Source organism: Lobosporangium transversale (genome assembly GCF_002105155.1).
Source record: "Lobosporangium transversale strain NRRL 3116 chromosome Unknown BCR41scaffold_38, whole genome shotgun sequence".
NCBI classification, from domain to species: Eukaryota; Fungi; Mortierellomycota; class Mortierellomycetes; order Mortierellales; family Mortierellaceae; genus Lobosporangium; species Lobosporangium transversale.
The window spans coordinates 9,845-80,595 of NW_019029016.1; the positions used below are offsets into that span (position 1 = coordinate 9,845).

General features: G+C 43.2%; 9 protein-coding genes across 9 annotated transcripts in view; 3 read left to right on the forward strand and 6 right to left on the reverse strand.

Moving 5' to 3' along the window:
* Positions 1-12,116: 12,116 nt before the first annotated feature.
* On the reverse strand, positions 12,117-14,039 carry BCR41DRAFT_424533 (hypothetical protein; the record flags this gene model as incomplete). Its single annotated transcript, XM_022030446.1, has 3 exons — positions 12,117-13,078; positions 13,179-13,241; positions 13,745-14,039. The coding sequence occupies 3 exons, from the start codon at positions 14,037-14,039 to the stop codon at positions 12,117-12,119; spliced, it is 1,320 nt and encodes a 439-aa protein (XP_021878312.1).
* Positions 14,040-22,699: 8,660 nt separating this feature from the next.
* BCR41DRAFT_147020 (hypothetical protein) lies at positions 22,700-23,129 on the forward strand. Its single transcript, XM_022019571.1, has one exon. The coding sequence runs from the start codon at positions 22,789-22,791 to the stop codon at positions 23,077-23,079; it is 291 nt and encodes a 96-aa protein (XP_021878313.1). The 5' UTR covers positions 22,700-22,788; the 3' UTR covers positions 23,080-23,129.
* A 927-nt stretch (positions 23,130-24,056) lies between these two features.
* On the reverse strand, positions 24,057-24,910 carry BCR41DRAFT_326119 (hypothetical protein; the record flags this gene model as incomplete). Its single annotated transcript, XM_022021608.1, has 1 exon — positions 24,057-24,910. A coding segment is annotated over exon 1 (720 nt), but the record flags the coding sequence as incomplete, so codon positions are not given.
* A 796-nt stretch (positions 24,911-25,706) lies between these two features.
* On the reverse strand, positions 25,707-26,976 carry BCR41DRAFT_147034 (hypothetical protein). Its single transcript, XM_022019572.1, has 2 exons — positions 25,885-26,976; positions 25,707-25,861 (listed from the first exon to the last, which is right to left on the reverse strand). Exons 1-2 carry the CDS (start codon positions 26,935-26,937, stop codon positions 25,823-25,825), a joined length of 1,092 nt encoding a protein of 363 aa, XP_021878315.1. The 5' UTR covers positions 26,938-26,976; the 3' UTR covers positions 25,707-25,822.
* Positions 26,977-27,040: 64 nt separating this feature from the next.
* BCR41DRAFT_147044 (hypothetical protein) lies at positions 27,041-27,677 on the reverse strand. The gene is made up of 2 exons (XM_022019573.1): positions 27,647-27,677; positions 27,041-27,554 (listed from the first exon to the last, which is right to left on the reverse strand). The coding sequence occupies exon 2, from the start codon at positions 27,466-27,468 to the stop codon at positions 27,097-27,099; it is 372 nt and encodes a 123-aa protein (XP_021878316.1). The 5' UTR covers positions 27,469-27,554; positions 27,647-27,677; the 3' UTR covers positions 27,041-27,096.
* Positions 27,678-30,583: 2,906 nt separating this feature from the next.
* BCR41DRAFT_359479 (hypothetical protein) lies at positions 30,584-31,380 on the reverse strand. Its single transcript, XM_022025220.1, has 2 exons — positions 30,980-31,380; positions 30,584-30,742 (listed from the first exon to the last, which is right to left on the reverse strand). Exon 1 carries the CDS (start codon positions 31,365-31,367, stop codon positions 31,062-31,064), a length of 306 nt encoding a protein of 101 aa, XP_021878317.1. The 5' UTR covers positions 31,368-31,380; the 3' UTR covers positions 30,584-30,742; positions 30,980-31,061.
* Positions 31,381-43,858: 12,478 nt separating this feature from the next.
* On the forward strand, positions 43,859-44,716 carry BCR41DRAFT_411175 (hypothetical protein; the record flags this gene model as incomplete). The annotated part of the gene is made up of 1 exon (XM_022029445.1): positions 43,859-44,716. The coding sequence occupies one exon, from the start codon at positions 43,859-43,861 to the stop codon at positions 44,714-44,716; it is 858 nt and encodes a 285-aa protein (XP_021878318.1).
* A 19,156-nt stretch (positions 44,717-63,872) lies between these two features.
* Positions 63,873-67,238, forward strand: BCR41DRAFT_373282 (Rap1-interacting factor 1 N terminal-domain-containing protein; the record flags this gene model as incomplete). The annotated part of the gene is made up of 7 exons (XM_022026756.1): positions 63,873-65,250; positions 65,339-65,436; positions 65,575-65,639; positions 65,756-65,839; positions 65,960-66,050; positions 66,150-66,267; positions 66,811-67,238. The coding sequence occupies 7 exons, from the start codon at positions 63,873-63,875 to the stop codon at positions 67,236-67,238; spliced, it is 2,262 nt and encodes a 753-aa protein (XP_021878319.1).
* A 2,493-nt stretch (positions 67,239-69,731) lies between these two features.
* The window catches only part of BCR41DRAFT_424537 (hypothetical protein), a gene marked incomplete at its 3' end in the record, with an annotated part of 1,433 nt that continues 413 nt past the window's right edge, over positions 69,732-70,751 (reverse strand). Inside the window, exons 2-5 of the mRNA XM_022030447.1 lie at positions 70,740-70,751; positions 70,467-70,642; positions 70,245-70,370; positions 69,732-69,994 (exon numbers count right to left, since the gene is read on the reverse strand). The exon at positions 70,740-70,751 is cut by the window's right edge and continues 264 nt beyond it. Coding sequence (XP_021878320.1) covers positions 69,732-69,994; positions 70,245-70,370; positions 70,467-70,642; positions 70,740-70,751 — 577 coding nt within the window. The remainder of the gene's footprint in view (positions 69,995-70,244; positions 70,371-70,466; positions 70,643-70,739) is intronic.

Genomic DNA, 70,751 nt, shown 5'->3' on the forward strand with positions numbered 1-70,751 from the left:
GCCAGTGGTTTGAAAAAAACCAGTGAGGTTCATCAAGCTGAAGGCGGATGCATATATCGGTACAATGGGTGCAATTGAGCTAAATCTCAGACCTGAGCTATAGTTGCGGAACATTGTCTCCAAGGATGGTTTGTAAATAAGCATCCTCTCATTTACTACCGTATCTTCTAGATATTCTTCCTTATTTTGTATTTTATTTTTTGTTTATTTTACTGCTGTATACAATTTACCGGATTTTGCTTTATTGTATTTCTATATAGTTTGTAGTTTTTAAAATGGTAAAAAAGATCCCGGTCAATAAAAATGTTATAGATGGTAACGCTTTATTTTGTCTTCATAAAATTTCTAACGAGGCAAGAGCCGGCCGTGGCGAAGCCACGGTCTCCGGCTCGTACTCATTAAAAGGTTAATTTTACCGAGGTGGACAATGTCTGCTTCCCTTATCTGCCGTGTAAATGTTTTGACCAACCAGAAAATAGCGAACATCTGACCGAGGGCGTCATGGCGGAAAAATAAATAATTGTGTGGTATTACCCTCTTAACGTGTTATCTCTTTACATTTTAAATATTTACGAGCCGGAGACCGTGGCTTCGCCACGGCCTGCTCTTGCCTCGTAATAAAATTTAATGCTTACAACATAGTAAGTTATCTTTATCGTACAAAATAAAATACAAAAACAAAATAAAATACAAAATATAAATACAAAATAAAATACAAAATATAAATGCAGGTAAAATACAAATAAGTGCTACAAATAACGTCAGATTGAATAACAATGGAGATGAGCTGAAAGTTGACGTGAATGACTTGGGGATGAAGAAGCAGCAGGATGTCTGAAAACCAAGATATTGTGACTACAATGCGCCCTTGAAGACAATGTTTCTGGTGTATATCCCAGGCTTGGCTTGTACCTTCCCATTCCCGACCAGCACCTTAAGATTGTTTGGGTCAGTACACCGTGATAAAGCAACGTAGAGATGGCCATGACTGAAGACATCTTGAGGAAGATAAACACCGACATGTTTAAGTGTCTGTCCTTGTGACTTATTGATAGTCATGGCGAAGGCTGGCTTGACTGGAAATTGGCGTCTGCAGAACATAACTGGCGAAGAGCGGTCATCAATCGTTGTAAGCGGTATGCGAGGAATGAAAACACGCTCCCCTCGATATTGCCCATTGATAATCTCAGTCTGGATCATTCTTGTGCCCAACGCACGCACAATCATGCGGGTGCCATTACATAGTCCGCGCTTTGGATTCAAGTTGCGAAGAAGGATGACAGGTTGACCGACTTTCAATTCCAGTTTGAATGGAGGCAAGCCTGGTGGACTAAGCTTGTTTAGATATTCTACAGGATAATGGACCGGAGCTGTTGCTTCAGGGTCTTGTAGGCTATCTTGACCAATATAACTGACTGATTGCTGAGTACTACAGAGCATAGTGGTAGCCAATTGGTTTAGCCTGTCTACATCTTCATTGAGAGGGCTCAATATAGCGCGCTCAATGAGTATTTCAGGCCGGAGTCCAGCAGTTTCGATGTCTGGAAATATCTGCCTAATTAGTAGCTTTTCGTGACTGTGATCCTTATTTACAGCTGGGGCGTCAAGGACCAAGTTGTCAGGTATCCTGATATAGTCGACATGAGGGCCAAAACTAACGGTCGGCTCTGTCCCTTCACCAATACGGAGTAGCCATTCGACAAACGCTTGGTTCTCAGGATGGCTGTTAACTCGCATATTCTTGCTCAGTCTGAGTGTCGTCACCGAAGGCCAAATATAAGATCTTTTCAATGAAGCATCCTCAATCTGAGCCTGTGTCCCACGGATGACAACCGGAAGTACCTGTCTGAAGTCGCCTCCAAATACAAACACTTTACCACCGAACGGAGTATCCTGTTCCATAATGTCTCGAAGCAGCCTGTCTACAGCCTCAAAACAATGCTTATGCTGCAAAGGAGCCTCATCCCAGAAGACGACATCAGCATTACGTATTCTTACCGCAGCACCTTGCCGCATACCAAGATAGCAGATGGAGCGACAGTCAACAGGGATCGGTATCTTGAACGTAGAATGGGCTGTATGGCCGTTATGGAGAATAAGAGAGGCAATTCCTGATGATGCGACAGCAATCACACTTCGCTTATGTCGGCCAGTGAGACAACCAATGAGCGTGTTGTATAAAAAGGATTTGCCTGCTCCTCCTGGGCCATCAATGAAAAAAAGTCTCTCATGAACCTCACCCTTGGCTGCCTTAATGATGTGTTCAAAGGCTATCCTCTGGTCCAAGTTCAAGTGTATCACGTTATTGAGAGCCTCTTGTTCAAATTCCCATTGCTTCTGCGTGTCATCAACTTGATCTTCCTCCTGTAGGGCATTTTCTATTCCTTGAGGCATCTCTGGAAAGTTAGCCAGGCAGGACCCAAGCTCCTTCAGCACTTCATTCAGATCGTAGAGTGCCGAGCTCTTAGCTTGTTCCTCTGCGATACCCTCCGCAGTAGCAGTTGCTTCTCCCTGGAGTCCTTTACATATATGAAGGAAGTCTTCTGACAGGTCCCTTGCAAAGCGAGTCCAAAGAGCCAGTGGGTCAGAGAGACTACAGTTGATCATCATCTGCATTTGTTGCTTCTGCCCTCGAAATTTCTTTCTCAATGGCACTATTGAGCTTGAACCATGCCATGAGCTGCGAGTCTTGGGCACAGGAGATGACTCGCTCGAGGTTAGCATCAGGACCGAAGACCACTTGCTGCTGATCCTCCAGATGGACAGGCAGTCGAACAACATTATGGGATTGCCCATGGAGCGCAAAGCCATACATACGCCATAAGCTCTCGCAAGTAGATACATATCGGCTATCCCTGTATTTGCTGACCTCATCGAGATTAACATTTCCTCCATCCGCTGCCAGCCACGACAGCAACTGATGCTCTATCATGACCCTTGTGCACGTATTTGTAAATATACTTGACTGATGACACTGATCCACAGACTTCAACGTTAATATGAGCGTTATATTTGGTTGTAAGCCATAAATTGTGAGGAACAACCCAAGTGTTGTCGACAGTGTTGCCTTTTGAGTTTACAAAGGAGCGTGCAGGATCATTACGTCGACGATAGTTCGGGTAGCCATCCTCGCTTCTTGCAGTATTTCCCAAAAATGAGCGTGGGTACTTTTTGCTGCAGCTCCCTTCCACCATGCATGGCGCTTTAGAATTATGGACCCCACATGGTCCATGTACCATGTGGGAAGTTACTGGCTCGTACGCAAGCGGGGCACTGTGTCGATCGGGGATCTCTGCAGACACAATAGAGTCAATGTCGTCTGCAGTCCGAGGCTTGCTTCCATCGTCAAGAATTATGAGGAGATGCTGATGCGGCAAACCACGTTTCTGGAACTCGACGACCCAATTGTAAGCAATAACTTTCCCTAGGACATCTTTCTTGAAGAGGTCATCCTCTAGAGCCTTCTTTTTGAGATTAAATACTCGTACGCAAAGGTCAGGCCAATCAGCTGCTGTTTGGCCTTCATAAAGAGCCTCCTGGATCTCTGGCCACTGGGGATTACATGTGAAGGTGATGAAGAGATCTGGCTTGCCAAACTTCCGAACCATGGCAATGGCATCTTGGAACAACTGTTGCATAAATCTGGGGCCTCCAACAAAGGAAGATGGTAAGATAATCCGCTTTCCAATATTCTCTGGCCTGAGATTGAGGTCAATTGCATCTACTATGCCGATATATGCATCCGCTTTGAGCTTAGCTTGATTCATACTGATATATAGGAGCCGAGAAGTTTCCAACTTGTAATATTGGTCGACAATATATTGGTGAGCCAAACGTGGAATCATCCAAATGTAGGATCGTTGATCTGTTGAGCTGATTGGGCGGATTTGCAGTCTATATGCATAGAACTCCCTTTGGCTGACGAACTCTCGGGTTTTTTTCGTCCGGCTCTCATGAGGTTCCATCTGGTCATCCTCAACATCCTCACCATCGCTTTCTCCAAGAGACCTTTCAGAGCCTAGCTCTGACCCGCTTTCCTTCTTATACTTGCCGTATGTCCACCCACACTCACCATTCGGATGCAAGAGAACGTAGTGAAGGCTGTCGTATGACGGATGAGTCTCGCTGATCTGCTGTAAACCGCCCCCTTTGTATTCAATAACTATATCCCTTCTTGAAACTTGGCTATCATCACCAGGCATCAAAACAGCGATTTCAGAGGACGAAGGGGGACCATATTGTCTCCGTCCTTGGCTCCTTAGGTCACGTTGGGACTCAGCACGGATGACGACCCTTAACTGAGTATCTTGACCATTGACACGCTCTTTAATGTTCTTGAGTAAACGGGCCATCGGGTGATGTCGTTCGAGAAGCTGTTGTAGCTCAATTAACAAACTGTTGTCGAGAGAACCTTCAAAGTACCCATTGCGAATTTTGGCCTGCTCTTCAGGGTCATGAATATGGCTGTGGATCTGTAAAAACTGAGGATCTACACCTTCAGACGGGCTCAGAGGGCCAATCAGGTGAGCGATACCTCCGATAATACGGAAAGTGTACACGCCTTGTTGGCTGTTTGCAAGGCTCCTGGCATGGTTTACTTTCATCGACGTAAAGGACAGAGCACAGTTGTATTGCCGTGCATTATTTCGAATGGCTTTGCTTCTCGCGTCTTGGCCACCAAAGACCTCTAAAAAGCGGCGCGGAATACCCTCCAGATGAGGGATTTTGACTTGACCTCTGCCGCAGCACAAGGAAAATTCTGGTCGGTGCTTGGTGTTTTTCACTCGTTCTTCAAGGAACATGATAGCATTGCAATAAGGGCACCGGACCATCTGCTCTAAGCGGTGTCTATGGCGCTCGATATTGGGGCCTGAGATTAATTCTTGTTGGAACCTCCTTCTAGCGGTGGGGATAGTATCCATACTATTGGAATATAGAATCACAAATTTTTATTAATATTTTATATGGGCTTTTTCACTTATCACAATATTTTTCTACACTAAAATAATAATAAGGGGAGGTCGGACTTACTCTTTATCGGGACATGTGTTTAGGTTATGTCCTGGGCGACTGCATATACTGCACTGCCGTTGCACAGGCCGACAGGGTGACTGTAGCCTAGAGAGCAATGATAATGATGTTAGATTAGAAACGCAATACGTGGTAGTTTATAAATTCAATAAAATGTGAACCAAGAGTAGCTCACCTTCGTCTTCGCTCAGGTCTTTCGCTTTCACCTGGGCCATCAAGGCTAATGCTTCGTCTGCGAGTCGTCACAGGCTCGGTTCGATTCTGCATGGGGTCACTAAAGATAACATTGCAAAAGAAATGGCAATTTAGGATTGAAAAAAAAAAAATGCATTGCTAAGGATTACATATCGAAACATCAAAATGGAGCTCACCCTTCATTATTTGGACATGTACTTCGGTTATGTCCTGCTTGGCCGCAAATACTACATGTCTTCGCCTTAGGGGGTGCTATCAATAGTAACGGTGCAGAGTCAAAAATGAAATGAAATTAATAAAAATTAAAAAAATAAAATAAATAAAAGACTTTAAATTGTATACCTTTGCCTCTGTATGAGAGTAATGTCCTGTCCAGTGCTTTTAACAATGCAACGGGGGTAATAAAGACATTAGTTCGGAATCAGCAAACACCAACTACTATACTGTCAACAAAAAATAAAAAAATAAAAAAAATGAAGCGCAAGGAAATTCAACACACCTTGCATTTTGAGGGCAGGTCCACCTGTCATGTTTGTTACTGTTGCACCGAATACAGGTGTAGGTCTTATATTTACAGTGCTGCATTCAAATTTTGATACTGAGAGGGCTGTCGAAAACGAAAGATATTTTAGTAAAATGAAAGAATGCAAGAGACAGCGTAAAACCCCAACTTAAATAGAGGCCTGATAATGTCGCACTGGCCTCTTGTTACTTTTTAACGTCTACAATGTAATTTAAGCATTGTTTATTTTTATTGGTCTTGGGCGAAGTCATTTCCTTCAGGCAATATTAAAAAAAAAAAAAAAAAAAAAAAAGACCTATGAAAAGCAAACACGGGGTTATGACCATTTCAGTCTTTAGGTAGAGAAATAAGAGGGGTTATTGATACTTGATGGTTGGTTCTTCAGCCTCTACTAATGATATCTGCAAATCCAAAGGAGATAATTCAAGACCCACAGACCCACATTCCAACAGCAACTCTGCCGAACAATTAGGACAATTGGTGTGTATAGGATCTATGTTAGTTATGGCGTGATATCTATGCTCTCCACCCCTTTTCCGCGGAGGAGATCGTGGTTCAAGGTAAGCTGGTGGAGGGGTTGGAGTGACGGGTTTAGAAGCAACTTGATGGTATAAGTTTGGTGTAGCCGAAGGGACCAATGTTTCCTGCGACCGGGAGAGCTCTAAGTTATAGTCTTCTTGAGTAGGACAAACACAGCTGCTCTGAGAAGAACAACCTGTGTTCATGCAAACAACACAGCCAAGCCTGACTGCAAGCTCAGCTCTCATTGCCTCTTCTTTACGTCTTCTTTCTTCCTGTTCTTTTTTTTCCCCTTCTCTCTCTTGTTCAAGGAGTTCAAATAGGGCGCACTCGTCAATGCAGTCATATATCATGTCATATAGCTTCTCTTCATTCTCCACATCCTCTGCTTGCCGGCCTGGTAACTCCTCTCTTACCTCCACAGGCTGTGCTCGGATGATACGTGGTACAGCCCGTCGAGATCGTCGTGCTCGGATGATGCATCGTACGCCTGAAGTGGAGCTGTCCGACGGAGGAACGGCTTTCGAGTGGTTCGAGTCACCATAAATAGAGCGAGGGCACTTGGTAGGCAACTGGCTTCTGGGAGGTGCAGCTGATGACGAACGTGTGGAACGTGTGGCAGCCAACGACGACGAACGTGTAAAACGTTTGGCAGGCATTTTTTTTTTTTAGCAGATAAAATAGACGAAAGCAATAAAAACAAAGGTCTGAGGAAAATGAAAGCAAGGATTCAGAAATATAGGTGCGTTGAGGGATTAAGATTGTAAAACAAAGCGAACAGGTTTATTTAAATCTACAGTGCATCGTAGACGCGAAGCGATACTTTTTTTGCATGCTGATTTAAAGTTTCAAAATAAGGGTCGTGTCACATGGGCAAAATAAATTTAATTAAGGGACAGCGAATCACATTTTGACTCTATCCGTAAAAAAACAGCCGAAATCCAATCACTCTACACTGGATGCCCCATTCTCCAATTAAATGAGACTCTTGCCACCCACAGATTCTTGCTTACCCATGGATGAGTGAATGCTCCAAGCTGTTGCTTATTTATGTTTTGTTCATTTATGATGCTCCAAAAGTTGTCACATAACTTCGCAGTCACCTAATTTTTCTACCTGCTTTAATATATAGATTTTTTACTCGCTCATTCGCTTACTATTTTACTCCACAATGGCTTTCTTTACCGCTGACATATGATGAATATTATTAGTAGTAGTATTATTATTATTATTAATACCTTTGGCAGTGGGATACCAAGTTTCCTTTGCGTTGCTGTAAAACGTCATATGGACGACACAAAAGAAAAACAGTTTTCGTAAATACCCTTCGTCTCCCCCCAACTTTTCTTTTCTTTTTTTCTCTCTTCACTCTCATTCTCTCCACCTCCCCTTCACATGCCTTACAAAAGCCATACTTAGGCCATAAAAAATGCTCTATCCCAGGCGTGAAATACAATCCTCTATAGAGCCGTCATCAAGTAAGTATCTAGCGTATGCATGCCTTCGCTTTGTCTTGCTTGTGGTTGTCCCTACCATGGAACAAGCTCAGCATACTTACAAAGCTATCTTCGTTCTTTTTTTTTTTTTTTTTTTTTTTTTGTTTCGTTTTCCTCCTTCTAGCTGTAGCCCTAGGCTCACGGCGACGATTGTCCCAAAGACTGCAAAAAGCTCATGCAGTGCTTATCGAAATGGGGCGAAAGCGGAGCTGTAAGTACAATTTCTTTTAGAGTACATGTCGTGACTTTCTGTCTGTACTCTGCTGTGTTCTGATTACCAAATATTCTAACCACGCGTGTTTTTTTTGTCTTCTTCCCTTAAAGGCTCATCCGCTTGGACTCTAGCCTGCCGGGCCCTCTGTCAATCCCTCGCAACTCCTTGAAGGGGGATCATTGTAGTAGCTCTAGAGAGCCTCTAGCCTCTGGACCTTACTTTGATCCGAGTGCCCTTGGGGATTTCGCGTAGGTAACAGATGACACACAGTTGTGGTCATCCAAGTATGGTAAGTCAGTAGCAGTGGCCTGTTTACTAGGCCTATAGAGCTCGAGTCTCGGCCCTCAAGGAGGTCCCCCCTCCAGCAGGATCAGGATCAGGACCAGGATCAGGATCAGGTGTTATCAAGGCCTGATAACACCTCAGGTAAGTATACATGCGCATACATAGCAAAGAGCATATTAACTTGTTTCTACCATTGCTTTTGTTCTCTCTGTTTAGGTGGGATCTTGGCAACTCGGAGCTCTATAGTGTTTAGTAAATAGTTCATTGCTACTGACACCATTCTTAGATCACCTCAATTAGCGAAGCTGCACCAGGCGCCTGGCTGTAGTGTGTAGTGCATGGCGTAGAGGCGTCATGTTGTGTGACCTGTTACCTGCCGTCTGAACCAAAGGTACTCTGGTCATAGTAGGGCTTCATTGGCTAGTCGTTCGATAGACTATTGCAATGAGACCTCTGCTTGGAGAAGCGAGAGCAAGGGTCATAAGGGGAGTAGAGGGCCTTGCGGCTAGGAGCGCAGGGCCAATAGAAAGCAGACAGCAGCCGAGGGCCGAGGGCCGAAGCCAATAGTCAAGCGCCAGAAGTCAGCAGTCAACACCCAACATCCAATAGCAGAAAAAAAAAAAAGCAAATAACCAAAACACAAAACAAAGAACAAAAAAAAAAAAGCAAATAACTAAAACACAAAACAAAGAACAAAAAAAAAAAAAAGATAAAAAAAAGATAAAAACCGAAACATAGAGCGCCTGGAGAAATAGCCTCAGAGCTAATAACCAACAGCCAACAGCCAACAGCCAACAGCCAACAGCCAACGGCCAACAGTTAACAGCCAACGGCCAACAGTTAACAGCCAACGGCCAACAGTTAACAGCCAACGGCCAACAGTTAACAGCCAACGGTCATATAAAAACCCCCAAAAAACCCAAAAAAAAAAACCAAAAAAAAAAAAAAAAAAAAAAAAACTTCAAATGAAAATTAAAAAAAGAATAAAAACTTCAAAAGAAAAAAAAAAAAAAAAAAAAAAAACCCCCGAAGCCAGAAGCCAGAAGCCAGAAGCCAAAGTCAGAAGCCAGAATCCAAATGCCAGAAGCCAAATGCCAGAAGCCAAATGCCAGAAGTCGGAAGTCAAAAGATCGAAGCCAGAAGCCAAAAGTCAGAAGCCAGAAGCCAAAAGCCAAAAGCCAGAAGCCAAAAGGCAGAACCCAGAAGTCAAAAGCCAGAAGCCAGGAACCAAAAGTCAGAACCAAAAATCAGCAGATAGCAGTCACGTCACTGCAAAAAAAAAAAAAAAAAAAAAAAAAAAAGTCAACCAGCTCACTCCACTCAACCAAAAGAAACCTCATTGAAAGCCAGCCAAGGCCCAAAGTCGGTAGACGGTTGGCTCAGTCATAGGAGCTATAGACTCCCTCATCAAAATTAAAGACAGAAAACCTTAGTCAAAGCAATCGAAGGCAGCCAGGCAACCACAATCAATCAAACACAGTTTGCTGCAATCAAGGAAATCAAAGACTACCAAAGCCAAAGCCAAAGTCGACCAAGGGCAACCTATAAGAGTCCCGATAATCAAAGGCAGTCAACCAAGGGAAGCTAACCCAAAGCCAGGCCACTAGGGCCAGTCAACCAAGGTTTCCAAGGCCAGTTAGCCAAGGCGCCATCAAAGAATATGCTAAAAAGCAACATCAAAAGAATCCAAGCCGACTAGGAAATGTTCGGTTCATGCAAACGTACCATGGGCATCGCCACTCTTGGGCCAGGATGCAGCTTGGAAAGCACAGCATAGTAAACAATTAACAATAAATATTAAAAGACAAGATCAGACACAATGATCTTTGTCTTTTGTCTGAAAATGTGATGGATCTGTGACTATTGTGAATGCGAAATAGGAATAGAATGTTAGTAGCGATAACCAATAGCAAAGCCAATGGATTAAGCTGTGCCAGCTATCGGTAGCAAGCTACTCGGTAATATATAGCTGGCTATATACTTACATCCACTCATCAACGGCCTTGAAGAGCAACCCAATCAAGCACATGAATACCTTAGTGGAGTTGTGGACGTGTATTGTTACAGGCGCCTACCGTGTTACAGTGCGTTCACATTTGCACTGTCTGTGGCCTCATTGACTACAGCAGTTAGTAAAGGAGACCATCTTCTTTATCCTCTTCTTCTATTCTCTTTCTTCACTCTTAACAAGAGATGGGATAGACTATGTGGGGATTATACTTTGGCAGATTGCCGTTTTTCCAGAGTTTGATAGAAGATAGCACATGACAATCCTCAAGATACCTCTGCGCCTTTTAATTTTAATTTCTATATTTTCATGCAAGACAATATGGAATATATAGATTAATGATTAGCATTTATAACTTCTTTGTTTGAAGGTAAAGTAAAGTATCAACGTTTATGTATCGACCAATAAAAGACATCCAACCGTGTCGAGGGAATGACGTGTTGTATATCTCCTTGGCGTTCCGAAAATTAAAAAAAAAGGAAAAGTCTGTTCGAACAAAAATTGCTAAAGCACAGTTCCCACGATATACACAAACGACATGGCATACACGTGGGTATCAACAGTATCAACATTTCCACGAGCAACGCTGCTTTATGAGCCCTCTTTAGTGCTATACCATGCTGCCTTGGCCATCTTTTGTCCACTTGGTATTTCTCCACATTATTGTTGCACTGTCATCAAAGAGAGTACTATATAAAAGAAAGGGCAAAATTAGGGATAAATAATAAAAATGTACATGAAGGATAATACCGCCGCCTCGCACCATGATTGTATGGACATGACTAATATTGATGTGTGGCTGTTTGCTCTCAGAGACAGGTTGCCATCATTCATGTGGCATTTGGAGGTAAAAAAGGTCAATTTTATCGAGATGGACAATGTCTGTGTCCCTTGTCTGCTGTGTGAACATTCAGATTCAAAATGGACTCTGACCAACCAGAAAAAAGAGTGTTCAAACGAACATCTGACTGAAGGTGTCATGGCGGAAAAATAAATGACATTGCGGCGTTCCCCTCTGAACGCGTTATCTCTTTAGATTTTCAATACTTACTTTATACTCATTCGTTTAATATTACAACCCACCCACCCACAATGACTTTCTTTATTGCTGGAGAATGATAGTTATCATTATTTATTATTATTTAACATTTGGCAGCAGGATGCTCAGTTTCCTTTGCGTCGCTGTAAAATATCGTATCGACAACATTATCCATCGAGCCAGGACCATATATGTGTTATCTTCTTTTATTGCCTAATTTAGCGAACTTTTCAGAAAACTACCCTTAAATAAAAGAAATAAACTATATAAATCTGCTCTGCTACCAAGTTGGATCTGCATCTTCTTGATAGTGAGCCAGGAAAAAATAGTAAAACTAAAGACAAAGGGTGGGTATAGGGTGGGACATATATGGTCCTGGCTCTCGGATAATAAGCTTAAGTCGTCATGTTATCCGACTTGGCCAGCTATTATTTTAATCTGAAACATCATAATTGACAAAGTTTCAGTACGAATAGGAGCACTGCTTCTGTCTGCAAATTCCCAGAAGATATCTCTGAATCTTGTTCTAATTTGCGCTGCGCTTTTTTCTGTCGAGCACCTTGCAACTGTCTCTTCCTTTTATTCAAGTAAACCATTTTATTTCGATATTTTGCGATGTGTAAAGGAAGAAAGGATATTTTTTAAAGGTATACATGTAGAGAAATGAGCTTTTTTTTGGAAGAGAGTGAAGATGAACACCAAAATGGCGGCCATGAGTGCTTCATAAACAATGTGACTGCGGTGATGTGAAAACGCAACAAATTAAGGTTTTTTTCCCAAATTTTTTCGCGACTAGATGCGGGACACTATATATGTCGTCCTTGTATTAACTGATCCAAGCTGGTCAAATCACCTGGTACTCGGTTGGTAATCTTAATAACAGCGTCATTACGACTGTCGAGAGTCCTTTGGGTTGTCAAAGTGAAACGAGCAATGGCAATTTTAAACAGTTTTTCGAACGTGTCTTGCGACAAAGGCCCGACATCAACGACATAATCTGAATTCCTGAGGACGGACCTTTCAAACTTTGCAGTGCTCGTGAACACAACACACGCTCCACTATTTACACCACTCGTCCAAGTGTTGAAGCAACCCAGAGAACGCAGGACAGGAAGCCTACTTGTTGCTGAAGGTACGTTGTCGGGAAACAAAGCACCATGCTCATCGACAATGAAGAGAGTCTTTTTCCCTTGTTGTTGGAGTAAGTCTCCTAATATGTACTCGGCAATAGCTTCCACACTCCCACAATTTGCCATGGTGGAGAGCTCTTTTGCAGTCAAGATATCCTTATTGAGATCTAGGAAGCGTTGACAAATCACTCTTGATGCCCTCACATTCTCCTGACAATCAGCAAGGGTATTTGCGCCAGCGATGTAAAGAACTGGCCAGCCGTGAGCATATGCCTTAGCGGCAAGAAACCATGTTATATAGGACTTCCCGACCCCTTTGGGTCCAGTCAAACATTTTGCAAACCCCAAACCAGTCTCTTTCTTCATCTCTTCCCATAATTCCATCATCTGTTCGGTAACAAGGAGACCTTGAATACCTGTTCCAAAGCCTATTGGGCATTGACCAAGACTTTCTGTCTCAACTTGATCGCCAACCCTGACATTCTTCAGTGATGAGAAGCTCAAGCGACTTTTCGGCTGGCACCAGGTACTATTGAGCATGTCTGTCATGAGCTTGGGCAAATATACTGTCTCCCCATTGGCTAAAGTATACAACGGTCCTTCGGGTATCGAGGGGCGACGGCGTTTCGAATAGCGCCCTTTGAGCATATAAGAATAGTGGGATGGCGTGAGTATGTAATAAACGAGCATTCTCAAGAATTATCAAAACCATAGATATAGTCGGAGTGATCAACTCACCTCTTGAACTCTCGTCTCCTACGTCTTCTACGTCTTCTAGGCCCCTTTTTGGGCATCTCGGGGCTGTTTAATACCCATAGAATAATAAACAAGAGGATAGTTAGATATGGGGCTTTGATAAAAGCTATGATGATGTAATACACTATCCAATGATCATGTTGCCACATGCTTCATCAACTGAAAATATCAACAACCAGTCCGTCGGGAGTGCAATTCGCGAATTGAAAATTCTAATAATCATTTGATCAAACCAGCACCTACAGCTGATGGACGTAAATGAACCCGAACCACGAACAAAAAAAAAAAAAAAAAAAAAAAAAAAAACAACGCTGTGAAAGGACGAAAAAAATAGCAGTGGGAGTCTGAGGATGTGTACGGCCATGGGGGAGACTTTTTAAATTCTTTTATAGAGAAGAAATCCAAAGTCGCCCCAGTTAAATAGTTAAGCCGAGATACATCTCAACAACATAAAAAAGAGAGGAGATACCACATGACCGTGTTGGGACAGGAATAAGTTTCATCAGTTGAAAACATAATCATCAGTTCACCAAGAGTTAAATACATACCTTGCGGCGCCTGCTTGACAATAACAGATGCCGTTCGGCTAGTCATCACGTCCAACTTAACTGAACAACCGGGAGAGATATTTACGGCAAAAGATCTTGCTTTCCTCTCAGCAATGCAATGTATTGTTAGCTTGGTTGGCTCGGGGAATTTGGGCTCATGCTTGGTTGGCTTGGGGATTTTGGGCTCATTAGTGCTTGAAGACCCTTCGTTCGCTTCTCCTTTTCTTTCTTCTTTCTTTCCATACGGTTTATTTTGAGTATTTGGAAGTAGTGATGATGTTTCGCTGTTTCCCATTGTGATCTCGAAACTGGTTAAAACAAAGGAAAATGGACAGAGAGCAGAGAATAGGGATATTAGATAGGAATGCTAAAGGTTGTTAATTGTAGTAGCAGGATGGTTCAAAGTTTTGAAGTTGTGATAGAGGAAAGAAAATAAAAAGTTGTATGCGCGAAGCAGGGATGAGGTTTTATGTCACCATGATAATAAATTGTTTCAGTCTCGCCACCAGTTCACCAGTCCGAGGTTGAAGCTCACGTGAGGACAAACGCGTATTGCAATTTGTGGCCATCTTAGGTTGATTGCTTATTAGCTGGATTCTCCAAAATTGAAGTCAAAAATCATATCGGAATTCACCTTTTTTACTATGTGTCTCACTGTCAATTTTGCCAAAGGTTGTTGAACCCCCACGCTTTAATATAAAATGACATTTACTGTATGTGCTTGCAATGTTTTGACCTAATTAATATAACTTACTATGTATTATGGAGCTGAAGTTCAATAGGACAAAGAGAGGTCTTTATTTCTGAATAGACGATATCTTATATACTCTAAGGTATCGTCTGTACCATGTGAGTCTATTTGGTGCATAGTGAATCCTGTCCACTCTAAGTAGCCTCTCTGGACGGCAGCTGTTCAAGGGATGCTAACCAATTCTGCTAATACGGTTAAATCAGGACAGACTTGGAGAACCAGTAAGCACCGAACAGTCGCCAAACAAGAAGTAATCAGACTTTCTCCATTGGAGATTACAAAAAACTTGGTGAGTTTGCTATTATTATTACTATTATTATCTTTTAAGCATAGCCTCTCTAGTGCTTGAAAGCTAATACGATCGCTTTTTTATTTTTTTTATTTTTTTAACCTGTTTCACATTATTACTTGGCCCTTATCAAATGCATACGTAAGAGCTATTATGCTGGGATAAAAGCATTAAGAGTTCTAAAGTGATCTACCTTGCGTTCGGAACTCGCACTGCTATAGACAATAGCCGCTTGAAGTGACCCTGTGTTCTATTTACTCAAAATGCCAAAGTAATCTTCACAACCGACTCATTTTACTCCTGTCAATATGCTTCTCAAAAAAGTGGAACTAGTGCAGCTATTCTATTTACCCTTCTACATATTTCGCCTTCTATCGAGGAAGAGACCACAATCATAATAATCAAGGCTACCCTATCAACACTTCAGACAAACAATGTTTATTGCTAATTGTTTACTATGCTTTCACTTCTAAGCTGCATCCCACCCCAAGGATGGCCAGATATTTGAGCCTTTGGAAGTAAGTAGCTTTGATATGTGTGGATTATTGTGTGCTTGCTGGTAGCCTTTAGTTATATGTTGATTTTTTTTTGTATATTTTTTGGTGGTGCCTTGAATGATTGGCATTGGTGGCCTCTGATTGACTGACTTTGGTCGACTGGCTTTTTCGACTGTCTATGGTTGGCTTTCTTTAGTTGGCTGTCTTTGCTTGACTGGCTGCGATTGTCCGGTTTCTGTTATTCGGTCTCGACCATCCGACATCGGCCATCTGGCACCCCTTCGGTTGATTTGGCTGAGACGGAGTGTATTTGCTTCAATCAAACCAGCCTATGTTGCTTTGGTTGGGGGATTCACGGCTACCTTGACTAGCACTGCTCTTAGTGGTTTGATTGAGGCAGCCTGTGCTTGATATGATCAAGACGCCTTACTGTTGGCTTTAATTGAGATTGCCTTTGGGTGATTTAGTTGAAGCCGCCTATGTCCGGTCTGGCTGCGGGCCACTATGCTTGGTCGGGCGGAGGTTGCTGGATGGGACTGCCTTGTATTAACCTTAGTTGCGGAAGTCTTCGGTTGACTATGGCTTTGGCGTTGGCTTTGGCGTTGGCTTTGGCTTTGGCGTTGGCTTTGGCGTTGGCTTTGACTTTGACTTTTTTTTTTTTTTATTTTTCTTTTTCTCATCTTTTTTTGTTTTTACTCTGTGCTTCGGTTTTTATCTTTTTTTTTTTTTTGTTCTTTGTTTTGTGTTTTAGTTATTTGCTTTTTTTTTTTTCTGCTATTGGATGTTGGGTGTTGACTGCTGACTTCTGGCGCTTGACTATTGGCTTCGGCCCTCGGCCCTCGGCTGCTGTCTGCTTTCTATTGGCCCTGCGCTCCTAGCCGCAAGGCCCTCTACTCCCCTTATGACCCTTGCTCTCGCTTCTCCAAGCAGAGGTCTCATTGCAATAGTCTATCGAACGACTAGCCAATGAAGCCCTACTATGACCAGAGTACCTTTGGTTCAGACGGCAGGTAACAGGTCACACAACATGACGCCTCTACGCCATGCACTACACACTACAGCCAGGCGCCTGGTGCAGCTTCGCTAATTGAGGTGATCTAAGAATGGTGTCAGTAGCAATGAACTATTTACTAAACACTATAGAGCTCCGAGTTGCCAAGATCCCACCTAAACAGAGAGAACAAAAGCAATGGTAGAAACAAGTTAATATGCTCTTTGCTATGTATGCGCATGTATACTTACCTGAGGTGTTATCAGGCCTTGATAACACCTGATCCTGATCCTGGTCCTGATCCTGATCCTGCTGGAGGGGGGACCTCCTTGAGGGCCGAGACTCGAGCTCTATAGGCCTAGTAAACAGGCCACTGCTACTGACTTACCATACTTGGATGACCACAACTGTGTGTCATCTGTTACCTACGCGAAATCCCCAAGGGCACTCGGATCAAAGTAAGGTCCAGAGGCTAGAGGCTCTCTAGAGCTACTACAATGATCCCCCTTCAAGGAGTTGCGAGGGATTGACAGAGGGCCCGGCAGGCTAGAGTCCAAGCGGATGAGCCTTTAAGGGAAGAAGACAAAAAAAACACGCGTGGTTAGAATATTTGGTAATCAGAACACAGCAGAGTACAGACAGAAAGTCACGACATGTACTCTAAAAGAAATTGTACTTACAGCTCCGCTTTCGCCCCATTTCGATAAGCACTGCATGAGCTTTTTGCAGTCTTTGGGACAATCGTCGCCGTGAGCCTAGGGCTACAGCTAGAAGGAGGAAAACGAAACAAAAAAAAAAAAAAAAAAAAAAAAGAACGAAGATAGCTTTGTAAGTATGCTGAGCTTATTCATAGTAGGGGCAACAGTGGATAATCACAAGCAAGACAAAACGAAGCCATGCATAAACTATATACTTACTTGATGACAGCAGCGAGGGCACTTCTGTGGATGACCAGGTGAGGTTTTTTTTTGCTTTTTCTGGTCTGTAGTTTGCTGTTGAGTTGCTCAGAGTGTTCCCTGGTTCTGCTCTGTAGCTGGCTAGGCGTTTGTATCATTTGTGGTCTAACAGTGGTGTGAAAGAGGGAGAAAAAGAGAGAAAGAGAGATAGACAGGGAATGAAAAGTCAGAACAAGTACAGTGCAGCATAAGGTGAGAGAGTTAGGACTTTAGTAAGGGTGAATATTTGTGGAGTGTTGCTTACCTTTCATGTTGGTCGAGGAGACTGAGCTGGAAGAGAAGAGAAGAAGCGAAAGAAAAGAAAAGAAAAGAAAAGAAAAAAAAAGTCTATTTTATATCGAAAGCACTCGCGAGTAAAAGACGAATGGATGAATGATGACTAGTTTTTGAAATTATTACAATAGCTAATTTTTTTTACCTTTGGACCAGGGAAAGCGAGACCGATTCTTCCAAAGTATTGACTGGATAACGAATACATATTCAGCATCTTGCTTTTCCGCGCCTGCCAGGGAGTTTATTAAAAAATGAAATAAAATGAAATATAATATATTACAATAAAATAAAAAAAGCGGCGTAACGGGGATTGAAAATGAGTAATTTGCACACCTGTGATATCATCCGTCAATTTTCATATGCTCGCAAGGTGGAGAAAGAGAAAACTCTTACGAGGTGGAGGTGGGAAGAACATTAATAAGATTCCATCCTCAAAGATATGCAGGGTCATATATACATACAACAACAAGAGCACGAGCCACATTGCTCTCTTTGTATGGTGTGCAACAAAGAGAGAAAGAAAAACAGTGAGCGGTGTGATACGACTAAAGTAAAAGGACAGGATTCAGAGTACAAGCTTATCAACACTCACCACATATTTCCATTTTTCACCAGCATTAAGCTCGAGTACCTTTTTTTCCTTAGCAATGGGGTTCATCAGGCATTGTCAATAGAGTTTGCTATTTGACTCTCTTCTCCCATTCCCTCTCTTCAACCCTAACAAGGAATAGGATGCATTGTCGTGGGAACTGTGCTGCGGCAGTTTTTATCCAAGCGGACTTTTTTCCTTTTTTTCCTTTTTTCTCTTTTTTTTTTTTTTTTTTTTTCCCTTTTTCTCTTTTTTTTTTTTCCTTTTTTTCCTTTTCAAAGCGCCAAAGAGATACGACACGTCATTTCCTCGATACGATCGTGTGCTTTTTACTGGTCGGCATACAAACGTTGATACTTTGTTTCACCTTCAATCTTTATATATTCTACATTGTATTGCATGAAAATATAAAATAAAATAAAATAAAATAAAAAATAAAAAAAAAATAAAAAAGGCGCAGAGGTATTATGACGACTGTCATGTGTTACTTCCCACTACACTCTGGAGAAACGGCAAGCTGCCAAAGTACAGTCCCAACGATAGTCTTTCCCATCTCTTGTTAGGATGCTAGGAGTGAAGAAAGAAGATAGAAGAAGAGGATAAGGAAGATGGTCTCCTTTATCATTAAGAGTAAACAAGCTCGAGAGCAATACAGTTCATGCTCTGGTTGTTTATAGACAGATTTCCTTTGCGAGTCTTGAAGATAGAGTATTATTCTCACTTTCAATCGTGAGAGTCTTCTCATTATCATATGAAATACGACAGATGACATCAAAGGCACGTATATTATTTTTTATTTTATTGTTTTTTTATTTGTTGTTTATCTTGATATTTTATTGGTCGCTCTTGAGCGTACAGCAAGCAAGATACTTAGTACATCGCGCCAATCACTCCTCGTCCCTTCTCCTCTTCTTGCGCGAACGTAAAAAATAATAATAAGAAGCCAATATAAAAAGGACCTATTTTGACTCTCTTCTTTTTTTTTTTCTTTTCTCTTCTCTTTCTCCTCGGTCTCCTCGACCATCGGCCTCCACAACCAAGACAAAAAGGTAAGCAACACTCCCTAAACAATCACTCTTACTGAAGTTCTCAACACTGTCACTCTGTGCTTCACTGTCCTTGTTCTGATTATTTTCTTTCTGGTTGTCTCTCTCTTTTTTTTTTTCCACGATTAGACTACAACGACATGAAGTTGCCTAAAGCAACTGGGGCTTCATAACGCACAGCCAGGCTGCCATGCTCAGGCACCCATCCTCGAACGGCCGCACTCCAACAAAAAGCCGTATCCAACTGGCCACGCTCCAAACGGCCACGCTCCAAACGGCCACGCTCCAAACGGCCACGCTCCAAACGGCCTCGTACAAAAGGCCAGTCTGCCTCAGTCGAACAAACAGGCCTTCTCCACGGCCGTATACCCAGCCCACCCATCTTGGGATGATGGCCAAGGATTCACGAACAACCCCAAATCACAGCAGCTAGGCCACTTCCCACAGCGTGGTCTGGAAGCACTGGTACCAAAGTTCGGCGCCACTAGGCAAAAGGCGAAACCAAAGAGAGGTCGAACAGTCCATCCAGGCAAAAAACAAAAGCCTCCGGAAACAAATGCCTCAAAAAAAAAACCCCCCCCCCAAAGAAAAAAAAAATAATCCAAAGAAAAAAAAAAAGCCAAAAAAAATAAAAATAAAATAAAAATAAAAATAAAATAAAAATAAAATAAAAATAAAAATAAAATAAAATAAAAATAAAAATAAAAATAAAATAAAAATAAAAATAAAAATAAAAATAAAAATAAAAAACAAACCAAAGAAAAACAACAACAACAACAACAACAACAACAAAAACAAAAACAAAAACAAAAAAACCAAAGAAAAAAAAATAATCAAAGAAAAAACTAATAGCCAACTATTAAAGAAAAAAAAACCAAAGAAAAAAAAACAAAAAAAAAAAAAGAAAAAACCAACTAAATAAGAGCCAAGAAAAAAAAAAAAAAAAAAAAAAAAAAACTCTTACTAACACAAAGCACTTTTTAACATAGCAACAATGCACATCCAAGATGCAACAATCAATGCATATCTAAGGTGGGTCCGAACGGGCATGAGCCTACGCTGGTTCTTGAATGAGCCATGTGGTGGCGGAGCCCCTTCGACTGGGAAAGGGAATGGGAAAGGGAATGGGCAAATGGGTGAATAATTGTGTGTGTGTGTGTGCGGGCGTTTGCAAGGCCATGGGGTCTGACCAACGGAGCACGATATGCCAGACCACCTCCACGTGGTGTGCTCCGGACAACATCTTGGAGAGTCTTTTTGATGGAGACAAAGGAAAGCACTTTCCAAGATGGCTAAGAGTCTGGCTTCTTGTAGCTTAGAATAGTAGGCAGGTAAGCTAGATGGCTAGATAGCAAGCAATCCATTAATAAAAAGTGTAAAAATGATAAAGAAAAAGCTTCAGTAGAGACGGCATTGCTTAAATGATAGAAGGGTAACCTATTAATGTACTGCTCAGAAAAATGTTTGTGAAATCTGATCCTAGTCTGTCGACTCGAGCAGCAGGCTTTCATCTCACAAGTCTCATTTTCACATGAAATATGACAGATGGCCTCAAAGGCACGTACGTTGTCCTCTGTAGATGCTCTCTAAGAGACTTGCGATGTAAGTTTGATGACTGATGTAGCAGGATATGATACGATTCGATTCAATGCGATTCAAAACAAAATAAAATAAAATAAAATAAAATAAAAAATAAAAAATAAAAACAAGGACAAGGACAAGGACAAGGACAAGGACAAGGACAAGGACAAGGACAAGGACAAGGACAAGGACAAGGACAGGGACAAGGGCAGGGACAAGGACTATCCCAATTAACCAGAAAGTAGTAAGGAGGATGGCTATAGATTGGACAAGTGGAGGGAGTCAAACGCAACAGCCATTCTTCTGGCATAAAAATCAGGTGATTGTGCACAGTGAGACAAAGCAGAGAAGACATTAATGATTGAATACATGCACGCTCTTTCTTATATACAAGTTTGTCCGCATGTCTGCACTCGAGGTAGCAAATGCAACTCGAGTTGATAATTGAACATCGTGTTTGTTGACCAGCTTGTTACATTTGTTTCTTCAAACCACAACTATGATATGCTACATTCCTACATGCCTGCATATCGCGCTATGATTAGCACAGCCAATGGCCTTTTTATTTATTTCCTCAACCTCTTTGCCTCTTTGCGAAATAAAATTTCTTTTCCCGTTTTCATTGGACTATCAACCATGTCAACCATTGCATACATGACCGTCTCCAGTCAAAGAAGACATCTTGAAATGATCCAGACATCGGTTTATTTAGTCTTTATTCAATAAGCTGCACATATCAAAGCTAGTCCATAATCTTTTCTTGTAACTGTTGGTTGTTTATTAAGCTTCGTTGCTAAACCATCAAGTTAGTATCAGGTCTATATTGCTCAGTCGAATATGGCCTGTAGGGAAGAAGAGCTTATGTATCGCCAAGAAACTGTACCACACATTGATAACATACAGCGATGGCAAACACGGGCTTATCTGATATCCTGGCGGCTGAGGAATAACATAGCATATCCTTGACCTTTATTAGAAACGTTCACATACTCCCAATACTACCACTATCCTTATAAAAAATAAAGAAAAAGAAGACGATTTGCTCTTGCTACTGAGAGTCTGTGGCTAGGGCTTGTGTTAAATGTTCGAGCCTCTTTACTAAGACTGAGGAGTGAGTGAGTGTCATCATACGCTTTGCTCTTTGCGTGTTCAAATTATTGGTCTAAGGCAAATTCACTTTGTGGTGTCACATGTGGAAGGTATTCATTATTCCCATGCAAATAAACATTCTACACAGCCAACACACACAAAGCTTAATCTGACGAATCATTTTTCATTCATGTGCCAAAAGGACATTCCTTAACCCTTTCAATTAATAAAAACGACGACTCAAGCAGAAATGACTATTGACCCTTAGTCGACGCATATTGCAAAAGTAGGCTGGTAAATAACTTGACCTTTTACTATACCTTGGCAAGAAAGGAAAGTGATTAAGGGCTGGAACTATTTGTTCACCTGACTAAATTAAAAAATAAGCTATCTCTTACCAACTACCTTAACTTCAAAGAAAATTGTCACTCGGAGCGAACAGACAAATTGATCTTTCCTTCGAAGTCTCCAACGTTCTCTTCCTCTTCTATTGCATTCAGAAGCTTCTGTCCATCGTCTCCTTCAGTCTTCAACTATTATCCGAGTAGTTCGCCAACGTAAGAAACCTTTTCAGTCCACATAGAGATGGATGTCTGGATTTAACATTTGGTCGACATTTTCTTCATTCGAATCTTTTTTTTTTTTTTTTTTTTTTTTTTTTTTTTTTTCTCTCGACAGGCATTACTCCTGTGTCTTCTCGATTTACTTTTTCATTGGCCATTGATCGACGCTCTCGTTGCTTAGTCGCTGTCTTTAATTATTTTATTTTATTTCATTTGTTTTGAAAAAAAAAAAAAAAAAAAAAAAAAAAAGCTTGGCGATGCTTGTCGGAAGCGGCACTATCATCTAATCATCTTCCAGGAAGTACTACAAATCAAAACATAGTTTTCAGGTAAACGCCATGAAAACGACAAAAGCAGTACGAACAACACTAGCAGTATCTTTCGAGAACTGACTTTACAAAAGATGTATATGACTCAAAATGTATGCATTAGAGTTTTTTTTTTTTTTTTTTTTTACATTCTACCTGACCATGGCATACCAAACTTCAAATTCACCCTATGTCCTCGGTACAGGCTTTTCTCTTCCTAGCAATATCCAGGACATCTGCAAAAGGCACTTCAATGTTATACCAAAGCAGGGTCAGCTGGACGTAGTTTCGAGGATTGGAGAAGGCAAGGACACTATCCTTATTGCAGGCTGTGGATGGGGAAAGTATCTTGTTGGAACAGGAATCCCTATCGAGTATTTTGGACTGGACTCCCCTCAATGAGAACTTTCCTTCTGAGGTAATGGGTGTTTTGCGTCAGTTCTTTTGGAATAAGGGAAGGACTACAAGGAGGATCCTCTCGTCGGATTTCGCAGCAGTACTTCACACGGACAACCAACAATCTGGCGAAGTTTTTAATGCACCTGTTGTCCCTGTTGCGCCCGTTATATTTGTTGCGCCAGTTGTACCTGCTGCAGCTGTTAGTGCGCCTAATATTGTAAATGGTTCTTTAGCGGCCTGTGGAAGTAGGACATAGCCCCAGATTACTGCTCGCAACAAGCGCTCTGCCTCTCCAGCAAATGCGCAGCGTAAAAGTAAGGCTGTGAAGTTCATCAGCTGCAGCAGACAGCAGTGGAGGTAGAGGGTGATTATTTAATAAAATGATTTATGCCTGTTATGCGCCGAGGCTTGGGTGTACCGCAGGAGGGCGAAAGATGCAAGGGATAGAGCCACTATTGGCCTTGTGAAAAAGTGTTGTGTGACGAAACAAAATCAGCAGCTTATTACATTAGTTTCTAGTAATATCGGCTATAGTCGACTTTATAGAACGGGATCGAGATAAAGACTATTCGAGGTTAAGACTATCTATATAGCTCTCCGTATCAATATCCGTACCGATATCTATGTCTATGCCCATGTCAACCGTATCATCCCTTGAAAGAATACCATCAGCTAAACTTGAAAGTTCTGCTTCGGAATTAAGGTCAGTATGGGCCACAGGATCCATGAGGCTCGAGTCGTCTATGACCACAGCAGCTCGCAGAACAATCGAATCTAAGGTGTGTCGTATGAGCTCATCTGCCGCATGAAAATCTTGCTTATTCAAATTGACGCGCTTGCGGCCAAGCTTCGATGCATTATAGGCAATAGAGCCTGCCGCGGAGACCGAGCCATAGTGATTACGGACTATCATACTGCTGAGCACCATCTGAAGATGAAAGAGCTGGATCATAGGAAGGGCCCACCGGTGTCTATAATATGGCGAAACTTCATCCCTAGAGTATCTCTTTAGCGATCGAATCCTCGATACAGTGAACAGATCTCCAGCAATGATGATCTGGTAATTGTCCCGGAACCACTCCGTCTGTATGCAAAGTTTTTTGTGCATGACAGTGTCAATGATTGATTTGTTGCCTTCAATCGTAGATTCATCAATTTTCATCGCCGGTAATGGGTACGTTGCAGTTTTGGTAGTCGCTATCCGATTGCTAATTGGGGCAGGGTTTGAGCAACCCTCAAAGCGGCTGAGATACCTCTGGAGTATCCCTTTAACGTGAAACCGATAGGAATCTTCGAAATGGCGTTGGTTCCCCGCTGTAGGCACCAAGCTATTGAGAGTGAGAAGCCGATATGGGTCGTTAACTACCGGCCCCACGTTAATGTCGGGGCATTCAACAATAGTTGCAGTTGTCCCGTTCTCAAAACTGTCTCTGTTGGTGGCCCGCTGGTCGTATTTCTGGCTCGCAAAGTTAATGTTATCATACAGGAGGAACCATGACTTGTCCTTCACCACCGATTGTACCTTTTTCATCGCACCCTCGGTCAATGAATTAAGGCCGTTGAGGATAGAGGCGTAAGACACAGAGAAGCCAGCGGCAGAGAGTACTTCGATCACCTTACGCTGAGTCCCAGTACTGAACAAAAATAAGCCCATCATCATCTGTATGTAGTTGCAGGTGCGAGAACGGAGGTTGAGGATCATACTGACTATTAATGATAGGATTGTCTTTGGTGATCTTGTGGGTGTAGAGTTGATATTCGTTAGACTGTTGAGAATCGAATAAAGCACTGGTGCCTCTCTTTGTATGATTGCATTGAAAAAATCCAGGGAGAATTCTGCGGATGTTTCCTGCTGGATGTTTGTTGGGGAAGTTTTCAATTCATCGAGCTTGACAAGCATATTAACTTCCTGTCGTGCGCTTTCAACAACTACCTCAGAGCAAGCTATAAGGAACTTGGTTTTTTGCTCTTTGCTTTTGCTTTTTGCTGAGCTTTCTCCCCCAAAGCATGACGACATCGCCTGGACATCGACCGCCGTAGAAAGTTTGAACCATATGCGATACTGCCTCATCAGTGGAAGTAAAGAATGCTGTTATCATTGTCGCCAATGACATGTTGTTTTCCTTCATGATGGCAACAATCCTTAGTAACGCTGCGTCTCTAGCATTCGATGCTGAAATGTAGTCGGCTGTTGACCGTTGGCTGAGTGAAATGACAGGAACATTGTTGGGAGAATTTGACAGAAAAGTGGATGGATAGAAAGGAAATGAGAATAGATGTGGATCCATATACAACACCCAAGGGGTATTTATTCAGGAACACATCACAATTTAATCTTATATTGTTGTGTAACAACGAACATATACATCTTGTATACATCTCTTGCATACATCTCTTGTATCAATTAGCAGACATCTTGTATCAATTAGCATACACCTTGTATCAATAAACATACATCTTCTAGGGAACGCTTTACACGGATGTATGCATTCTTTTCATGGCACCATGGGTGTGTCTGTTTCCAACTTTTCACGTCTGAACATGGTCAGGCTCTATTTTAAATACTCAATTTGACTTAACCTTTACAATTTTGGTATCCGAAAAAAAGTATTCTATCCAATTTAGAAACGTGTCTCTGACTTTCTGACGAGGACTCCAACATCCTGCATTCTTTCAAAAGCCATTTTTCAATAGGGATAGGATCACACCTTCACTTTATTATTAATAATGTACATCTATAATGACCTTAATTCGCATGTCCATTCACCGCTCTGTTCTTGTTCTTCTAGTTCTCATGCGTCTTGGTGCTTGCCTAAGTTCTGCTTGCAGATCAATCCCCATAATATATTGCTTGACATCTAGGAGTTCCTTTGTAGCTTTGGAATCCACACGATTTGTCCCAGTCTTAAAATTTTGTTTCTTGAACTCCTTAATCTGGTCTTGTGGAACAACAAAAATAAGTGCAACCTCCTCAGAGGAGTGAATCCACTTATTTTCTCGCATACTTTTCAAAAACGCTTTGAAGGGTTTGCTTTTGATGCCATGATCCTTGTTCGTCGTAACTTGAAGGAGATAGTTCGGAGCAAGTAACATATCCACACAGGCAAATCTTTTGCTATTTGGGATCCATAGCGATCCTTGCATCTTGCCCTTGTAACATTCAAGAGTATTGAACCATTTAACGTCCGGGCTAGCTTTGATATCAATGGTTATTTCAGTATTGTCATGAAGGTTCCTGGCCTGAAAGCAACGGTTGCCTATCCGTAGTATGCGCCGCATATAAAGCTCGAACATTGCTCCTCTACCTTCACCAACTCTACCATTGGCAAGCCGATTCAATAGTTCATTCCAAGTTTTGTCGTCCACTGCATCATGCACCTCTTCCATGATATAATCTGAAGCCCATACTAATCGAAATCCTCTATGATCTTTTGTCGGATAACGGTGAAGAAGATGGCTGCTGTAACATTGTGAATCCTTAGCCTGTTCAAAGTATTGAAGTATCTTCATTGGATCCTTGATGTTGTCAAGGGCTTGATTAACGCGCTCGAGTGCACTGCTTTCTGCTACTGCTCTCACTTTTTTTTTACAACGATCCTCTGGGGAGTAGAAATCCAGTTCTTTACGCGGTACCTCGAGGACATACCTTGGCACTCCACCAATCATCTCATACAGGTGTTCCATAAAATCTTCCGGAACCATATGAAAGGCTTCAACCTTGTCTCTGCATTCTTTTAACTCATCTAGCTCCCACGGAGCCATGTAGTATTTCCATGGGACTCCCTTCACGATTTCTTTATACAGATTTTCCTCAGAATTTAAAGTTTTTGGCGACACTGAAAAGATAGTCCTGGCGAGCATGAGCTTTGGTGCTGGTGAGCTATCGACTAGGAACCAAGTAACAGATCGTCCACCGAAAGCATAACACATTGGATCTTCCTTTTGCTGGATGATGATAATAGGTGGGTCTTCCTCATTGCTAGTGGCAAGCAGCCGGGTAGCAAAGTATACAAGAAAAGATTATTGTCCTATATCGGCTGTCCCTGTGAGGACCATTTGGAGGGCTTCAGGCTTTATATCTCTGTCTATACCAAACTTATTGATGATCTTATCGTAGAGTTCTTTGAAAGCTGATCCTACGTACAGATCTCGGACCTTGAGCACAGAAAATTTTGTCCCCCAAGGGCTGGATATCACGTCGATTTCTTGAAATGATGCGTTTTGGAGGGAAGTGGCCGTTTGGGATATTGAATAGTACAGGTCAGTCCTACCCACCCTGGCGCCATTATTAGCAAGTACTGAAACCAGTTCTTTACTCGAAAGGACGGAGAGATCAGGATCACCGTTTATTATAGCCTTTTGGGCAAGTCCTGCTGCACTAATTGCCTTCATTTGGTTGCCCTCGTCTAGCTTGGTCTTTTTGGAGGAGCTCCTATCATCCTCGCCATTCTCTAGCTGATCTCGATCTCTTTTCGAAACTTTGTAAAAATTTAAACAAATAGAATAGTTTTAGAAGGCAGTTTGACGCCTTGAATCGAAACCATCAGTCCAAAAAGAACTAAAGACATACCTCGCTTCGGTACTTCAACAATAATGTAAATGAGATTATCTGATGCCCCGTCAGGAAAGTAAGTATGGAGTTTCTCAAGTACGTTGTCAAGGACCTTGAGTGACTCTTTAGGAAACTTGCATAGTTCCTCTACTGTTGAACCATTAGGATGAGCTTGAGAATAAGATCCTTTGCATCGGTACCATTAAAAGCGTTTTCATTCTTTGCTTTAATGGCATCCTTTAAAAAACCAATGGTTTGGTCGGAACGAATGATCACTGAGAAAGCCGGTTCTCCTTCCACAAGGCAGAAAAGTTTCAGTTTAATTGGCTTGGGAGACTCGTTGTTTTTGGATTTTGCTGGAGATTTGTTGTCCGTGGTTGAAGATCTAGAGATTGGCGAATTCCGAGTACCCCTGACTGATTTTGCTTTCGGCATTATTGTACAAGAATAAAAGAGTAAAAAGATCTGTTTGAGTGGTGAGATGCAACTGAAGGTTGATTGTTACAAAAAAAAACTGTAATTCTTTATGCCAAAATTACATCCCGTGATAATAACAAACTGCTTTATAAAAATGTACCTTTTTCTTGTTCCTTTGTGCTCTATAGACCTTGATAAAGGTGTTGTTGGACCCAATCATGGTGATCGCCTCGGAAACTGACGCCAGGGCTCCAGTTTCCTTTTCCTTTAAGTTTATGGGTGTTGATTCTTGTCGGGGTACAGTTTCCAACAAACAAGATGGGAGGTGAAGAGGAGGAGGAAAGGAAAGAAAAGTTGGGGGTATTTATGAAGATTGTTTTTCTTTTTGTGATATTGATATGACGTTTCACAGCAACGCAAAGGAAACTTGGTATCCCACCGGATTGCCAAATAGTAAAATATCTGATTTGACAACCCTGAGCTCGCTGTTATTTGACCCTTTTTTTTTATTGACAAGGATCTCAAGGGTCGTTATTTGACAATCTGCCTCGTCCCAAATTATCCATAGTGTTCACTATCACTTGAAAACCAACAGAATACTCAATGGTGGGTGTGACATATCAGTCACATGTAAGTAGTGCTTTCACTTGTCATTCATTAGTTATCAATTTCACTCTATTTAAATCAGTAGGAGGTGATCAATAAAGAATATTTCCTTCTATTTGTAATATACAAATATACATCATGCATGGTCTACTGAATGGTCACATTGTCATAGGCAACATGGACGAATGTGCGTGTTACCTTTCTTCATTGAAAATCCGATGAGAAATAAAGAAAATAAACTAAATAAAAGACCCCTCTGCCCTGCAAATCTGATCTGCATCTACTTCTCGAGTCAAAAGGGTGGTGTGGGGCGGGACATACGCCCATGGTACCTATGACAATGTGAACAGGTCGTCCTTCGTAGACCATTCAGTAGACCATTGTCTACGGTACCATGTCCGTATGTGGCTCCAGAGGGATCGCTAAAGAGAACAAAACTAAAACAAAACTAAAATTAAAAGAAAACTAAACGAAATGGACCATTAACTAAAAAAAGTCTAGCCTAGAGTGCTCATGGACATGTTGTTGGAGGCGGCACTCGACAAACGGTAGTGCTTCTTGAAGACTTTCGGGGACGATATCAGCCACTGATACGCCAGCTATAGCCGCGAGCGTAGAACCTAAGGTTCAGAGCTTAGGCACTTTCTTGTCTCCTAAATCCATCAACGAAGAGATCCTACCATGTGGGAGTCAATAGTAGTCGCACGTGCCGGCTAGGTGTGGTTTTTCACAAATCTAATCAAAAGTACAATGCTCCTTGTTGGGCCCTTTGGATGAGGTGGGATAGTGGAAGGACAAGACAATCTGTCCAGGTAAGCGATGTATGCGTCGACAGGGCATAGCTTCTTGCCAAAGTGAGAGATCGCATGACATTCCCAAAAACCTGCGACGATCTGCCGTAATGCTAGATTGTGCACTTTGTGAAAGTATTCTGCCAGGAATTCGTCCAAGGGTCGCGTAACGTGGGCCTGGCATTCTTGTAGTTGAGATAACCGTTGAAGAGAAGTGGTCTCCTGAGGCCAAGGCAACTCAAAAAAAGGTGCTTTGTACTGTTGATCTGGGTTCTTAGGATGGAGAACATACTCGGTGAGGATGTTATCATCGCCAGAGTTGGCCAAGGGGCGGAAGAAATGGGGGCCGTCAAGTGAAGCTACAGCTACCTTGAGGGCATCAGAGAGAACAAGTATCTTGGCCCGTGGACGATCAATGGCGATAGGGGAAGGGGAAGGGGAAGGGGAAGGGTTGGCCTGCGTAAGAGCAGCCACCTGCTGACGAAGAGTGTTGATTTCATGGAGTGCATTATGAGTGTTGTTGGTAGATTTGTCGCTCATTGGAACGAGTAGATAATAGTCTGCAACGGATGAGTTCCAGGGGCGACGAGAAGAAAGATGCGGATCAGATTTGCAGGGCAGAGGAATCTATTATTTAACCTATTTCTTTATTTCTCGTCGAATTTGCAATGAAGAAATGTGACACACATACGGACATGGTGCCGTAGACAATGTTTGTAACATTCTATTCGCTTTTCATCTTAAATTTGACCACTTGCCTTTTCTACTTGTTCTTGTTCTTTCTTTTGCTTTATGACGGACTTGCCTATTCGTTTTTTGAGCAATTTTTTTTTTCTCTTCTCGTCCAACTTGGATTATGAACATCATTTCGATGGTGAGTAACGATTCATCCAGGATATATGTGTGTGCTGAAGGAATGGTTGTTCTTGCGGTGATGAAAAGTAATAGCTCAGTAATTGATGGCGTTTGCTTTTTAAAAGTGAGCTGGCTGATTGCTCCCAACGAAGACTCTGCTTGCTTCGTCATCGCTTTGTTCAGATTTGCTAACATAACGTAAGAGTTTTTGCTTGACCTCCTTCGGAACATCTTCACAAATCGCTTCGAACCGTCTGCACATCTTGTCGATGTATTCATTTTCGCCCCCTTCGTCGCCCTTCACTGATATTAGCTGGGTCCTCGATCGCTTTGCAGTAACAGTTTCATGGCAATCCACTTCATTCTCCACTCATTTTTGCTCCATTTCCCAACTGATCAGTGGGGCTCAATAATATTGTAAGCAACTCAGTATCTCCTATTTCCTCTATGAAACAGATAAAAGTAATAAATTAACATCATGATACAATTGAACAGATTATTATCTTTTGAATGACTGGCTTCACCCTCTGAACTAAATTGCCTTCGATGTAATGTCCACTCTGATATTATCGAATTGAACTCTTCGTCTGATAGAATAAAATCACCTGGAAACAAAACCCATCTCGGCAAACCTCTTCATGACGATTTAGATGCTTCAAGGTTTTTACTGTTTGTTACATACCGAGGCTTGGGAGTGCACCTCAAGGGTACTTCCATTTTTATTCATAAGGTCAGAATATTGTGCGACGGTCATGGCAGGTCCTTTATAAGAGGCTCCCGCCCGGCAACAATAGTAAATACAACTTTTGATCTCCTTGACTTGCCACCTGTAGAAAACATCTCACTGTTGATTCGTACTGCTGATGCTTTTTGACGTAATGCAGACCCAAAGCCTTTAGTCTCTCTCGAGCAATTTTGTACTGGACCTTTAATGCCTTCTCAGAGAGGACTTTCTTTCCAGCATTGTCAAACGAATCAAAACATTGATGTCTAGCGACATTAATTGAATGAGGGTATAAGAAATGCCTAGCTGCAAATTCACAGCATTTCAAAAGCAACTCATTGTCCATCGCAGGACAATCGTTCTGTTGCCTTAACCTGAAGTCTTGCACACCTGGCTTTTTCATTTAGACCCATTATTGGCAGTCACAAGAGAAGCAAGTGGCAATGTGTCCCTCAACACAGTCCAGACATTCAAGAATGATTTCATTTCATTCAAACGCCATAAAGGACAGGGACATTCTTCTTTGATCCATCTCAATTAAAAAAAGAAAAAGAATCAAGCAAACATGACAAAAGAGCAATTGTCCATACGCCCATGTGCTCTGTATAAAAAAAAAGAACATTCCATGGAGTCAAGGGCGCAGGTATGCAATCATTATTTTGCCAACTGTACCACAAAGTAAATAGACAAGAATGATTTTAGATGAGCCGCGTACTTTTTCATCTTTTTACATCATTACCATCACATAAATCCCCCTTCGCATTTCCTCTTTATTAATCCGAATCTCTTGAAGTATATACATGTAAGAAATTCCAAGATGCCTAGGAACTCATCTGAAAACACCGCTTCCACTCACCATTAACGCACAGTCCCTTTCTTTAACAATCATTATCCATTCAAGGATACGGATAGGCTACAATCCAAGGGCAAAAGGAAGACATTAAACCATGTTTGGTAACATCAATTCTCCGTCTCGGAAGACACTCTCTCCAACCCAGGCCCTGAGACTCTTCAATTTCTATATGCAAGGCACTCGCACCATAGACGATGATAATGACATAGTAATGGAGCTATGTTTCGATGCTGACTCTGTACTGTCTCGAATTCAAAAGTCTCCGAAAAAGCCCTTTGCCTCAATGTCTTCAGGTTCTTCGATCTCTTCAGGTTCCAATGAAGACATGGCATTGCGCCAAGGTATCGCCTCTGCCTACTATGAACTTGCTCGGGTATTTGAACAATTGGGTCACCCAGGTGATGCTCAAAGACGGGACAAGAAAGCAGAGAAATGGGGATACGTTCAAGGGATCAGTAATAATATTAACAATAGCAACAATATCAGCAGATCGAGTAGAATGCCTATAGGAGCACAAGTGCAGTCAGTTGCAACTATTTCAAAGGACATTTTTAATCATAATGACTCTCCAACAATCATCAGGCACAGCTTACCGGATGCTGATACTCACCTAAATGATACCCACCAGCTTGTATATTGCCTTGGCCTGCTCTCTACTGCTTCTGTCCCAACCACCAACCTCACCGATAAAGAGAAAGAGTGGTGCCATATCATATCAGCCGATAAAGATGAGTATGAGCGATTGCATAAATTGGCATCGGATGTGATTGAAATTTTCAGCACCAATGATGTTAAGGCCGAAACTGCTGTCGTAGAGGTTGTATCTCTGGCTCCGGCTCTCGACCAAATTCAGTTCAGAACATTGCTCATGGCCTTGATCAATGGGATTAGTCAGAATATCATACTGGGGACTCATTTGCTGGAAGGATTAGCTCAATTGATACAACGTGGTCCTCTTGGATGCCTCGACTCGGATGATCTTGTCTCTATCCTCAATATTCTCAGTTCCCGTTTGCAGGGCACACATACCCAATCTGGAAACCATCTCTATCGGCTCTCAGCTACAGTCTCACATGTCCTCGATGCCATGGTCAACAGCCAAGTCAAGGGTTTGAAGCGAGAACAACTCCATGAGCCACTTGCTGCATACCTCAAAGGATTGAAAGGCAGCTCAAATCCTCATCTAGTCTACCAAGCGGCTTATGCTTTCCAAGCACTACTGTACATTCCAGACGACGAATCAACTATGCAAGGCATGCTTCGACGAACATCAGCAGTATTCCGAGGAGTATTTGGAATAGTGAGTGCAGTCAAGGACATGAATATGAATGCTTTCATTGATGAGATAAGCAACATCCAGAAAGGTCTTCCATCAGTGACAGACATCACGGAAATGAGTTTACAAGTATACAAGGGTACAACCTCGCTGTATGAGAGTGGAGCAACATTCAGAGAGTGTATGGAAGAAGGACTGAGCTTCAGTCGCAAGTCAGGATGGTATCCAGCACTTCGAGTAGCTGATGGGCTACTCCAGACAGGCGAACTGACCAAGTTCAAGACTCTTGTGTGCGGAGCATCCTGCCGGAATGAAGCAGCATTCCAATGGGGACTATGTCAAAGACTGGGACAGATTGTGGCTGATGCAAAGTGGAGCATGGATACTCGACAAGATGCCATTATGTTGTTAGGAGAGATCTACAAGAATGACCAAGAATGGGGTTGCAATGCACATATCAAGCAGTGGATCGTGAATATCCTTAGGCACCTATCCTCGCTGTCACTGGATGGTCTTCAAGGTGCATATTTCCTTTTTTTCCAAAGGATATGTTTGATGGCTGTAGTAATTAGTAGTATATGTTGACTAATCTACGTACTCCACACTTACCTTCTTCCCTTCTTTCTGCGCCCTTAATATCCAGTCACAAACACTCTCTTAAATGATCTCGAAAGACATGGAGACGTCAAAAAACAAGATTTATATAGGAGCTGTCTTCAGGCACCATTAATCCAGTGCATCTTCACTGTCACACCCCCTCCTGCTCCGCCCACCCATCTGCTTGACCGCGTACAGAAGAAGCCTGGATTTGAGGACAGTTTACGTCAGCTAAAGAGACGACGGATGGAGACTGGGGATGACCACGGGTTCTACATTCAACAATATGCAAAAGCAAGCCCTCAAGCAAGCGATGACAAGTTGTTCTTGTTGATGGATAAAGTGAAAGAGTTTTTAGACAGCGACCAAAAAGTGATGCTTGTGCAAGGAGATTCAGGAGCAGGCAAATCCACATTCAACCGCACTCTGGAGCGCACACTCTGGGAGACGTACCAAAAGAGACATGGTCGGATCCCTCTGTTTATCAACCTTCCAGCCATTGACAAGCCAGAGAAGGACCTGGTTGCAAAACAGCTGCGAGACTATGGTTTCACGGACTTAGAGATCAAGGAACTGAAGATGAACCGATCATTCATCTTGATATGTGATGGATATGATGAGAGCATGCAGACCAACAACTTGTATGCATCCAACCAACTGAATAAGGCTGGAGAGTGGAAGGGTCAGATGGTGATCAGTTGTCGCAGTGAATATCTCGGATCGGACTATCGAGACCGATTCCAGCCTATGGACCGCAATCATCGAGCAGATAGTGGATTGTTCCAAGAGGCAGTGATTGTGCCATTCTCAGAGACGCAGATTGAAGATTATATTGAACAATATGTCGATTCTATGGACTTACTGTGGGGCGTGGAGGACTATAAGCGCGCACTCAAGATGATTCCTAGCTTACAAGAGCTTGTGAGGAACCCATTCATACTATCGATGTCACTTGAAGTACTCCCACGGATGGTGGATCCAAGCCAAGACATTTCTAATACCAAGATCAAGCGGGTCACATTGTATGACCAGTTTGTTGAGCTATGGCTCGAACGAGGCAAGAAGCGACTAGGTGAAACACTTAGGCCAGAAGATAGAAAGATGTTCCGGATATTTACAGATGAAGGGTTTGCACAGAATGGAGTCAAGTACCTGACAGAGCTAGCTATAGCGATCTATAAGCATCAAGATGGCAACCCAGTGGTGGAGTACTCGCCATTCAAGGACAAGGGTACATGGAAGGAAATGTACTTTAGCAAAGAAAATAGAAGGAACCTATTACGTGAAGCTTCGCCACTCACTCGTACAGGTAACCAACATCGATTTATGCATCGATCTAATCTGGAGTATAGTCTGGTACGATCGATATTTGAGCCACAGCCAGTAAGGAGTGCTTTCACAGGCGATGGAGAAGCAAAGGCAACTACACCACACTCTCGTCGACAGAGCATTAGCTCAGTGTTTAGTTTCGAAGGCTTGGATATCAAGGAAGGTGAACAGGAAGTGGATCTAGTCGAAGCCGATGAGACATCGCCTTTAGTATGGAGAAGTTTTGTAGACGAGCCATCTATCATCCACTTCTTAGAGGATCGTGTCCGCCTTGAGCCAGTGTTTAAACGACAGCTGTACACGTATGTGGAGCTCTCAAAAGACGGTCATAAGTGGCGAATAGCAGCGGCCAATGCGATGACGATCTTGATCCGATCAGGCGAGTCATTCATCGGAGCAGATTTACGAGGCATCCAGATTCCAGGAGCAGATGTCAGCCATGGTATTTTTGAAAATGCTCAACTGCAAGGAGCAGATCTGAGGAAGGTTAACTTACGGAAATGTTGGCTTCGTGGAGCAAACTTGAGTGGAGCAAAGATGGCAGGAGTACAGTTTGGAGAGTGGCCACTTATCGAAGCAAGCGGTAAGGTATTAGACGGAACATATTCGCCTGATGGCAAGACACTTGCTGTAGTTATCGAAGATAACCCATCAAAGAGACTTTCAATTATTATATACGACACATCATCATGGGAGGAGCTTTTGAATCTTAGGAACAAGGCAATCATTGACCGCCTAGTATACTCGCCAGACAGCCGACATATCGCCTCCTGGGACTACTACCGAAAAGCAGTTATAGTTGTGGATATTAAATCAGGAGCAATAGTTCGCAAATTGGTGGGCTCTAGACAGTCTGTCTTTTGTTTAGCGTACTCACCAAGCGGAAATGACCTTGCTTCAGCTGACCTTGATGAATCAGTGCGAGTGTGGGACACCCAAACAGGCATTCTCAAATTTAGATTAGAGGGCCTTACTAATGATGCGAGGACTGTGGTATATTCACCTGATGGAAAGCAGATTGCAACTGGCAGTGGCGACAAGATATTGCGATTATGGGATGCGACATCCGGACAACTGATAATGATGCTCATGGACCATAAGTCTAGGGTTGACCAAATTGAGTATTCACCTAATGGCCAGGAAATTATAACTCGCTGTGACTTTGGTCATTTCCTATATGTGTGGGATGTTGGAACTGGTCAAAAGAAGTTTGAGTTGAAACACGATTATGATGTTAGGGGCATACAATATTCACCTAACGGAAGGTTCGCTGCTTCGTTCGCTGAATCTCACGGCTCGGGCACAATATATCAGTGGGATATGCAAACGGGGAAAGCCATCCATACTCTTAAAGAAAATGTTTATTCGATCACAAATCTGAGGTATTCACCAAATGGAGAGGAGATAGTCACTTGCGGATGGAGCAGCGGCGCAATGCAGCTTTGGAACGCAAGGTCAGGGCAGCTCATGAATACCCTCCACGGCCACTCTGAGAGAATAGACCGGATTGTATATTCACCAAGCAATCACCAGCTTGCATCCTTCAGTAGAGATGGGACGGTACGCCTTTGGGATACTCGACCACAACAATCTAATCATGACTTACATAACCATTCATCACGCATCCGTGGCGTTAGGAACTCACCGGATGGACAGCAAATAGCTTCATACAGTGGAGATGGAACAGTACGCATATGGGATGCAAGGACAGGACAATCCATCCGCGTTTTACAATGCCCCGATGGAAGCGCAGGCGACATCAAGTATTTATCTGATGACCATTTGCTTATTTCTTACTCCCCAAACGTCTATCTGTGGGATGTTCGAACAGGCCAAGTTGTCCGCACTTTGAAGTTACAAAATGAACAAGACAATAAGATCTATACCATAAATTTCTCGCCTATTGACCACCAAATCGCCTGTGGCTATCTAAATGGAGACGTGACTATATGGGACGCGTATACAGGAGAGCTCATCCACAAACTACAATATCACAAACGCCTTGTAGCATCTATTGCATTTTCACCCGATGGGCGCCAGATTGCCTCGTATGATTTATTTGGCTATGTCCGACTTTGGAGAGCACAATCGGGGGATCTGCAGTATGCAGTAAGGGATACAGAGTGGGATGAAGACTTCGATGAAGAGCCATACTACGGCAATGATATCGCATACACACCTGACGGTCAAAAGATATTAGTTTATCGTGAACTGGGGTATCAGCACTTTCAAGTATGGGATATAGAAACGAGCGAGCTCTATTACGAAGACTCGTTTCAGGGGGTTTCATGGGTTATGGCATTTTCGCCATGTAGTCAGCAATTGGCTTTTGGAGTTGAAGAAGGAGAGATTAAAGTGGTAGACCTGAAATTGGGAAAGGAATTGCATATACTTTCTGGACATAGAGAATATCTCAATGAGCTATCTTATTCGCCTGATGGAAGGTACATTGCCTCAAGCGGTAGCGACATGATAGTGCGGTTGTGGGATCTGAAGACGGGTCAATGTTTGGTTTCAATCCCATTGGAAGGTGGGGCTGTCTCTGCGCTTGTATGGAATGCAGTTGAGGAAGGCTACTTTCTTTTTACAGGGTCTGAGGATGCGTCTGTTCGGATGTGGCAAATTGTGGAGGAGGATGAAGAATATCAGTATTATCTGAAATGGAGCACTAGACAAACGGTCCTTAATGCGAGCAAGACACAGATTCAAGATGTAGATGGATTGAGTGAGCTCAACAGGAAGGTTCTGGTGCAACATGGAGCTATAGATAAGCAATCCCCCTCTTTGGCCGTGCATAAATCGACCGAGGATATGATAGTACCATCGACAGCATCTAAGACCGAAGCTATTTCCGGTCAAGTGGACCGCCATCAAGGCCCATCAGTTGAGACAGCGCCAGAGACAGGAGTATTGGCACGAGGAGGGACATTGACAAAGTCGATAGGACCGAGTAAAGCGATCAAAGACTACTGGTTCAAATATAGTGTGTGCAACGAATGTAACTTTGCACATGTCATTTCATGCAGAGCCCGCGACCAAGGAGATCGGTAAACAGTATGGTGTTGAGGATTAAGAATGTGAAAGAAAATTGAATAAAATAAAATAAAATAAAATAATGTTAACACGCCTGAACTGTGTTCAATAACCCATTTTCTTATGAGAATATGATCTGGAAGTGCTACAAAGGACGCACTATCCTCATTATCAGAGTAGCCATGGGACATATGTGTGACCTCTTTTTATTCCTTCTGACCGAGAAAAAACTAAAAATAAAATAAATAAAATCTAGCGTTCGCTCTGATCTACTCTCTATCTAGTAACGAGTGAAAAGAAAAGGGAGGTGTGGGAGGGACATATGTCCCATGGCTACTCTGATAATGAGGATAGTGCGTCCTTTGTAGCACTTCCAGATCATTATCCTCGTAGCCATGGTCCATATGTGACTTCAGAGCGAACCAAAAACAGACGTCGTCAAATTTGAATTGGTTTTGCGGGAAACACGGTAGTGTTTGTTGAAAACCTTGTCAGACGACCAATTCCCTTGAACCATGATATCTTGGGTTGATACGCCAGCGATGGCTGCCAAGGTTGATCCTATAGCGCGTGGCTTTGGAGGAGGCCGTTTCGACGGAAGATTTGGAATTCGACGTGTGATTTCATTCATAAAAGTGCCTATGGTACTGACCCTAAGGACTTTAGACTTGTCTTTCACAAAGCGCATAAGAGGATTGAATTTATAATCCTGATCTTTGTGGTGCTCGATTTCGAGAGGTGTGTCCGCTATCCGTCTGGTGTATTCTGTATAGGCCTCGACTGGGCAAATTTTCTTGTCGTTAGGGTGTCTACCTACGAAGATCGACTTTATGATGCGCTGCCCATCGCGTCGCTCCTTAGGGAAGACTATGGTAAGGAGAAGACCCTTTTCATCGGTCTCTGACTTTGACACATCGATGCAACCGATATCATCTGGCCGGAGAAACGCACAAACGCCTAAGAGCCAGCAGAGCTTGCGAGAGAGCTTAGGCATATCAAGATCCACATTGTCCTCCATGCGGAAGTATGAAAGGATGGGTGAAATGTCGAGTGCGGATACGTGCTCCATTTGAAATACGCCAGTACTTTTCATTGCTGCCATGAACCGCTGAAAGTAGATATTGCCTGTGATCACGGATGTGTCGTCGTAAAGCTTTAAGATGGCTGATTTTTTGTTAAGAGTGGTATTCCTACTCCAAGAATAGATAATCCGCGCATGGCATAAATAGTTAACTACAGCAATTGCATTTGGCGTACTAGGGTCGAAGCCTTCTTGTTGAGCCCATACTGCAAAAGCCTCTTGAGTTGGCAGATATTGTCGACGTGTTTTGCTGTTGGCACCTGCTGAATCTAGTAGAGTGATAGCGGATGGTGAGAGTCCTGCATCTAGATCTTTACGTCGCCTCTTATTCTCCATGCTGTCAATGACCAGAGTGGATTCTTGCTGAGGAGATCGCTTGCGCTTCCGACGGCTGGTAGGACTGCTTCCCGAGGGATCGGGATTGGTGGTGCTACTGCCATCTCCTTGATGGTTGGGAACCATATTGCACTCGGCCACCATGGGGTTATTACTGTTGCTGTCAGTTTCTGGGTCTGTATCCTCTCCAAGATGATTGATAGAAGATTCCATGGGGGGCAAATGTAAAGGTTGCCCATCTCTGTCCAGTTGTGTTGAAGGGCGTCTATCTTCAGAGCATCTGGATGGAATTTCCATGAGACAAATGTCGGTAGCTGTTTGTTCTGTGCCGACGCAAATAGGTCCACCTGATGTGGCCCCCATTGGTGTTCCAGTTGTTGAAAGAATGGGCGACTGATCCTCCATTCCAATTGCGATATCATTCGCCGTGACGGTGCATCCGCTGGGTTGAATGCAGATGGGATGTATGTCGTCCGAAGTCGAGTCCCCGTTGCTAGGCAGTGACGCCATAACGTGTCCGCTAGTCTCATTAGTTCCGGAGACCTCGTCCCTCCGAACCTGTTGATGTGTGCAATCGTTGTCGTGTTGTCGCATATGATGTTGATCATTTTGCCCTGTGTTATTGGTAGTTGAACAGCTCGAAGAACTGTCTGTAGTTCCTTCCAGTTGATGTGGTGGTCTTTCTCTTGTGGAGTCCATTTGCCACTCCATGTTTGATTGTTGATCACGATCCCCCATCCGGTGTCCGATGCATCCGTGTATATGTCCATTTGTGTCTGTTGTTGAATCCATGACAGACCATTCCATGACGTCAATTGCTCCTTCCACCATTGAAGGTTCTCCTTGGCTGGTTCCGTGAGGGTGACCGTGTCCGACCAAGAAGCTCCCTTGGCTTTTAGTGCTGTGTTCTTGAGGTGAAGCAGATTCCGTGTCATGAATCGCGCTGGGAACACTGCCATAGATGTTGCCATTGCTTTCCCGACGAACGAAGAAAGTTCCCTTAAAGAAGTGGCGCCTTTTCGTAGTAGCTTTCCTGCCTCGCGCCGTATGTCCCTGACTTTGGATTTCGGAACTGTGACAGTCATATCCCGGGAGTTGATGGTGAAGCCTAAATGGTCTATTTTCTGTGACGGGATCAACGTAGACTTGGCTTCCTTGATGAGGAATCCTAGCGCTGCCAACTTGTCTTGCACTAGTTGAGTGAACTGGATTGATTGTTCTTTGTTCTTGGCTAGGATTATCAAATCGTCTAGGTACGCTGATATGCGAATTCCTCGTCGTCGTGCCCATTTGAGGAAAGGCTTGAGAACTTTGGTGAACACTAGCGGAGAGAGTGAGAGCCCGAAGGGAAGTGTACGGAATTGAAATTTCCGGTTCTTCCATTGGAACTGTAGATAATGACGATAATCTGGATGGATTAGTACGTGAAGAAATGCGTCTGATAGGTCGATGCTTGTCATAAAGTCGTTCTTCTGTAACATTGCGCATACTGTCGTCATCGTCTCCATTTTGAAGTGCCGCTCTGAGACGTAGGCATTCAACGGTCTTAGATTTAAGACTGGACGAATGTCCCCGGTTTTCTTGGGGATAGTGAATATTCGGCTCTTGAAACCAGGGCCCGAAGCGACCTCTATTGCTCTTTTGGCTAAGAGTGCGATTACCTCTTGATCGATCGCCTTCTCTTCCTCCGCTGCTACTCGAGCTTGGTACGCTGTTGAACTGGATATCGGTGGCCGTTTGTGGAAAGGGATTTTGAATCCCTCGGAGACGACCGACTTGACCCATTCGTTGTCGGTTATGAGAGCCCATGCTTCTCTGTAAATCTGTAAACGGCCACCTACTGCTGGCCTGCAGTCTGTGCCTGACTTGTCTGGTTGGATTGAGGGGTTTGGTAGCCTCGGCCTCGGCCTCGTCCCCCTCTCCTTGGATTTTGGCCTCGCCCAAAAAAAGAACCATTGTCATTTTGATAGTGGGCGGTCTGAGTTTGACCCGATGGATGAGATTGGCTAGAATTAGAAGTGGGTCTGTAAGTATTTGCGCTAAAGAAACTCCGGTTTTGAGTCCTCCTGTTGTACGCCCGTTGTCTTGTCGGGTTAGTAGCCTGACGAACACTCTTTGCCAATTTGCTGGCTTCAATGAAGTCTGAAGTAGAGACAATTGGTGGATCAACTGTGTCCTTGGTGACTGAAATTTTGTGCGCTTGGTAAACAAGGTCCTCCCTGTCGCTTGACATTTGCTGTGCAAGGTGTGCAATATGTTCACGCATTGTCTGTGCGAGCTGTAAACACGCTTGTGCGACCGCAGGGTCAACTTCGTAGGAAAACATTTCCGTGGCAAATTGATCAAGTGGTCTTGTAAGGTTTGCCAATCGTGATTGATAGCGTGAGATTGTTTTGTCCATGGAACTGTGGTGAGAGGAAGAGTCGGGCCAGTCAATGAGTGCCGATTTGGGTGCAGAATAGGTTTGGGTTGTGTTTTTGGCAAAAGACTGCATCTCTTTAGCCATTTCTGTTGCATATGCAAGATCGTCTGCACGGTTTCCAGATTTATGTTTGAAAAAATCTTTCCCGTCCATTGCTGGGTAGTGGACGAGAATGGAGTCGTCAGGTGTAATTTCGTAAGCTGGTTCTTTTGGAACCAAGTAGGGGTTCGATCGACTGGATTCAGAGCTAGTCGAGAGAGCCTCAAGCCGGCTGGTGAGTGTAGCCAGCTGGCTCTGGAGAGAGTGTATAATTGGATCAGAAGTGTCATACTCGCTCATTTGGAACTTCAATACGCTGGATGTGTTCCTGAGCGAGAAAAAAGAAGATAGAGAGTAGATCAGAGCGAACGCTAGATTTTATTTATTTTATTTTTAGTTTTTTCTCGGTCAGAAGGAATAAAAAGAGGTCACACATATGGACCATGGCTACGAGGATAATTACTCATAATGTACCCTCGAATAGAGAGTTCATCCTGCAAAACCCAAACTTGTCCACAAATGGAAAGATGGTTATAACATCCAAGCAACAGAATCCAGTGACCCTTGTAAAAATCAGCTTCTACAATATTTTTCATTCTTTTTTTTTCTCTATCTTCTCTTTTATGTGGCAGCCAAAAAAGGTGACTTCAAAAAGGCGAAGTGAATGGCGGGCAAAGAATAAAGGGTTGTGCTCTCCGTTGCATGGTCTCGCAGCATCTGCACAAAAAAAAAACTTTTTTTTGCCTTGTGAGAGCACGAGCAAAACTAGCAAAAATAAAATAATGTGTCTGACTGCATAAAGTGCACTCATAAAGACGAATAAAATATCATCTCTGTACACACCAAAAAGGTCACGTCTACAATGTACGATGCGAACGTATATATCGTCGATATTTTGAACCTGACCCCTTGCTCCACTGTCCCAATTCTTCCACATATCTCATCACTTTGAACCTTCACTTGCTTTTATTTTCATTTTTCTCAAATTTCAACATTACGGTTACCACTTTTATCTGGCACACGTTTATCTTTGTCGTCTGCTCCATCTTCCGCTCTATTTATGGCGATTCAAACTATTTGAAGCCTGTTTCCCAACTAGGAGGAACCACGTCGGGTGTGAAACGGGCCATTAAAGCACCCCAAGCCTGGCGAGCTGTGGAGGTTGAAGAGAAGTTGCGAGCACAACATGTGGAGGGGAGAAGAAGAGAGGAAAGGAAGGAAGCAAGACTTAAAACTGCAGCTGAGCTTGGATGTAGTGTTTGCTTGAACACAAGCCGCTCTTTGAAGTTTTTTCTGAAGCAATGACTCAAGGAGATCAAAAGGTTGCTTTTATTATTGTTGCCAGGTGGGCGCCTTTTATTATCTCGCCATGACCGCCACAGAATGTTCTGACCCTATAAAAAAAAAAAAAAAAAAAATAGAGATGCCACTGAGGTGTATCCTCGAGCCTCGGTACGTAATATTCTTCTCGGTAAGAGTGTATTTGCCCTATTCCAAGGACAGCCAAGCCCAGGTTCTCGGGAGAGCGGAGACCAGGAACATCCCGGCTGCTTCTCTAACACCAGGTCCAAATCTGATTGATGCTGCTATGGCTTATCCAACTGCTTATATGGATACGCTCTCCAAGGAGTACTCGGCATTGAACACCACCAACACAATCGATAGATATGAGGAGCTTGAAGGGGCTGATCTCCGACAGCTGGACACATTTCTTCGAATCATCGATGAGGATAGGAAACTCGGCAACTTGTACAGGACAATGACGGAACCAGGTCGTGTCAAATGAGTTTGTTTTGAACACTCTTGTTGGACAAAAAAAGAAACAGAACAGAAAGCGTTTGAAAATGTAGTGAAGACGAATGGAGGAAAATATGACTCGTAGTTTGAACCTGGTTATCACATTGGGATCAAAAACCAGAGCTGAAGAATTTTTCGACGCGCTGGCCATTGCAAGACGCGTTTACGAGCTAGATATAACACTCAGCTGGCAATGGACAAAGACTGACCTTGAATCATTCGAGAAAGCACTCAAGACATCTAGTGTATCAATTCTTCGACTTGATCCTGGGGAGTTTCAGAAAAGCGCAACCAGAAAAACACTTTTGACATCTTCACGATATGAAGTACTTGTTCGCATCATGGAGATTGGCAACATGAAGGCTATTCATATTGCTCTACCTCCAGACCTCACAAAGTTTTCGTATTTGCAGCCCAGAAGATCGTCACAGCTTCATCAGCTATCCTTTAAGATACAACCTCAATCGATCGGAGCTGGTGTATATCGAGTACCTACAAATTCACTCAAGTTCAACACAACTTTGACCGCCCTGGACCTGAGAGATAACTTTATTGGGAAAGAAGGAGCTCTGGTGCTATCCAAGGCATTAAAGACGAACACGACATTGACCACTTTGAACTTGCGCGGTAATTCGACCGGGAAAGAAGAAACTCTGGAGTTGTCTAAGGCACTAACGACGAATACAACGTTGGCCACTTTGGATCTGAGCCATAACTCAATTGGAATAGAAGGAGTTGAAGCACTCTCAGAAGCACTTAAGGCAAACAGGGCTTTGGCCGCCTTGAACTTACTCGATAACTCAATCGAAAAAGAAGCTCTGATGCTGTCAGAGGCACTCAAGGCTAACACAACTTTGACCATTCTCGACCTGGAGTATGAGCCTTTTGCAAAAGAGGAACTCTGGTGCTATCAAGGACCAATATCACATTAACCGGTCTGGACTTTATTAATAAATTGATCGGGGATGAAGGAGCTTTGGCACTAGCTATAGCACTCAGGCTGCCAGGACGCAAGCACTGCTTCCCCTCATAGTTTCAAATCACTGAAGTGCTCTTTCGTGTCAACTCAAACAAATTTCTCCCTTCAACATATTCATCTTGTATTCTTGTAGATGTGCGAATAAAAGGAGTACTCTCCCTTAATATACATATCCCTGGTCCGCCGCTACAACGCAAGCAAAAGCAATACATGGACTTTATTGGAGTATGCGAACTACGGAGTGGTGGGCTTTGGCTCTCTTCTTCTTTGTTGCTGCTTTGCTCTCACCTAAAGCATCTTGTATGTTGTTGAACATTGTTGAGAAACCTGCCATGGAGTTGGTTTCCCTTACCTATTAGCAGGTAGCAATAACAAGCCTGTGTTTACGGTGATGGATCCTCATTCGACTCCATTTCTTCTTTGGATACCACATTAATATAGCAAGGATTCATGATATACATTATTCGTTACGTGAGCTCTGTAGCTTTATTTTCTTACGAGTATGCGAGCGAAGTTTAATGTCTCTCTCCATCCATCGGATTATCCAAAAAAAAAAAAAAAAAAAAAAAAAAAAATTGCGAATTAATAAGGAAAAGAAGGGACACGTTATAGGTCGGCTCCCTCGGATAATATGCTTTTCTCTTCATATTATTCGAGAACGCTTTGTAAAAGAAGTGACGCATTATTGGTCGGCTCCTGTGATAATTGTCTGAAAATGTGATAGATCTGTGATTATGGTGAATGCAAATGTCCTCAAATAGGAATAGAAAATTAGTAGCGACAGTCAATAGCAAAGCCAATGGATTAAGCTGTGTCAGCTATTGATAGCAAGCTGCTCAGTAATATATTGCTAGCTATATTCTTACATTCACTCATCCACGGCCTTGAAGAGCAACCCAATCAAGCACATGAATACCTTAGTGGAGTTGTGGACGTGTATTGTTACAGGCGCCTACCGTGTTACAGTGCGTTCACATTTGCACTGTCTGTGCCCTCATTGACTACAGCAGTTAGTAAAGAAGATTATCTTCTTTACCCTCTTCTTCTTAATCCTCTTCTTCTTTCTTCACTCTTAACAAGAGATAGGATAGACTATACTTTGACAGATTGCCGTGTGATAGAAGATAGCACATGACAATCCTCAAGATACCTCTGCACCTTTTAATTTTAATTTCTATATTTTCATGCAAGACAATATGGAATATATAAAGATTAGTGATTAGCATTTATAGCTTCTTTGTTTGAAGGTAAAGTAAAGTATCAACGTTCATGTATCGACCAATAAAAGACATCCAACCGTGTCGAGGGAATGACGTGTTGTATATCTCCTTGGCGTTCCGAAAATTAAAAAAAAAGGAAAAGTCTGTTCGAACAAAAATTGCTAAAGCACAGTTCCCACGATATACACAAACGACATGGCATACACGTGGGTATCAACAGTATCAACATTTCCACGAGCAACGCTGCTTTATGAGCCCTCTTTAGTGCTATACCATGCTGCCTTGGCCATCTTTTGTCCACTTGGTATTTCTCCACATTATTGTTGCACTGTCATCAAAGAGAGTACTATATAAAAGAAAGGGCAAAATTAGGGATAAATAATAAAAATGTACATGAAGGATAATACCGCCGCCTCGCACCATGATTGTATGGACATGACTAATATTGATGTGTGGCTGTTTGCTCTCAGAGACAGGTTGCCATCATTCATGTGGCATTTGGAGGTAAAAAAGGTCAATTTTATCGAGATGGACAATGTCTGTGTCCCTTGTCTGCTGTGTGAACATTCAGATTCAAAATGGACTCTGACCAACCAGAAAAAAGAGTGTTCAAACAAACATCTGACTGAAGGTGTCATGGCGGAAAAATAAATGACATTGCGGCGTTCCCCTCTGAACGCGTTATCTCTTTAGATTTTCAATACTTACTTTATACTCATTCGTTTAATATTACAACCCACCCACCCACAATGACTTTCTTTATTGCTGGAGAATGATAGCTATCATTATTTATTATTATTTAACATTTGGCAGCAGGATGCTCAGTTTCCTTTGCGTCGCTGTAAAATATCGTATCGACAACACAAATAGAAACACAAAGTATAAAAAATCGATAGCTATAAAGGAAATAAAAATATGCTATACCAACTGAGCTATTCTCAAAAAGGGTCAACAGCCGAGTCGTTTGCCGAGATCTAGGCAGCAGGTCACAGTCTGTCCAATCCTGATCCTAACTTTATTTCGCCTTCAAACAAAGAAGCTATAAATGCTAATCACTAATCTTTATATATTCCATATTGTCTTGCATGAAAATATAGAAATTAAAATTAAAAGGCGCAGAGGTATCTTGAGGATTGTCATGTGCTATCTTCTATCAAACTCTGGAAAAACGGCAATCTGCCAAAGTATAATCCCCACATAGTCTATCCCATCTCTTGTTAAGAGTGAAGAAAGAGAATAGAAGAAGAGGATAAAGAAGATGGTCTCCTTTACTAACTGCTGTAGTCAATGAGGCCACAGACAGTGCAAATGTGAACGCACTGTAACACGGTAAGCGCCTGTAACAATACACGTCCACAACTCCACTAAGGTATTCATGTGCTTGATTGGGTTGCTCTTCAAGGCCGTGGATGAGTGAATGTAAGTATATAACCAGCTATGTATTACCGAGTAGCTTGCTACCGATAGCTGGCACAGCTTAATCCATTGGCTTTACTATTGATTATCGCTACCAACATTCTATTCCTATTTCGCATTCACAATAGTCATAGATCCATCACATTTTCAGACAAAAGACAAAGATCATTGTGTCTGATCTTGCCTTTTAATATTTATTGTTAATTGTTTACTATGCTGTGGTTTCCAAGCTGCATCCTGGCCCAAGAGTGGCGATGCCCATGGTACGTTTGCATGAACCGAACATTTCCTAGTCGGCTTGGATTCTTTTGATGTTGCTTTTTAGCATATTCTTTGATGGCGCCTTGGCTAACTGGCCTTGGAAACCTTGGTTGACTGGCCCTAGTGGCCTGGCTTTGGGTTAGCTTCCCTTGGTTGACTGCCTTTGATTATCGGGACTCTTATAGGTTGCCCTTGGTCGACTTTGGCTTTGGCTTTGGTAGTCTTTGATTTCCTTGATTGTAGCAAACTGTGTTTGATTAATTGTGGTTGCCTGGCTGCCTTCGATTGCTTTGACTAAGGTTTTCTGTCTTTAATTTTGCTGAGGCAGTCTCTAGCTGCTATGGCTGAGCCAACCGTCTACCGACTTTGGGCCTTGGCTGGTTTTCAATGAGGTTTCTTTTGGTTGAGTGGAGTGAGCTGGTTGCCTTTTTTTTTTTTTTTTTTTTTTTTTTTTGCAGTGACGTGACTGCTATCTGCTAATTTTTGGTTTCTGACTTTTGGTTCCTGGCTTCTGGCTTTTGACTTCTGGGTTCTGGATTCTGGCATTTGGCTTCTGGCTTCTTTCTGTCTTTTGGCTTCTGGCTTCGGTCTTTTGACTTCCGGCTTCTGGCATTTGGCTTTTGGCTTTTGGCTTTTGGCTTCTGGCTTCTGGCTTCTGACTTTGGCTTCCGGCTTCTGGCTTCTGGCTTCTGGCTTCTGGCTTCGGGGGTTTTTTTTTTTTTTTTTTTTTTTTTTTCTTTTGAAGTTTTTATTCTTTTTTTTTTATTTTCATTTGAAGTTTTTTTTTTTTTTTTTTTTTTTTTTTTTTTTTTTGGTTTTTTGGGGGTTTTTATATGACCGTTGGCTGTTAACTGTTGGCCGTTGGCTGTTGGCTGTTGGCTGTTGGCTGTTGGTTATTAGCTCTGAGGCTATTTCTCCAGGCGCTCTATGTTTCGGTTTTTATCTTTTTTTTTATCTTTTTTTTTTTTTTGTTCTTTGTTTTGTGTTTTGGTTATTTGCTTCTTTTTTTTTTTTTTTTTTCTGCTATTGGATGTTGGGTGTTGACTGCTGACTGCTGGCTCTTGATTATTGGCTTTCGGCCCTCGGCTGCTGTCTGCTTTCTGTTGGCCCTGCGCTCCTAGCCGCATTCGAAGCATGGTGCTCTTCGATCTAGTTTTATGCCTCAAGGCCCTCTACTCCCCTTATGACCCTTGCTCTCGCTTCTCCAAGCAGAGGTCTCATTGCAATAGTCTATCGAACGACTAGCCAATGAAGCCCTACTATGACCAGAGTACCTTTGGTTCAGACGGCAGGTAACAGGTCACACAACATGACGCCTCTACGCCATGCACTACACACTACAGCCAGGCGCCTGGTGCAGCTTCGCTAATTGGGGTGATCTAAGTATGATGTCAGTAACAATGAACTATTTACTAAACACTATAGAGCTCCGAGTTGCCAAGATCCCACCTAAACAGAGAGAACAAAAGCAATGATAGAATCAAGTTAATATGCTCCTTGCTATGTATGCGCATGTATACTTACCTGAGGTGTTATCAGGCCTCGATAACACCTGATCCTGATCCTGGTCCTGATCCTGATCCTGCTGGAGGGGGGACCTCCTTGAGGGCCGAGACTCGAGCTCTATAGGCCTAGTAAACAGGCCACTGCTACTGACTTACCATACTTGGATGACCACAACTGTGTGTCATCTGTTACCTACGCGAAATCCCCAAAGGCACTCGGATCAAAGTAAGGTCCAGAGGCTAGAGGCTCTCTAGAGCTACTACAATGATCCCCCTTCAAGGAGTTGCGAGGGCTTGACGGAGGGGTCGGCGAAGGGGATCGGCGGGCAGGCGGGAGGATGGCCCGACGGAGGGCCCGGCGGGCTAGAGCCCAAGCGGATGAGCCTTTAAGGGAAGAAGACAAAAAAAAACACGCGTGGTTAGAATATTTGGTAATCAGAGCACAGCAGAGTACAGACAGAAAGTCACGACATGTACTCTAAAAGAAATTGTACTTACAGCTCCGCTTTCGCCCCATTTCGATAAGCACTGCATGGGTCCATTGCAGTCTTTGGGATGGTCGTCGGTGAGCATCCATCGGTAGTGTTTCTTATGATGACCAGAAGGGCAAAGGTAAAAGGATAGGAATAAGTTAATGGACCTGCTGGACTCATTTAGCAATAGCTAAACAGTGGATGATGATAGGCAAGACAAAGCGAAGGCATGCATATGCTAGATACTTACTTGATGACGGCTCTATAGTGGATTGTATTTCACGCCTGGGATAGAGCATTTTTTATGGCCTAAGTATGGCTTTTGTAAGGCATGTGAAGGGGAGGTGGAGAGAATGAGAGTGAAGAGAGAAAAAAGAAAAGAAAAGTTGGGGGGAGACGAAGGGTTTTTCTTTTTGTGTCGTCCATATGATGTTTTACAGCAACACAAAGGAAACTTGGTATCCCACTGCCAGAGATATTAAATAATAATAATAATAATACTAATAATATTCATCATATGTCAGCGGTAAAGAAAGCCATTGTGGAGTAAAATAGTAAGCGAATGAGCGAGTAAAAAATAAATATTTAAAATGTAAAGAGATAACGCGTTAAGAGGGTAATACCACAAAATTATTTATTATCACAGCGGGAGCCGACCTATAATGTGTCACTTCTTTTCTTTATTAATTCGCCGAAAATCCATAGTCACTAAATAAAATAAACAATTTTTTTTTTTTTTTTTTTGCTACAAAACTATGGTGCCACAAAGATTGATCAGCATCTTCTTTTCTTTCGCCCTTCCGGAACACATCCACTGGCATACTTTAGAAGTTCCACTAATGAGTGATATTGATATTGAAAACAACGATGACCGCAACATCGATAGTTCCATTAACATCCATGACCTCCTGGTTCCTGAACCCCAGGCATATAACTTTATTCCAAACAAAGCCATCCTCGAACTTTTCCCAAATTTTGACAGAAAAGATTTCTTTGTCCCTGATCCAGAGAAAAAAGATCAGTATGAGGACCTTCGGGACACATTACAAACAACCATCGGCTCTTACCCCAAAAACAAGCTTCAGAAGTATTCTGCACCACCTATTACCGACCTACCATGGCCCGACAGTGCCAAGTTACGGCAGCAGTTCGACTCTGATCTGGCGTCCATTCAATCCAAGCTGGCTATCCATACGCGCCCCTTGGACAAGTATGTCTTGGATGCCATGCAAGACGACAGTCGCTCCGACGAGTCCACGCTATCAGCCATTGAGGGAGTTTCCGATCTCATCGAGCATATCAAGCAGATTAGCCATTACATCCACGACCTCCGAGTGCAGAACCTTGAGAGAGCTCATGGTCTACAGCTGCTTACCAGGAAAAGCAATGCCAAGACACCGGCTGTGGACTCCCAATCCCTTTTGGAGAAAAAGAAGCTTCTGTTATCCATCAAACGAAACCTGTATTCCAACAGCACAGGACGCGGTTCGAACAGGAACAGGCATGATCGAAACAATAATTTCCCTAGAAATAGCGCTCAGAGCAGCTATTCTAATCAAGGTCAGAGCAATCAGTCGCAGAGCCAGCCTGATAGCAACAACAACATCAGTGGCGGTAACCGGCATTTTTACAATGCCCGAGGCAACTCCAACAGGGGTCGCGAACGGGGTCGCGGCCGAGGGCATCAACAAACGACCGACCACCAGTAGGAGGCAGGATTCACTTATTCCAGCAAGCATGGGCGATGATCACAGACGAGCAATGGGTCCGGGACATAATAGCCAAAGGATTCAGGATCCCATTCAAGTCGCCACCTCCACTCTCATCCAGCCCAAGCAAGTCCCACAAGCTATCAGTGAAGGAAACAGAGTCCATAGAGAAAGAGATAGTGAGTCTTTTGGCCAAAAAAGCAATAGAAACAGTATCTTCCCCTACAGGCTTTTACAGTCGGATATTTACCATCCCCAAAAAGACAGGCGATCTTCGTCCTGTATTGAATCTCAAACCATTGAACCAATATATACCGGACAGACATTTCAAGATGGAAAGTATCAAAAATGTCTGCTCCATGATGAACAAAAACGATTTTATGACGAGCATAGATCTATCAGACGCATTCATGCATGTTCTGGTACATCCTTCGTCGAGGAAATATCTTCAGTTCGAATGGCAGGGACACCATTACCAGTTCCGAGTCCTTCCATTCGGGCTCTCTCTGTCCCCCCTTATATTTACGAAGATGTTGCGCCCTGTCCTCAGGTGGGCAAGACGCCAGGGAATCCGAATGACGGCTTACATAGACGATCTTCTAATTATAGCTCCCAGCAGAGAACGAGCCATACAATACACCCAGCGCGTCCTATCAAAGCTTCAATCATTAGGCTTCTTAGTGAAAGAAGAAAAGTCAACGCTAGAACCAACGCAAGTCATAGAGCATCTGGGCTTTACCATCAACAGCAGAAACATGACACTCTCGATCCCTCAACACAAAATCAGAGACATTCGCAGGGAAGCGCGCAAAATAAGGAACAATGGCGTTTGCAGCTTAAGAAGTTTATCCGCCTTCATCGGGAAAGCAATGGCAATGACAGCAGCCGTATTTCCAGCTCGACTGATGTGCCAGCGCCTTCTCCAGATAAAGAACGACGCCCTTCGACAAGGCCACAAATGGACCGACACGATCACAGTGACAGAGTCGGCAAAGGACAACCTCACATGGTGGATAGACAACCTCCAGCATTGGAACGGACAAACATGGCTCACGGAGAGGACAGAAGTCGACGTTTACACAGATGCCTCGGACACAGGGTGGGGTATCGTCGTAGACGATTCGACCTATGCAGGGCGATGGACAGCCTCACAGTCTCACGAGCACATCAACGTCAAAGAACTGCGGACAGTTCTATTTGCGACAAAGCTTCCCCAACTGCAGGGCAAGACAGTGAACATAATTTGCGACAACATGGCCACACTGGCACACATCCAACGGTTCGGAGGGACTCGCTCAGCTCCATTGATGGAAATAGCGGACACCATTTGGAAGCATTGCCTAGCAACAGGGACACGACTCAAGACAACATATGTCCCATCATCATTCAACCCAGCGGATGCACCATCACGCAGGATGCAATCGCAGTTGGAATGGAGCATTCATCAGGACTTCTTCGATTATCTACAGAAGATCTGGGGCCCGCATCAGACGGATCTGTTTGCATCATCAATCAACAACAAAACAGAGAGGTTCATGTCATGGAAGCCAGACCCCTTAGCGATCAACTTCGATGCACTACGGCACCCATGGAGCAATCTGGGGAATCTGTACATCTGCGCGCCATGGAACCTGATCCCTCAGGCCCTCCAGAAGCTGAGGCTAGAGAAACTACAAGCGACGATCGTAGCTCCGAACTGGCCCAGCGCCCTATGGTATCCAACTCTTCAAGCGATGGCGACTTGTGCCCCCAGAGAGATCCCACGCAAGTATGTCCTCCCAGCTCCAGGACAAGATCAAAACGTTCTAGCAAAGAATCCGCACTGGACACTGCAAGCATGGCGCGTAAACGGCGCTATTACACAGACCTAGGTTTAGACAGCGAAGCAGCGGAGACTATACTAGATAACCCTCAGACACAGCGACGGCACAAAAAATACGCCCCAGCGCAACAAGTGTTCATCGATTGGGCCAGGCAAAATGACAGGGATCCATTCACCCCCAATCCGATCCTTTTAGTTAACTATCTCAATCATCAGATGCGCAACCGTCCATGGTCTCCCGCCACCACTCTGCAGAAACGCTCAGCCATTTTAGCTCTATTTCCAGACAAATCAGCGTTTGACAAGAGCCATGTGTATAAGGACTTCATTACAGCCATCAAGGCCAAACACATTCGACCTAGCAACGCATTGAGCATCAATCTCAACCCAGCTCTTGATTATATTCGATCCCTTCCTTCTAACGAGGAAATGTCATTCCTTCAGCTCACGAGAAAGCTTTGTTGGCTTCTAGGCGTTTGTGGGTTCCTTCGTCCAGACGACATTCGATGTATAGACCTGACCAAGACTACATGGACCACAAGCCAACTCATGCTCTTCATTCCTATTCCCAAAGAGAAACGACTTGGGAACCGCATCGAGAAGACAGTTTGTATTCGTTCCAACAGTGATCCGAAACTGTGCCCTGTGAATACATTTGCTGCGTATTTGCAAAGATTAACAGATCATCCACTGGAGGTACCACATCCGAAGGATGACAGTCTGACAATTCAACCTCTCATCCGACATTCCAAATATTTGAATCGAGCAGTATCAGCAGAAACCATTTCCAATCACATGGACTCGATCTCAACTAAGATCCCAGAAGTGGAAAAGGCTTCCCGACGTATCAAGCCACGCGCACTCGGCTCTACAGCTGCAGCTACAGCAGGGGTATCGATTGACGACATCATCGCTCATGGTAATTGGTCTTCTCCGGAAACTTTCCAATATTTCTACCGCATGGCTAGTCAGACAAGAACGAATTTTACTGAGATCACCCTGGGACAAAACTCTGGATGCACATTATAGGTCGGCTCCCGCTGTGATAATTACACAGCGTTCTCGAATAATATGAAGAGAAAAGCATATTATCCGAGGGAGCCGACCTATAATGTCCCACCCTCCTCTCCCTAAGCTAGTCTGGTCCGGAGCTCAAGTCGAAGATGCTGATCAATCTTTGTGGCACCATAGTTTTGTAGCAAAAAAAAAAAAAAAAAAAATTGTTTATTTTATTTAGTGACTATGGTCTACTGAATGGTCTACGAAGGACGACCTATTCACATTGTCATAGGTACCATGGACGTATGTGTGTGTCACCTTTCTTCATTGAAAATCCGACGAGAAATAAAGAAAAATAAACTAAATAAAAAGATCCCTCTGCCCTGCAACTCTGATCTACATCTACTTCTCGAGCCAAAAAGGGGTGGTGTGGGTGGGACATACGTCCATGGTACCTATGACAATGTGAATAGGTCGTCCTTCGTAGACCATTCAGTAGACCATTGTCTACGGTACCATGTCCGTATGTGGCTCCAGAGGGATCGCCAAAGAGAACTAAACTAAAACAAAACTAAAACTAAAAGAAAACTGAACGAAATGAACAACTAACTAAAGAAAATCTAGCCTAGAGTGCTCATGGACATGTTGTTGGAGGTGGCACTCGACAAACGGTAGTGCTTCTCGAAGACTTTCGGGGACGACCAATTCCCCTGCACCATGATATCAGCCACTGGTACGCCTGCTATAGCCGCGAGCGTAGAACCTAAGGCTCGGAGCTTAGGAGCTTTCTTGTCTCCTAAATCCATCAGCGAAGAAATCCTACTCATGTGGGAGCCAATAGTAGTCGCACGCGCCGGCTGGGTGTGGTCTTTCACAAATCTAATCAAAGGTACAATGCTTCTTGTTGGGTCCTTCGGATGAGGAGAGGTAGTGGAAGGACAAGACAGCCTGTCCAGGTAAGCGGTGTATGCGTCGACAGGGCATAGCTTCTTGTCAAAGTGAGAACCAATGGTCACATGCTTAATGATACGTTGCCCATCACTCTTCTCTTTTGGGAAAACAACAACAAGCTGAAGCTTCCCTAACACAATCTTGGAGAGACTGACATCTACACATCTGATGTCGTCTGGTCTCATGAAGCCACAGACGCCTAAGAGCCAACACAGCTTCCATGTAAGCTCCTCAAAAGGCAACTCCATATTTGCTGATGACTGCCGAAAATGGTCCAAAACAGGTGTGATGTCAAAGTGACCAGACCTGGACTCAACGACACCTTCTTGCTTACCAGCCTTGAGGAACTGGCGGTAGTATTCATCTGATCGTACTCTCTCTGGGTCACGAAATAGGGCGAGGACAGCCGACTTCATGGTCATCAGCGTGGACCACTTCAAATTGCGAGCGACCCGCACGTAGTGTAGCCAGTTCACTACTGGGATCGCGGGGTTAATCCCTTGTTCGAACGAGCCCTCTTTCAGCCAAGTGACGAATTCAGCTTGATGCTTTTCGTACTCTCGCTTGGTGCTCTTGGATCCTTTGTGAGCACAGATAAACTCAGTCACCGCTGGCGAGAGGCCATCTATGAGCATCCTCGTCCTCTTACTCTCCACGCGGTAAGGCCCCAGTGTGGATTCTTGAGCAGGATGTGCGCGTCGCTTCCTGGTGGAGGGAGAACACATGTTCGTGGAATCGGTAAAGGGGGTTGGGTCGCCATTGCCTGTATCTTCGGGAACCAAATCGCCGATGGCCAAAATGGAGTAATTATGGTCGCTTCCAGGCCTTCCTGGTCTAGCTTCTGCAGGATCCTTGGAAGTAAGTTCCATGGAGGACAGATGTAAAGGTTGCCCAAGTGGCTCCACTTGTGTCTCAGCGCATCGAAGTCCACTGCCAAAGGATGAGGTTTCCATGTCATGAACTGAGGAAGCTGGTTGTTGCTGGGCGATGCAAAGAGGTCTATCCGATGAGGCCCCCACTGCTGGTCTAGACGACGGAAAAATGACGGGTCCAGCTTCCATTCGAGCTGCGCTTGCATCCGGCGTGATGGTGCATCTGCTGGATTGAATACTGAAGGTACATATGTGGTCCTGAGTCTTGTGCCTGTTGCTAGACAATGCTTCCATATTTTGTCCGCCAGGTCCATCAGAGGTTGTGAACGAGTTCCGCCGAACCGGTTGATGTAAGCGATGGTGGTTGTGTTGTCGATTACTAGGTTGAGCATCCTCCCTTGTGTTTGCGGTAGAGTGACTGCGTAGTACACGGTTAGTAACTCTTTTAAATTGATGTGTTGGTGGCGTATGTTTGGTGGCCATAGCCCTGTCCAAGTGCGCTGCCCTATGACGATCCCCCAGCCTTGGTCGGAGGCGTCTGTGTACACGTCCATCTGAGTTGGCGACTGAATCCATGACGTCCCGTTCCACTCCTTGAGTTGGTGTGTCCACCAATCCAGATCGGCTCGAGCTCTGTCGTCCAGTGAGATCGTCGCTTCCCAAGATGACCCCTGATGGCTGAGTGCTCTGTTCTTCAATGCCAGAAGATGCCGCGTCATTAGACGAGCTGGAAATACTGCTGCTGTCGTCGCCATGGCTTTCCCTATGAACGTAGCCAAGTTGCGAACCGTCGTCCATCCCTTGCTGAGCATCTTCGCTGCTTCTCGCCGTATGTCCCTGACCTTGGACTTCGGTACCGAGAGGGTCATGTCGGTGGTGTTGATGGTGAAACCCAGATGATCTAGACATTTCGTTGGCATCAGAGAGGATTTCTCCTTGTTGATGAGGAATCCAAGAGACTTGAGTTTGTCCAGGACAAGATTCGTGTGCTCTTCTGCTTGGGCTTTGGAGTTGGCCATGATCAACAGATCGTCGATGTAAGCTGTCAGCCGTATTCCTCGACGCCTCGCCCATCTCAACACCGGGCGTAGGACCTTCGTGAAGACTAACGGCGACAGTGACATCCCGAAAGGTAGAGTGCGAAACTGATACAGCTGACCCTTCCACTGAAACTGAAGGTAAGGACGAAAATGTGGATGAATCAGCACATGAAGGAAAGCATCTTTGAGATCGATGCTCGTCAAATAATCGTTCTTCTGAAGGGTATTGCATACTACCTGAATCGTCTCCATCTTGAACGAGTCTGTGATGATAAATTGATTGAGAGGACGTAGGTTGAGGACAGGCCGGAGGTCCCCTGTCTTCTTGGGGATAGTAAACAAACGACTCTGGAAACCAGGTCCCGAAGCGTGCTCTATGGCTTTTTTGGCCAGAAGTGCGATCACTTCGTTCTCTATCGCCAGTGTCTCCTCCTTGGATAGATGCGGGGAAAGGGCTCTTGATGTGTGTGTTATTGGAGGTTGTCTGTGGAAGGGAATCTGAAAACCGTTTCCAATCACGGAGCGGACCCACCTGTCGTCCGTGAGGAGCCTCCAAGCCCTCGAGTAGAGGTGCAGACGGCCCCCTACTGGCTCTTGTTGGCGCTGCCGCGTCCCCGTCCACGGCTGCCTCTGTAAAAATACTGTCCCTGCTGGTTGTTATGCATGGGCTCTCCATACCCGTAAGTGAGCTGAGGAGGTGTGGCTTGTTGTGCTTGATGATGATTCGCTGGTGAATAAGGTTGCGATTGTGATGGAAATTGCTGGAACTGTTGCTGCTGGTGGGGGTACATGTTAAAGTAAATACCCCTGCTGCGAGAACCGGAATTGCGACCGGATCCTCTGTTTTGCAAAGCTGTCTTGCGAGGCTTGCTGGCCTCCTGGTACTCCTCAGCAGCTTTAATTCGGGCTGCAATATCATCTTTAGTGATAGTTGCAGTCTTTTCATGATCAGGGGCTGGCTTGAGACCCTTTGCGTACACAAAATTATCCATGCGCAGATCGGTGATTTGGCGTGCTGTAACGGCCAGATGAGATCGCATGACATGCCCAAAATCTGCGACGATCTGCCGTAATGCAGGATCGTGCACTTTGTGAAAGTATTCTGCCAGGAATTCGTCCAAGGGTCGCGTAGCGTGGGCCTGACGTTCCTGTAGTTGGGATAACCACTTGTCCACTCGTTGAAAAGAAGTGGTCTCCTGAGGCCAAGGCAACTCAAGAGAGGGCGCTTTGTACTGCTGATCTGGGTTCTTGGGATAGAGGACGTACTCGGTGAGGATGTTATCGTCGCCAGAGTTGTCCGGGGGACGGAAGAAATGAGAGCCGTCAAGGGAAGGTACAGCCGCTTTGAGGGTATCAGAGAGGACAAGTATCTTGGCCTGTGGGCGATCAATGGTGATGGGGGAAGGGGAAGAGGAGGAAGGGTTGGCCTGCGTAAGGGCAGCCACCTGCTGACGAAGAGTGTTGATTTCATGAAGGAGTGCATTATGAGTGTTGTCGGTAGAATTGTCGCTCATTGGAACGAATAGATAATAGTCTGCAACGGATGAGTTCCAGGAGCGACGAGAAGAAAGATGTAGATCAGAGTTGCAGGGCAGAGGGATCTTTTTATTTAGTTTATTTTTCTTTATTTCTCGTCGGATTTTCAATGAAGAAAGGTGACACACACATACGGACATGGTACCGTAGACAATGGATTTTCGGCGAATTAATAAAGAAAAGAAGTGACACATTATAGGTCGGCTCCCTCGGATAATATGCTTTTCTCTTCATATTATTCGAGAACGCTGTGTAATTTTTCCGCCATGACGCCCTCGGTCAGATGTTCGCTATTTTCTGGTTGGTCAAAACATTTACACGGCAGATAAGGGAAGCAGACATAGTCCACCTCGGTAAAATTAACCTTTTAATGAGTATGCAAAGAGCTATTGAGTCAAATATAATGAGTAGTACAAAATAGTGCATTGTATAGACATATAAGAAAAAAAAAGGAAAAATAAAAAGGAAAAAAAAAAGGAAAAGAAAAAAGAAAAAGAAAAGAAAAAGAAAACGGCATAGCGGAAATTGAAAATCGATAATAAGCGCACCTGTGATATCATTTGTCAATTTTCATATGCTTACAAGGTGGAGAAAGCGAGTGTTAATATGCCTGTGCTCTGAATCTCGTCCATTTACTTTAGCTCGCTGTCTAAATAGATATTTCTTTCTTTGTTGCACCACCTTAGCATGCAGAGAGAGCAATGTGGCTCGTGCTCTGATTGCAGCCTAATATTGTTGTTTATATGATCTTGCAGATCTTGAAGACGGAAGACGGAATGTTAGCAGTGCTTTTCCCACCTCCACCCATGAGTGCTTTCTCTTTTCCCTCTTGTATGCATATGAAAAATGACGGATGATATCATGTATTGCGCATATTATCCATTTTCAAATTCCGCTACGCCGCTTTTTTTTCTTTTTTTCTTTTTTTCCTTTTTTTTGGCCGCTCTAGAGCTCTAGAGCGTACAAAAAGCAAGATGCTTGATATATTCATTATTCAGTCAATACTCTGAAATCGCAAATTGGTTTCACTTATCATTTTTCCTGCGCGACTTCAAAAACCACTCATCATTCATCCATTCGTCCTTTACTCGCGAGTGCTTCCGATACAAAATAAGCTTTTTTTCTTTTCTTTCCTTTTTTTTTCCTTTTCTTTCTTTCTTTCTTTCCCTTCTTTCCCTTTTTCTCTTCTCTTCCAGTTCAGCCTCATCGACCAACATGAAAGGTAAGCAACACTCCACAAATATTCACCCTTACTAAAGTCCTAACTCTCTCACCTTATGCTGCGCTGTACTTGTTCTGACTTTTCATTCCCTGTCTATCTCTCTTTCTCTCTCTTTCACACCACTGTTAGACCACAAATGATACAAACTCCTAGCCAGCTACAGAGCAGAGCTAGGAAACACTCTGAGCAACTCAACAGCAGACTACAGACCAGAAAAAGCAAAAAAAGCCTCACCTGGTCATTCACAGAAGAGCCCTCGGCGCTGTCATCAAGTAAGTATATAGTTTATGCATGCCTTCGCTTTGTCTTGCTTGTGGTTGTCCCTACCATGGAACAAGCTCAGCATACTTACAAAGCTATCTTCGTTCTTTTTTTTTTTTTTTTTTTTTTTTTTTTTGTTTCGTTTTCCTCCTTCTAGCTGTAGCCCTAGGCTCACGGCGACGATTGTCCCAAAGACTGCAATGGACCCATGCAGTGCTTATCGAAATGGGGCGAAAGCGGAGCTGTAAGTACAATTTCTTTTAGAGTACATGTCGTGACTTTCTGTCTGTACTCTGCTGTGCTCTGATTACCAAATATTCTAACCACGCGTGTTTTTTTTTGTCTTCTTCCCTTAAAGGCTCATCCGCTTGGGCTCTAGCCCGCCGGGCCCTCCGTCGGGCCATCCTCCCGCCTGCCCGCCGATCCCCTTCGCCGACCCCTCCGTCAAGCCCTCGCAACTCCTTGAAGGGGGATCATTGTAGTAGCTCTAGAGAGCCTCTAGCCTCTGGACCTTACTTTGATCCGAGTGCCTTTGGGGATTTCGCGTAGGTAACAGATGACACACAGTTGTGGTCATCCAAGTATGGTAAGTCAGTAGCAGTGGCCTGTTTACTAGGCCTATAGAGCTCGAGTCTCGGCCCTCAAGGAGGTCCCCCCTCCAGCAGGATCAGGATCAGGACCAGGATCAGGATCAGGTGTTATCGAGGCCTGATAACACCTCAGGTAAGTATACATGCGCATACATAGCAAGGAGCATATTAACTTGATTCTATCATTGCTTTTGTTCTCTCTGTTTAGGTGGGATCTTGGCAACTCGGAGCTCTATAGTGTTTAGTAAATAGTTCATTGTTACTGACATCATACTTAGATCACCCCAATTAGCGAAGCTGCACCAGGCGCCTGGCTGTAGTGTGTAGTGCATGGCGTAGAGGCGTCATGTTGTGTGACCTGTTACCTGCCGTCTGAACCAAAGGTACTCTGGTCATAGTAAGGCTTCATTGGCTAGTCGTTCGATAGACTATTGCAATGAGACCTCTGCTTGGAGAAGCGAGAGCAAGGGTCATAAGGGGAGTAGAGGGCCTTGAGGCATAAAACTAGATCGAAGAGCACCATGCTTCGAATGCGGCTTGGAGCGCAGGGCCAACAGAAAGCAGACAGCAGCCGAGGGCCGAAAGCCGATAGTCAAGAGCCAGCAGTCAGCGGTCAACACCAACATCCAATAGCAGAAAAAAAAAAAAAAGCAAATAACCAAAACACAAAACAAAGAACAAAAAAAAAAAAAAGATAAAAAAAAAGATAAAAACCGAAACATAGAGCGCCTGGAGAAATAGCCTCAGAGCTAATAAACAGCCAACAGCCAACAGCCAACAGCCAACAGCCAACGGCCAACAGTTAAGAGCCAACGGTCATATAAAAACCCCCAAAAAACCCCCAAAAAAAACCAAAAAAAAAAAAAAAAAAAAAAAAAAACTTCAAATGAAAATAAAAAAAAAAGAATAAAAACTTCAAAAGAAAAAAAAAAAAAAAAAAAAAACCCCCCGAAGCCAGAAGCCAGAAGCCAGAAGCCAAAGTCAGAAGCCAGAATCCAAATGCGAGAAGCCAAATGCCAGAAGTCGGAAGTCAAAAGACCGAAGCCAGAAGCCAAAAGGCAGAACCCAGAAGCCAGAAGCCAGAAGCCAAATGCCAGAACCCAGAACCCAGAAGCCAGAAGCCAAATGCCAGAACCCAGAACCCAGAAGTCAAAAGCCAGAAGCCAGGAACCAAAAGTCAGAACCAAAAATCAGCAGATAGCAGTCACGTCACTGCAAAAAAAAAAAAAAAAAAAAAAAAAAAGGCAACCAGCTCACTCCACTCAACCAAAAGAAACCTCATTGAAAGCCAGCCAAGGCCCAAAGTCGGTAGACGGTTGGCTCTGTCATAGCAGCTAGAGACTCCCTCATCAAAATTAAAGACAGAAAACCTTAGTCAAAGCAATCGAAGGCAGCCAGGCAACCACAATCAATCAAACACAGTTTGCTGCAATCAAGGAAATCAAAGACTACCAAAGCCAAAGCCAAAGTCGATCAAGGGCAACCTATAAGAGTCCCGATAATCAAAGGCAGTCAACCAAGGGAAGCTAACCCAAAGCCAGGCCACTAGGGCCAGTCAACCAAGGTTTCCAAGGCCAGTTAGCCAAGGCGCCATCAAAGAATATGCTAAAAAGCAACATCAAAAGAATCCAAGCCGACTAGGAAATGTTCGGTTCATGCAAACGTACCATGGGCATCACCGCTCTTGGGCCAGGATGCAGCTTGGAAACCACAGCATAGTAAACAATTAACAATAAATATTAAAAGGCAAGATCAGACACAATGATCTTTGTCTTTTGTCTGAAAATGTGATGGATCTGTGACTATTGTGAATGCGAAATAGGAATAGAATGTTGGTAGCGATAATCAATAGTAAAGCCAATGGATTAAGCTGTGCCAGCTATCGGTAGCAAGCTACTCGGTAATATATAGCTGGCTATATACTTACATCCACTCATCAACGGCCTTGAAGAGCAACCCAATCAAGCACATGAATACCTTAGTGGAGTTGTGGACGTGTATTGTTACAGGCGCTTACCGTGTTACAGTGCGTTCACATTTGCACTGTCTGTGGCCTCATTGACTACAGCAGTTAGTAAAGGAGACCATCTTCTTTATCCTCTTCTTCTATTCTCTTTCTTCACTCTTAACAAGAGATGGGATAGACTATGTGGGAACTATACTTTGGCAGATTATACCTCAGATAGAGCAAAGTGAGACACATCAAACAATTACTACTTCCGCTGCAAAGGCTACGACAGACGCGCCACGGGATCGGGATGCTGTAGAGACTGGACTGTAGAAGGTGCTACCGGTTCACAGGACAGATGTTGATGAATATGAAGCAAAGCTTCGACAGAAATTGGAGTTGATTGAACAAGAACAGAAGATGTTGCAAGAAGAGGTGTTGAGACGGAAGAGAATAGTAATGGAAAAGGCAATTCAGGAGAAGACAGTATGACATTGATAATGAGCCCTTTTATATAATAAACCATTTTTCCTATTCATTATAACCGAAAGTAGTTTATGGAGTCAAATTCACTGTGAACTTGGTCTCGAAATGAATGAACTGACCTTCACAAAAGAAGTATTTTAAAATATGAAACTTAAAGTCACAAATATTGGCGCACATGACATCAAATTTATGCTCTATTTGACAGTATTCAAGAGATGTCAGGGTGTCATAATATCGTTCAAGTTCGTGTTTTGCATATGTTTTATCCATCCTTATTAGAAAAGAGGAAAGGGGAACAGACTTCAGTTTTTCGGCTTGTGCCTTCACTTCCACCGAGAACGGCTAGCGTCTTTTGCTAATACTTTTTTTGGTCATGGTGTTTATATAATTGTCTGAATAAAGAGTGAAGACGTAATTTGGTTATTGGTATCATGTGCGCCAATATATGATGTGACTTTAAATTTCACCATCATTTTTGGGACCAACTTTAGCTTTCGACTATAAAAGTTAAAAAATTAACATCTTGACTCTTCTCACTTGTTCCACTTTGTTAAAATTTGCCACCATCTTGTTGTCCACAATCTCAACTGTTTTCTAAAACGCACTTCTTTGTCACCAAGCCTTTTATTTCAAACAAATAGTCTCTCGTTCTTTTCACTGCGATCCCCTTGACTAAAGATTCCTCTATTCTTCTTATCTTTCCCTTTCTTGTTTTTTTTCTTTTCTTTTTTTACTTTTTTTCACTTTTTTCCACTTTTTTTCACTTTCTTTCGTACACGCGACTTACACCGAGAAATAATGGATTCCATTACAAACAAAAAGAGAAAAGCAGAAATCACGATACTAGACGCAACGTCTACTACCAAAACCTCTCCATCTTCACCTTCCCCCAAGAGCCGTCGGGTGACGTCGACTGGCGATATTAACGATAACGATAGTACTAACGACAGCAACAACAACAGACCTGTAGAGGAGTCAGAAGTGTCCGCATCATCACAGCCATCGAATATTGCGTCATCATCTAAAAGCTCGAAGCGGACGTCTAGAGAAGACCGACGCCAGTCAACGGACGAGCCGGAAGGCATTTCAGCCACAGCACCCACCGCAGCACCTCAAGAATCACCAAACAACAATGTTCAAGAAAGCCATAGTGCACCACCAAGTGGTGTATCCCATAAGCCTTTGGTGGCAACTGATGTTCCTGTTTCTTTACCCACTCAGATTGCTGTCGTAAAAGTTTCTTCAAGCAAACGCGCCGCATTCCCCCCTTACAAACAGAAGTCTCTATTGTCGATCCCCAACGCGGCGTCTGCTCCCAAATTGAAAGGGATTCTTAAGTCACCATCTTCGACGCGCGGTTTGAACCGAGACCATGAGCTTGACAGCACTAAAATGAGAAACCCTTTTGTTGTAACTACAGGGAGCGATTATTCGGAGAGAGAACCCTTTGTAAAGGAAGCTCTTAAGTCACTGCAGTCTGAGGATGCTCAAATACGCTCGTCAGCCTACCTTAACTTGCAGGCCAAGTTCAGAGAGGGTGATGAAAACCCTTTCTATCTGAAGGAAGTGGAAGAGTCATTGGGATGGTTTGCGAGGTATCTCATTAGGGATTTAGATCTTTGTAGCCCTCCGAATTTGATTCAGGCGACACTAAAGTGTACAGGCTACTTTCTTTTCAACCAGACAATTGTCGCGTTGTTTACTTCAAAAGAAATCGAGGCTCTACTTGTACGAATCTTAAATTTGGTCAATGCAGCGGATGAGAAACCAACTTGTAATTTGGCAATATGGGCTCTCTACTCTACCAGAATCCCTCAAAGACTCTTGTTTCCGTTCCTCCCGCATATGATCGAGGCCTTCTTGGATAATCTGGAGTCCCGATTCAAGTCGCCAAGTATTACGAGTGGATCCCTAGGAGGCATGTTTACCGTATTTACACAATTTCCTAATGAAATCGTGGTAACAGTCCAATCATGGCTCATGCCTGTACTTACGACACTAATATCACCCATTCCTGGTATCCGGTCAAGAGCGTTGGAGCTGTTGAAAATGACGATCCCTAAGTTGACTGAAAAGGAGGATCCAAGGCGAATACAGGCCGTCAACGAATTCATGGATGATTATAGCACTGAGTTCCTTGAGGTTTTGACAGCAAACTTTCTGGATGCTAATGATGGTAAGACGATACGGACTTTTTTTTTCTTCTTCTTCAATGTTAAAAAGGATGTCTGATTAATATTTAAGAGTTTCTCTTGTAACTTTAGAGGTTTACGCCATCACTGTCTGGGGCACTCTAGTCACATTAATGGGAAAGAGACTACAAGAAAGTCCATTGCTCAACCCCATGCTAAAGATAGTGGAGGTAATATAATCGGCAATAATGGTGTTGCATTATGACACATCCTTGAACTATTCTAACTTTTTTTTTTTTTTTTTTGTTTATCCTTCTTCACTTTTTACGCATATAATGCTTTGATCTCGACATATCTACCGCAAATAGAAATGTTTTAATTCGACATCATCCGTGAGGACAGAAATCAACATGGCCGCGTTTCAAGCATGGACGTAAGCCAAGGACTCGAAGAACTGTTTTTTTTTTATTTTTTTTTTTTCCGCTCCAAATAATGGCTGATGCAATGTTTGAAACTAACATTTTATTTTTATTTTTTGTTTTTTATTAGGCGACTCATATATAATTTTGCTATTGGCGGATATATCGCAAACGAAAAGCCTCTTAAACTAATGCTTACCCCATTCGCAAACTGGTAGGTTTTGCTTCGCACTTATGCTTTGTCCATCCAATACCTTGAGTCTTCGCCCCAAAAGGGAAAACTTTATGTGGACTCTAATATCCATCATTATTGTTGCTCTTGTCCCTGTTTTAGCCTTTTTAACGAAAGGCAGAAGCGCATTCGACTAGCATGTTTCAACACCTGGATATCCCTTATTTATGCCCTCGGTTCCAGGCTATCAAAGGTATGTTGAGACATATTTCGAGCAGAAGTTCAGTGCTACTAATTTGAGGACAAAAAATGTGATCTCTAACGAGCTATCTTCATCTTGCGCTTATCACAGTACGCAGATCAGGTCCTATTTCCGCAGCTGAAGCTTGCGATTGTGGACGAGTCTGAGCATGTCCGTGACCTCGCGCTCAGACTCATTGCGGCACTGGTCTCTAACTCTGGCGGCCAAGGTATGGAGCGTTGATAACTGCTAGTAAACAATATAATAGCTAGTTCAAAAAGATAGTTTTAATATCGCTGGCAATTAACTGTAGTCTTAATACTTCGGTAGACCTTGTGGAAGGGCGCCAGAGTATAGTACCTGGATCAATCACATTTTCGGATCTAGGCTGTGCAGAGGCATCTTGGGTCCGTACGGACTTGCTGGATAATTGTCTGGACTGTGTTTACCAAACTGTTGGGCTACAACATAGGATTCAGGAAGCAGCACGCGAAGATTGGAAGATACTTGGATTGACGGAGCTACCTCTGCTTACGCAGCGGTGTGCGACGACTTGGGAAACCATCGTGAGAGCCATCCGAGATATCAATCTGCAAGAGCAAGGTACGGTCTTGTGCTATTCATTGCTCAATATCTGAACCTTCAATGGCCAAATGATACGAGGGGAAAATAGATGTAGTCTAACGAATGACAGCGCCCTCAATTCTTATGCAAGGTATGAGAGCCACTGCTGAGGCAGATCGTGCTCTGTCATCACTGCTATTTTTTGTAGAAAAATTGTCACGGCGCAACCCGGAAGCACTCATTCCTGGCGAATGGCCGAACTGTGACCCTGAGAAGCTTGCACTATTGAAACACGATACAGAATCGACAGGATACATCATTCGAGCGGACATGATATACTATTTCTTTACTTGTGTTATTGAGATTTTTTCTCCCAGAACGCTTATGTTTGCTCAATACCAAGTTCGAGACAAAATTCATGACAATATTTATAATGCCGTCTATCCTGTTTCTGAACCAACATCACAGACAAGTGGTGTGGTCTCGCTTCCTAAAAACGAGAGCCTAAGAAGTGGTGTCATCTTATCGCCGTTCGAATTCATTCTCAAGACCTGGCTGGCAACAGGTGAATCAGTCATCGGGACTGCATTAGAGGCTCCATTCTGGAAAGCCATATCAGCCTCTGTGGAGTTTTAAACTAAAGGGATCAATGCCCTCGGTCCGCTGTACAGGTGTTTGGATCATATTGAGGACTGTTGCATATTTCGTCTAATGGCATATCTGATCGCACGTACAAGAGGATAGCATTTTTTACATTCCTAACACTGCAGCCCTCCAGCCCTCCAGCCCACATAAAAAGGATTTCGATTTTATATATAGAAAATGAATGAATAAATACTCGGATAATGTGGTGCTGCAATCCATATTCAATTCTCACTTATCTTTTAACTTCCGGTTATTATTTTCCAAGGACGTTCGAATGAAGAGATATACCACAAACACCAGTATTTGGCCTGAGTATTCCAATGATCCAAATACGCCAACGGCATTCCGCGTGTTCCAGTATAAATTCTGGGCTATAATCTGTAAGCAACATGAATATACTCAATATTACACAGTCGTCTTTTTCTTTGTTGAAACTTTCTGGCCAAGTTCTCGTTTTTCAATTTTTCTCTTCTTTGTGAAATGTAGCATAAAAACTTAAGGCAATTATCAGTAGAACTAGCCAGGTTGTAGATGGTACGGTGATAGGGTATGAGCAGGCTTATGTGAACTTTATCAAAATACATTTATGATCCTGAGTGATCCTAATGACATCAAACGAGATATACCCGGCATGGATTACAGTCAACCCATGTTGGACAGCCAAGGTCCAGTGATAACACAAATGGTTCAGTACATGGAGACATTTAAGGCCATCTCTTAACCTACTTGAACTGAGCTGCTGCAGATTTTTTATAGAGTCGCACAACATAAATGGGGTCGTGCTAACGATGGAATGAATACATTAGCTACTCAGATCCGGGAGCTGTACAGCAGGAGACAGCCATTTGTTTGGATTCAGTCATTTAGCGTGGCATGCATTAGGAACATTTTCGATATATTAGTGTTGCAGAGGTATCTTGAGAATTGTCATGTGCTATTTTCTATCACACTCTGGAAAAACAGCAATCTGCCAAAGTATAGTTTCCACATAGTCTATGCTATCTCTTGTTAAGAGTGAAGAAAGAGAAATAGAAGAAGAGGGTAAAGAAGATGGTCTCATTTACCAACAAGAGTAAATAGCTCGAGATCAATGTAGCTCATGCTCTGGTTGGTTGTGGACAGGCCTTTATTGCGAGCCTTGCAGACAGAGTGTTTTCCCCATCTCTAATCGTGAGAGTCTCTTCATTATCATTTGAAATGTGACAGATGATCAATGACACGTATATTTTATTTTATCTTTTATCTTGTTGTTTATCTTTTATTTTGTTTATCTTCTATTGGAGTGTACAGCAAACAAGGTACTTATTACGCCACGCTTTTGAAATCCTTTCACCACTCGTTCCTTCTCCTCTTCTTTTGCGGACATGAGAAATAGTAAGAAAACGAACCTCTTCTTTTTTTCTCTCTTTCTCCTCGGTCGCCTCGACCATCAGCCTTCTCAGTCAAGACAAAAGGTAAGCAACACTCTCCAAACACTCACTCCTACTGAAGTTCTAAAGACTATCGCTCTGTGCTCTACTGCTCTTGTTCTGATGTTTCTTTTCCTGTCTATCTCTTTCTTTTCATTCCATGACTAGACTGTAAACGACATAAATCCACCTAAGCCAACTAGGGCTCGATAGCTCGCAGTGAGGCTACCGCATCCAAACAAACAGCCGCACTTAAATAAACAGCTGCCGCCGCACTTAAACAAACAGCCACTGTACCCAAATAGCCGCACCTGAACAAGCTGCGTACTCAAACAACCCCGCACAAACGGTCCGACTGTCACATTCGAGCAGCCAGCCCGCCTCCTAATATTCACATAAACATACTCTATTCATACCTCATATCTCTTTTTTCCCATTGAATAAACACCATCCTGCGTTCTGCACCATCCATTCTCTTTTATCTTTTTTTTTTTTTTAAGAAGCCCTTGTCTCTATAATCAGCTCGTCCTTTAACAGTACCCACTTATCAGCACGACTCAGCAACGAGTCAAGTATCGATCTACAAATATAAGGTAGCTACATGTAATAAGCATAACAACACCGTTTCCGAGATGTGATGTTACCAACTTTGCCACCACTTTACATCATTGTGCAATTTTTTATTTTTTTTTCCTTATGTTACTGAGAAAAAAAGTACAAGGTGTTGAGGTTATAATATTGAAATCTAAAGACTAAAGGCTTTGGAACCATCAAGGCGCCTGTCATGAAAACAAAAATAAAGAAAATCTAACTTTTGTTTAAATCTATTGGCATTTTCATAGCATCTGTTGCCTCTATCAAAAGGGTCGTTATTGACCTATTGTTTGGATTTATATTCAGCACAAGTGTAGTGACAGTGTTATATGATATTGCAAGCTGTCCACCCTCTCTCCCTCTCTGTATCCAACAATAGAAACATCACCCTTGAGTTCATTGGGAATTGCACAATTCTTTGGAAGAAGCGGCCATTTCGAAAACGGCATTGTTTTGGTTTCAATAAAGACAGGAGGCATCATTATTTCCAATTATTCCCATGCACTGATGGATTAGTTGAGGTAAGCATTATTCGCTCCGCAGCAGAAATGAACAAAAGATCCTTTTGCTTAAAGTAATTCTGTACAGCACGTAATACCAGCGGTTCATCCATGACAACTCGAGCATCTCCACCAAGGATCTTGATACGACCTAAAGCAGCTTCCACTAACAGCGCTTCATCCTCCAAGATAAAAGTACTCCCACCGAGAGATACCATCGATACATGGATAGCTCGAGTGTGTCCTCAATTGAAGAAAATGATGACAACTGTTCCAGGTGGTTCTTCATCTTGTTGGTCGTCCTGACTAAAGAGTCGTACAAAGTTGTTGTTAGCTTTGTAAACATTGGCAATGATGACAATAGGTCTCAGTATTGGAATAAATAGAAAAAAATAATAATAGAAGAAGAGAAAAATAGAAAAAATAGAAAAATAAAAGAATAAAAGAATGGAAAATAGAAAAATAAAAATAAAAAAATTAAAAAAAAAACTTACTAAGTACCCCAATTATGTTGCCACGACGTTCTTTATTATTCCATGATGATAACATGGCTTCTGTGTTGGTGAGGATAGTCTCCCACTTGGTTGAGTTATTAGTAGAGATGATTCCCTCAATCGCGCCTAATAAAGATAAGCAAATCCAGTGGTAAATATATAAGCGGAAAATAAAATATATAAGTGAAAAGTATACATATATAATAAAGAGGAGCTTGGTACTTACTGACGATTGATCTAAATCTGCCGGTGAGTCTCTTGTACAACAACTTATTGCCTCTGGAGGAATCAACATATCAATCCTATGCTGCCAAGTTTCATCATGGAGCTGGTCCTTGATACGACTTATGAATGATCGAATAGAATCTTCATCTTGCCACCCTACAAATTCTAGATGGCTAATATAAGCCAATGTAATATAAATAAAAAACATTAGAATCATTAGAACCAATGGCAAAGGGTATATGTCATTGAATATCCGCTTAATCAGCTTACGGAAACATGGGT

Coding starts and splice junctions, on each gene's coding strand:
- BCR41DRAFT_147020 (XM_022019571.1), top strand. CDS start 22,789: ATGTATGCATTAGAGTTTTTTTTTTTTTTTTTTTTTACATTCTACCTG.
- BCR41DRAFT_359479 (XM_022025220.1), bottom strand. CDS start 31,367: ATGGACAATGAGTTGCTTTTGAAATGCTGTGAATTTGCAGCTAGGCAT.
- BCR41DRAFT_147044 (XM_022019573.1), bottom strand. CDS start 27,468: ATGAAGGCAATTAGTGCAGCAGGACTTGCCCAAAAGGCTATAATAAAC.
- BCR41DRAFT_147034 (XM_022019572.1), bottom strand. CDS start 26,937: ATGCTCGCCAGGACTATCTTTTCAGTGTCGCCAAAAACTTTAAATTCT.